Genomic DNA, 51,790 nt, shown 5'->3' on the forward strand with positions numbered 1-51,790 from the left:
GGAAACTTTTTTGAAGGGGACCTTCTCCAAGTCTGAGTGTGAGTCGGAAGTGTCAATTGTCAATTGTGCTGGCCTTTGAGGTACTTTAACGCCTATGTGGGATAAAATATTGACACCCAGAGGGGTTTGGTTGGCAGGAACATGGTGTTTGTCCATAACAAACACCATGTTCAACTGTAAGGGCATTGATCAGTGCATGTGGCACCAGCACACCCTAGGCTGTAGGTCAACGATTGATTTGTCTTCTGACCTTCAGCCACATGTCTTGGACACTCTGGTATAGGGAGAATCTGAGCTGTCCACCAATCACCACCAGGTAGATAATGAAATCTAGTTACAGAGGAGGAAGCCAGAGAGACTCGGCAGGCCCAAGTGTGGAGCAAGGGTTTGCTGGGAATGTCTGGCAGAGCCCTCAGTCAGGGACATTTTTAACTCCCACGTCTAGGAAACCTTTTCCCAAATTCTTGGGAGGAGGGAGGTGTGGGGAGGGGGAGGCGGAGGGGGTGTGGGGGGGGGGGGGGGGGGGGGGGGGGGGGGGGGCTGGGGACAAAGAGTCCGAATGGATAATGCTCTTTGTCTTCATTGACGATTGCTGCCCGTAGCTGTGGCCAATGTAGCATCTCTAGACCTTCTGCGTTACATTAACACACAGTCTACACTGTGTATATAGCTCTAGATTCTGTATATATATATATATATATATATATTTATTTTTTTTGTTTTGTTTTGTCTGCACCTTCAACACCAAGTGAAATTCCTTGTAAGTGCAAACCTACTTGCCAATAAACTTGATTCTGATTCTGATTCGGTAAGGTCTGTAGTGCCTGTCATGGCGGTAATCCTAGAACCCGGTGGTGAAGACCGGCAGTAAGGGATTTTGTCAAGCAAAAGAAGGAGTCCTATACTGTCTGGTTGGTGTGTGTGAATCCTGAGGCAACTAACAGATACCGTGAGGATAAATGAGCTGAAGCCCAAGTAGTTGCTGTGGTAAAAACATAGGCCTGGGAGTAGTTCAGTGAGGCCATGAAAAGGGACAAGCAAGGTCAAACTCAATAGGTGGTCAGAAAGCTTTGGGGTGGATTAGATCTGCCCTTTGTGAAGTCCCTGAATGTTGTGGAGCTATTGAGGCCGACACGCTTCTTCAACAGAGGTCACAGTGCCCCTGAACTGACAGGCCGAGGTGGTGGTACAACCGTAAAAGAAGTGAGACTGGACAGTGTGCTCCAAATGCAGGGGTATCACACTTCTCAGCCTCCCCAGTTAGCCTATGCCATGGTGGTGGCATAGGCTAACTGAAACTAGGCCTCAAGAAAAGGAGTGTGGTTTTTGTCCCAGCCATGGAACACCACTCCAGCTTTATACACTCTACGGGGGTGCTCTATAGTTCATGCGAGTTTGCCCAGTTGAAATGCCATGCAGCTGAAATGAGCTTCCTCTGTAGGGCGGCCAGGCACTCCCTTTGAGATAGGGTAAGGAGATTGGTCTTCAGAGAGGGGCCAGGAGCTCCTTCACATAGAGAGGATTCACAGATGAGGCAGCTCGGGCATTTGTTCCAAATACCCCCTGTATACCTCCCTTCATCAAATCAGAACCTTCACTTTGTTTTTAATTTGTGTATTTTTACTGCCAATGGTTTTTTATAGCATAGCAACTCAGACCTGAACTCAACATGAGCCCTGGTAGGATCTTTAATTAGGTTTACAGTCTGTTAATGGTTTTGGCAGTTTTCTTACCTTCATCAACCAACTGCTCCTTGCTGGTTGGAAAGATAATTTCCACCTTATAGACAACGAGGTCTGCAAGGAAGCAAAGATGCATCATTTTTCTTGTACTGTCTTATATAAGGCAGTAGGCACATTTACATTCAGAACAAAAACTGCATACATGTATATGAAACCAGCAAAAATGAGTTCCCGCTGAAACCCTTTAAGGTCTTCCCCAGGATGACAAATTCTGTGGCCAGATTTGGAACAAGATATGAGCATTTCAAGCTGCTGCTGCTCCCAAAGCAACAGAAGGGACCCGAGAGTGTTTGAATTGTCACAAAAGTTAGGATTAAAATATAGAAAACTAGAAAAAGCTGCTCATGGGAAACAGCAGTGAGAATCCGGACCTCCAGAATGAATGAGTGGAACATTGAGAAAATACTTGAATAAGTGAAAAAAAAAATAGACAAAAACCTTATTAAAATCTCACAAGAAATAATCTGAAAGTGAAATAGCTGAAGGATTTGAAGAAGCATACAATAATTGAAGGACCTTAAAGTTGTTGCTGATGTTATGGAAATATTTGATTAGTAAACAATACCAAAGAGGTGTAAAACATAAACAAACTGAAGGATCCCCAGGGACCTAAAACAAGCAATCAAACTCCTGGGAATCCTGACAATAACCATAATTGGTTAAGTTTCTGAGGTACTGTATATACTGTTTCTGCAATAATATGCTTTATGCAATAGGACATTATTAATTTTGTAGAATATTTAGGCTATAGGTCTAATTTGAAAGTCCAGCAAAAATGAAAGCGTTCTCATAGCTTAGAATAAGTAGGTGGCGGTGCACCCACAGGAAGATGGCATGTTGCATCACCATTTTTGATTACAGTAGCCGAAAGGGGAAGAAGTTGTTAGCCTTGCACGATTTCCCTATCCACGTGCTGTGGAGGAGAAGTAGAAAACACGCTAAGACAACCGTAGATCTGTCACAGTTTGGGTTTTGTTTAGTTTCAGTTTTGGACTTTTCTTCATTTAGCCTGTCACTCCTCTGTCACCAGTCACTAACCAATCAGTTCAGTCCACTTCCAGTCAACCCCCTCCTCTAGATCAGCTCCACCTGTTGCAGTTAATTAGTTTTCACCTGTTCATCCCCTTACTTATACCCACCTCAACCTCTTCTCTGCCAGATTATTTTGAGTCTCCAGTGACTCTAATCCAGCCTTTTCTGTTCTGCATGCCTGCTTGTGATCTGGCCCAGTTTTGTCTCCTGATTCTCTGAGCCTGCCTTCCTCCTGTCGGACCTGATTGCCTGCCTGTCACCGGACCTGTATCTGTGCTCTGACTCTGCCATCAGTCATCTCAGTTCTGACCCACTGCCTGCCCTTTAATAAACGGTCTTTTAACGTCACTTGCTTTGTCTGGCTGAATTCTGGGTCCTCCGTTTCTGTTCATTACAAGATCATTTCCATTTGCCATTTTCTGTTGAAATGGAGGCCTGTCCATACTCTTTACCCAGCGAGAGGGATGAGAGTAACCAAGAAAAAGAAGAAAGAAGTAATAACCAAGAGAAAACAAGACACTACATTTAAAATTTTAACACCGGTCACATATTATCAGGTTGGTTTGGTTTTTCCCTTTGTAAATGGAATCACCATGTGAAAACTGCTTCTCATATGCACTCAGATAGTCTTTGTCTAAAATCTGTATGATGAAAAATTTACATGTGACAAAGAAGCAATAACAGAAGCAATCTCTGAGGGGGCAAAAGCATTTTGTACACTATACACTATATATTCCTCCTTTGATCGTAATACCCAACAATCTGAAAACACTCACCCAGAACAAAAAGTCTCCAGGAACCAGAAGAGTTGTACACCTTGTTATTGTATGTCCAGGTACATATGCAGGTGTAGATGCCCTCATCGTGTTTTGATGTGTTTTCTAACCTCAGGCGAGCTTCATGTTTGCCAGGAAGAAGATTGTTGCCCTGGAGCAAAAAGGTGACAGACCTCAGAAAGGTTGGAATAATGTAGAAAAATAATACTCTTCTTGTCAGATTGTTTTAAATTGTCTGTTCTCAGCATATCTTTTCACAGATGAAAACATTCTTAGTAAATACACATCTCTTGCAAACAGAAAAGAAGCACCACTAAACTATCTTTAGACCCTTCGCAATAGTGGTGTAGCAATCAGAATCAATGTCAGAAATACTTTAATAATCCCAGAGGGAAATTACAGTTATTAGCAATTTCACATAAGCAACATCATTAAAATATTCTATACACTAATATCTCATACTTGCATGTGGTATATTCAGATTTGCCCATACCTTTAACCAAGAGAAGTTCCCCTTAAAAGTGATGCACGTGTCTTCAACAGGACTTGGACAGGGAATTCGTTTGTTCCGGTAAGAATTTTTGATACTTCCATAGGTTAAATTCTCTTGACTGTTTTCACTGAAGACCTCAAATCTTACAGGATAGTAGAAACATTTATCTGACGGGGTTATGTGCCTGCAGGAGAGACAATTCACAGCTATTACATAAGAAAGCACGTCGTGAGCATTGTACAATCCAGTCAAATTATTCGTATATATACACAACCCTTGCAAATGAAGCTGATTCTGATCTCAAACTTCAAATAGGAAAAGTTTTTTTTGGCTTAGAAATACAACCACGATAGAATAGATAAATAAATATTCTAAGGTTAATGAGATACAAGTCCTCCAATGTGTTAATAGTTAATCTCACAATATATCAAAAATTGAATATTACATTGGAGTAAAGATGATGCCAGCGGGTCCAGAGTTGCTTGATTTAGGAATTGAGTTATGTAGCACTACTTCTCTCCAACTATTTGCTGACTCCCAGTCAGCTACAGACAGCGTGATTATAATGGACGATGATTTTAACCTAAAAAAAATTGTACAATAGGAAGGCATTCATGATGCTGCAAAATGTATTTGCTTACCACATAGAGATTCAATTCAATTCAATTAAATTTTATTTATATAGCGCCAATTCATGAAACATGTCATCTCAAGGCACTTTACAAAGTCAAATTCAATCATATTATACATTTTTGACTTATATTTGCTGTTCTATGACACAGGTCTGTCCTTGGTTTGTCTTGCACTTACACCAAGCTTTAAAACTCTCCAGCAAAGTCTTGTGGTATTCTTAACCATATTTCATCATCGTCTGGCAGGGCTCTCTTGGAATGGCATTAGGATGTTTACCAATACAATGTTTCTGTCATGGATAACACAATCTCTAGAATTTCCCCTTATTGGCAGGAGGTTTCTGCACTCCCACTATCACTTCGTGTCTTGATGTGGAGGAGGAAAACCTTTCCCTATTTTTATCAGTTTATCATGTAGATGTAGACGTACAGGATATAACTGAAGTTTTTTTTAATGCTGACTTCAATGCACCACTTTGAATAGCATGCAGCGAAAAAATGTCAACCTCTTAGAGCAATCTCCAAAAATATCATGTTATAAGCATGATGACACACAGAAGTGTCTTGTAATTTTATGGTTTTTATTCTTTTTCTTGCTTTGGTTGACAAATCAAGATGTAATTACTGGTGATTGTTCACTGCCAAAAAATTCCTTAGTATGCTATTTTGACCATTGTATGCTAACGTAGCTAACAACATGCACTGTAGGTGCACAGCGTTTTTAGTCCTTCCTGATTTACTTTATAGCTTCCCTAAGAAATAGTTTTTTATACAGGTTGTGCATATTCACTGACTCAATTCCCTGTTAAAGTTAAATCACTTAATTATACTAATAACCTGCTACATCTGTGAAGATTTGAGGTTGTTGCAGACCCAAATGGTAATCAGATCACAACAGAAGCATAATCAATAAATGCTTTAATGAAGAAACTGAGAACTTTATCTAATTTCCTTATTTTTTATCATATTCTCTTTAAAATCACAGACTTTTCGCTATTTTTCATGTAAATCGCTTGATAGCGAAGCCGGTGAGGCCGCAGTGAGCTTGGCCTCCCATGGGATTGCGCGATTCCATGTTAACTGCGCTGACTTCCATTCTGTGAATGCATCTTCCTGTCTCTAAATCATAAATTCAATTGTTCAAACAGTTATGAACTGATTTTCCACAATTTAATGTATGTGTATTACGAATTGGTTTTTGGTCATCAAACTGTGTGCAGGTAACATGTTTTCGTGCTGCTGGGCGATCATAAACAGCAAAGAACGGGTTGTAGGTGAGGCCGGCAGTTTTTTGGCCTCTAGGCAGGGGGCGCTCAAGAAGCACCGCTCGTGATCCCAAAACTGTAGAGTGACAGCAAGGCTGTGTCTCATTTCGAATACTTCCGTCAGTGCACTGCTAATGTGCACTGACCACTTACTGCCGTAGTGCCCACTTTCGACCGTTAGTAGTGTTCCAAAAGAAACACTTATGTTAAAACACTTACCGGAAATGACGGGATGACGTGACGAACGCAACACACATGACCGCAAATTTTTCAGACCGCCAAAAAATAAATGCCAGCGTTTTTTTTTTTTTTTTTTATAAAAACAACAATCGTTTACATTCACAGCATGTTGAAATTACATCGCCTCCGACGTCAACGCAAGATCCTCCAAATATTGGCTGAACATGAGGTATGTTCGTGTATTTTACAAACACCTATCGAGTACAATGCCTCGTATTACCACCATTACTTACATTTATATGATTGCGGTGTCACAGTTCCGGCTGTCTCGGCTGAATTGTCCGTCATTATTTTCAAAATGGGAACATCTCCCCGACGTCCTTAGCCCCTCCCTTTCCGCTTTGTAGTCAAGATGGCGTCCGTTTAGTGCGAGTAGGGTCCATCGTTACACACTGCATTTTGTGACCGTTTTTAGGGGGTCATCCGGGTACTTTCAGTGCACTGACTTTTTGTGTTATCTACACTACCTACTTAAAACTAAGTGTTCGAAGTGTAGAAGTAGGTGGAATGAGACACAGCCCAAGGTATGGATGTTTTATTAGCGAGTTTTGCTAAACAAATAAAGCACTAAAAACACTCAAAACATACAGCCGGAACAGGACTGGTCAAGGAAGGCTTTCCTCCCTGGCAGTGAGCTCCATTGAGACTGAGAGAGTTTTAAATCTGAAGAAGATAAAGAAAACTTTTACCGGAAAACGACCAATATTTTTGTTCAGAAACAGCGCCGCACGGACTTCATTTATAAGTAGAGGTAAGACAGCGATAATTATTCATGTTTTTTTTTGTATTGAAATGTGCGTAATGTGTGTTATAGTTTTTGAATGTGTTACAAATGCAGAAAGCCATCATAACTCATAAACTGTTACCAATCAAATGACAAATAATTTAGCTTTATTTTTTTTCATCAAAGAATCAATATTTTTTCCATGTCTCTTGGTGATTTGATTTGGCTCAATCAGTCTCCTTCAGCACTTTGCAATGAGACTACTCTAGAGTGTATATATTTGTAAATCTGACTCTGATGACGTCAGTGCCTCACCAGCTATGAACCCTACCGCACGTCACTATTCTATAGGCATGTAATCACCAACCATACATGCCTATAGACACTGTGCATAGCAAAGCAACTTACAATTATTTAATTTGAGTGCTACTGACCCAGTTTAGGTGTGATGGTATTGAAGCCAAAACCATGCAAAATTGATCATGTTTTGAATCCTTTCAAAGGTTGTATAGTCTTAATCTGATTTGAGAGAGGGGTTTAAGAGCATGTTTTGCAGCCCGGCGCTAATATCATACAATAATTAAATAGATAATTAGGAATAGACTTAATTCCCGGCAATTCAGGTACATGTAAAACAATGTTAGAAAGGAAAGACATCACCAAATAACTATAAAGAAGCAGTTGTTGGTGCCCATCGAATCTGACACTAGAGAATCCATTACACAACCGTACCAACTGAAGTAATTAGCATAGCTAAGGGGGCTACCAAACCAAGGAATAGGAAGGTTTTTGACACTAAAACATAATCATTTTGTGTGAAATAAATTCAAATCACACATATTAATCTGGCAAAAACACGCCTGTGTGTGATTTCAGAACATGGTGGTGGAATTGTGGAACCAAAGGGGTATGGTTTAATAACTTGCAGCATTAACCTGATCTCAGATCTGTGTTCTCTTTGCACGGCAGACTAAGATTTCACTGTGGTTTGTATGATATTACTATGCCACGCTTGTTTCGTAACAATGGGGGGTGGGGACATTCTTGAGCAAGATCATCAGCCCCAGAATGTTAAACAAAGGATGAATTTAATTGGAATAAAGTATTCTTCTTCTTCTTCTTCGTGTGGGAGGAGTGTGAGTGAAGGAGCGGAAGAGAGAGCGCGTGAGAAAACTCTGTTTTGAGTGGTTTTTCTTACTTTTTTCTGTCCTTTTTCACTGGGTGAGTGTAAATATTGTGTATATAGTTGTTTTACTTTGGTTGTTAGAGTTTTTTTTGGTGGGTTTTGTGGGGTTTGGTGGGCGTCGGGTTTTGCCCGGCGGCAGGTCGGCAGGTCGGCGTCTTGAACGCCATGGTGGTGGTTCTGGCGTCTTCTCCGCGCTGACACGGAGGAACGGCATCAAGGTGGGTGCCGGGTCTCCGTGCAGCATGGAGGTCGTTTGTTTGGCGGTGGGTGAGGTTATTGGTCATGGTTCCATCAAGTCCGTGGCTTGCATGAACGGAGCCGCGGTATTGTTTGTTGAGCGGGTTGAGCAGGCGAACCTGTTGGTCGAGTCGGGCATTTCTGTGAACGGCTCGTTCCTTCAGGTGTTGCCGCTCACGCAGCCCGCTACCAGGGTGATTTTGTCAAATGTCCCTCCGTTCATTAGCGACGAGTTTCTCGTTAAAGAGCTCTCTCGTCACGGAAAGGTGGTTTCCCCCGTTAAAAAGATTCTGTCGGGGTGTAAATCACCTTTGCTGAAGCATGTTGTCTCCCACCGGAGACAACTCTTCATGATCCTCAACAACCGTGACGAGGAGCTAAACCTGCGTTTCCGGGTGAGAGTGGATGAATTTGACTATGTCTTGTTCGCCACCTCATCCGGCATGAAGTGCTTCGGCTGTGGACAGGAGGGACATTTGATAAAATCGTGCCCAAACAGAGCCGGGGCGGCTCCGTCGAGCTCCGCGGAGCAGCAGCCTGCGGCAGCCGGGGAGCATGTGGGTGTGTCCGGCGAGGCTGGAGCTCCTGCCTCGGTGGAGGAGTGTGGCGCTGCGGGGAACTCCAGCGTAGCCGCGGAGGAAGCCGTGGCGTCGGCTCCGGTCGCTGGAGACCAGCAGAGGAGTTTAGTGCAGGAGAAAACTGTGGATAAAACATCTGATCCACAAAGGAGTGATTGTGTGGTGAGTGAGGGCAGCACGGTGGTGTGTGGTGGTGGGGAAACTTGTGTGACTGGTGAGGAAGTGGAGAATCAGGGTGAGATGGAGCAGGATGGCGTGTGTGAAGAGCAGGAGGGTGTGACTGGTGTGTGTGGAGAGCAGGGAGGGAAAGGTGAGGTGGTGGTAGGTGGAGGGGAGGTGAGTGTGGAGGAGCATGTGGTGGCTCCTGTGGAGGAGTCTGTGGGGGAGCCTGTGGTAGCTCCTGTGGAGGAGAAAGGCGAGGGAGAGCAGGTGATGGAGCAGGAGGCGCCTATGAATTTAAAAAGGCGCAGTAAGAGAAAAAATGTGATGACTGCTGTTCAGAGCAGTAAGCAGGTCAGCAAGCTGGCCACAGAGAGAAAAGATGTGTCAGACAGCAGCGACAGTGAGGGTGAGCTGTCTGACAGCAGTGAGGTGTCTCTGTCACAGGGTAGCAGTGCAGAGGCACGTTATCCTGTTGAATCTTTTAATATATTTCTCCAAGAAACAAAAGGATTAAGAGGGATAAAAGTAGAAAAATATTTTCCCAATTTAAAAATATTTTATTTGTGTGAGAGATATTATATTAGAAGAAAAGAAGAGTCTGGGTTTTCTGATCAGGAGGTTTTTAGACTGAAGAAAATTATGGGAAAAGTGAGAAAACAATTTTGAATAGAATGATGAGCACTAACTTATTATTTTTATTGTGCGTATTTTATTGTGGTGTTGTTTTAGTCTTTTACCCAACATGGATAATTTTAAAATAGCTTCTTTAAATGTTAATGGAGCTAGGAAGGCTGTTAAACGCACCATGATTTATGAAATAGCAAAACAGAAAAGAATTAGTGTTTTATTTTTACAAGAGACGCACAGTGATCTTAACAATGAAGCAGACTGGCGCAAGGAATGGAAGGGAGAAGCTTTTTTTTAGCCACGGCACCTCCCAGAGTTCTGGGGTAGGCCTCCTCTTTTCCTCAGCTTTCACCCCAAACTCTTTTAATGTAGAAAGTATCGTCCAGGGAAGGTGTCTTTTAGTAAAAGCTCAGTTTGACCATTTTAACGTAGTTTTTTATCAATATTTATGCCCCTAACGTCGGTGCAGAGAGGAAGCGTTTTTTAGAGAAAATTGGGGAGAGGCTGGGAGATTGCGGGTCTGATGATTATGTTTTTTTAGGTGGGGATTTTAATTGTACAGAAAACGAATTGTTAGACAGAAATCACAAAGAGCCTCACCAAGCTTCCCAGCAAGCCATGCAGAAGCTTGTCTCGTCTCACGGCCTGGTGGACGTGTAGAGGAGGATGCACACAGGCTCCAGACAGTACACTTGGTCCCACAGTAAAGAAAACCGCCTCTCTTTAGCACGTATTGACCGTTTTTATTGTTTTAAACATCATTTTAATGTGTTTAAAACATGTCAGATTTTACCAGTAGCTTTTACAGACCACTCTTTGCTTTTAGGGAATGTTTTTATAACAAACATTTTACCTAAAAGCGCCTACTGGCATTTTAATCTGGCTTTAACTCATGATCGTAGTTTTAGAGAAGCTTTAAGTTATTTTTGGACTGTTTTTAGACAAAGAAAGGGTGATTTTACTTGTCTAAGGCAGTGGTGGGACCATGGAAAAGTTCAAATAAAACAACTTTGTCAACAGCATACTCTTAATGTCACTCGTGACGTCACCAGATCTATCAGAGATCTGGAGATGAATATAGTGGAATTAGAACATTTAAGTGAGTCCACAGGAAATCGAGAGCATATTGAAGCTCTCAAATCCAAAAGGCTAGTTTTAGCCAACCTGCTGGAGTCTAAAGTCCAAGGCGTGTTGGTCAGGTCTCGGGTTCAGAACATCACAGAGATGGATGCTCCCTCTAGCTTCTTCTTCAGCTTGGAGAGGAAACGCGGGCAGAGGAAGGTGATCCATTCCTTACTATCTGACACAGGGCAGCAGGTGAGTGAACCGGGCCAGATCAGAAGGAGGGCTGTTGAGTTTTACTCCTCTCTGTTTGAGAGTGAGTATAAGGAGAACGAGGAGCTGTTTGGGGAGTTCTGTGGTGGGCTGCCCCAGGTCTCTGAGGAGACCAACGTACAGCTGGAGCGCCCCCTGGGGGTACAAGAGCTCCATACAGCCCTCCTGAATATGCAGGGCCAGAAGGCCCCAGGTATCGATGGTCTTACAGTAGAGTTTTTCAAAGCCTACTGGGACATCCTGGCGGAAGACCTACTGGAGGTCTATAATGAGAGTTTGGCCACTGGTTCACTCCCACTTTCGTGCCGCAGGGCAGTCATCACCCTCCTGCCCAAGAAAGGGAACCTGCAAGACATTAAGAACTGGCGCCCTGTGTCTCTCCTCTGCACAGACTACAAGATCCTCTCCAAAGCCTTGGCAACGCGGCTGAGAGAAGCTATGGAGCAGGTCATCCACCGGGACCAGACCTACTGCTTCCCCGGCAGGTCCATGGTAGATAACGTCTACCTAATTCGGGATGTTTTGGAGGTCTCCGGTTCATTGGGTTTAAGAACGGGCTTGATCGCATTAGATCAAGAAAAGGCGTTTGATCGCGTCGAACACGGCTTCCTGTGGAAAACTATGGAGAGGTTTGGGTTCGGCGCTGGTCTCATCGCCAAGATCCAGGTGATGTACAGTGGCATTGAGAGTATGCTAAAGATTAACGGTGGTCTGTGTGCTCCTTTTAGGGTGCGTAGAGGTGTTCGCCAAGGCTGCGCCATGTCCGGGATGCTCTACGCGCTCTCCCTGGAACCCCTGCTTCAAAAGATACGTTCTACTGTTCATGGTTTGGTTTTACCTGGTTTTAATAGTAGAGTGGTTTTATCTGCCTATGCTGATGACGTTGTTGTTTTTACTAAAAACCAGCAAGATGTCGATGTACTGAACGAGATAACAACTAAGTTCTCTGTTTTATCTTCTGCGAGGGTGAACTGGGGAAAAAGTGAAGCCCTGGCAGTGGGCGAATGGCGTGAAGGGCTCCCGGTTCTCCCTCAGGGACTTTTATGGAAAAAAGATGGTTTTAAATATCTCGGTCTGTTTTTAGGCAATGAAAAGACTGAAAAAAAGAACTGGGAAAATATGGAACAGAAAATAGAATGTAAACTAGAAAAGTGGAGATGGCTACACTCCCACATGTCGTACAGGGGAAGGGTTTTGGTTTTAAATAACCTTGTAGCATCTCAGCTGTGGCACAAACGTTCCTGTTTAGACCCACCGTCTGGTTTGTTGGCCAACATACAAGCAAAAATGGTCAACTTTTTTTGGAACGGTTTTCATTGGGTGCCACAGTCTGTGTTGTTTTTACCCAGAGAAGAGGGGGGCCAGGGCCTTGTCCACCTAGCCGGGAGAACAGCGGCTTTTAGATTACGTTTTGTTCAGAAATACCTGGCAGGGCCCTCTGACTTAGTGTGGAGGGATGTGGCCAGCTGCATTTTTAGAGGTGTAAATAACCTGGGGCTGGATGCGGCTCTGTTTTTAACTGATTTAAATCTTTTAAAGTTAAGGGGATTGCCGAGGTTTTATCAGGGTGTTTTTAAATCATGTGCCCTGTTTAAATTAAAGCGATCCCAAACGACTAACTCTCTGCACTGGCTTTTACAGGAGCCTTTAATCTGTGGGTCCAGGCTGGACGTGTTTGACGGCGCTGTACCAGGGCTGTCGGAGGCGCTGCGCTGGTCAAAGATAACAACAGTGAAACAGCTGGTGGAGACTGCAGGACCGTCCCTCTCCAACGTCGAGGCCATGGGTTCCGTGATGGGGGTACGGTCTGCCAGGCTGGTGCGACACTTCCTGGACCTCCTGAGGGGAAAGATGTCGGCCAAGGAGAGGAGCCTCCTCCGTGACTACTGTGAGAGACAGAGCCAGCCAGACCCGATGGACTCCTTTCCTGGCCTGATCCTGGATCCTGGGTTCCCGGAGAGAAGTGGACCTCTGCTCTCCAGCCTGGACCCACAGAAGATGGTTTTATCCACTATGGACCAGAAAACTGTTTATAGAGTTTGCTCCAAAGTGATAAATCGAAGACACTTCGAGAACCGCGCAGTCTGTGTATGGACTGATAGACTTGCTGGTAGAGCACCCCAGTGGAGGACTTTATAAAAGCCTCCAATTAAAAAGAGAACTGGTGATCTCCAATGGAGGATTTTACACGGTGCCATCGCCACAAACTCTTTTTTATCCGTTATTAATCGGGCTGTTTTAAATGAGTGTCCTTTCTGCAGTCTGTCTGAGAACGTTTTTCATGTTTTTATGGACTGTAACAGACTAAAGACCATTTTTAGCCTTTTAACAAATGTTTTTAGTCTTTTTGGCACTGTTTTTACTACTTCTTTATTTATTGGAGGAGTGTGCCAAAATAAAAGTAATAAGGCAAAGGCCAGACTTTTAAACTTTTTAATCAGTGAGGCGAAGATGGCTATTTATTTGTCCCGTAGAGACAGACTGCAGGGAGGACCTCACCTTGATGCTGTGGCTCTGTGGAAGTGCAACGTTAAAGCCAGAATTAGGCTGGAGTTTCACTTCCACAGAGCCACGCAGAACATGGAGGATTTTATGCAGTTGTGGGGTTTTAAAAAGATTTTATGTGAAGTGTCTGAAAGAAAAGAACTTCAATTTAACAAGCTTCTTATGTAAGAATTTTATGTAAATGACACTTGGTTTTAACTCAATTGTTTAATTGTTTGGCCTTTTGTAATTAAAGTTTTGTTAAAAGTCAAAAAGTATTATTATTATTATTATTATTATTATTATTATTATTATCATCAGTATAAGAACTTGGTGAGCTAAGGCCTTTTGTAACAGAAAAATGTTCTTACCTGGCAGTATAATTACCAGAATCCTCATCACTGATGTTTAAGAGAAAGAGTGCCCCACCATGGTAATGTATCCTCTGGGCCTCATCCGTGGTAATATTCTTATAATCAGGCCCATTTTTGTACCACGTGATATTTTCATCAGGCAGGTTGACATCCTCCATAACGGTCGGCACATAGTAAAATGCTTCACCTTTAATAAGTTTATAGAGATCTTGGTCAAGATGAATGCATGAAGAATTTGATGCTTCTGAAAATTAGGGAGAAGAGGATTAATTCTAAAAAGCTATTACATTCAAAATTTCTAGATATAGTTAATGGAAATTAATCAAAAAGTGTATTGTTTATTTTGTGGGGTTGCCACTTTGAAGCCCTCTGTGATGTTTGATTCCCAAAAGGTTCTACAAACATAATATTTTTCCTCCTCATTTAATTAGGATTTGTCAAGAGAAGTGGAATAATTTACATACCTGGGCAAATTCTCAGTTATCTGGGTCATTGCAACAGCAAACAAGGGTAAACACAGCCTGTTTGCAAACAGGCTACAATTTGACCTCCGAGTTGACCACCAGTTTTAAGGTGGTCAAAGGTTTGTGTACATTATTCCCAGAATATTCTTATTTCTCTGTCATTTGTAAATTGAGTTACTTTGGGGCTTTGATCTTGTAAATTGAGTTACTTTGGGGCTTTGATCTGTTTCCTTTTAATGTGCTCTCTGGTGTGCATGTTTGCATAATGCACTGCACCTCTCACTATAAAACATAAGTTCTTTGGTCACATCACATTCAACTTTTACTTCTTCTATCATGCATGTAATACTGCCGTCATTCGAGTGAGTTGATTGATGATGAAAGCTAATAACTTTTATTTGCAGTCATACTTTAATAAACAAACATACTTATGCCTTTCTCTTTTCTTTCATTTATGTTCTTTGTATGCAGACTACCTGATTTCCCTCCAAGTGTGGATATCACCATGACGAGGACCATGAGAAGCCTGGAGACGTCCATTAGCTGAAAAAAGACAAAGCACATTCTCAACTTAACCATGCTGTTTTGCATTTGTTGCAATTCTTCTCTGTTTCTCGCATATGCAATTTAAATAATCTTATTTTTCCTCTGTCTTGTAGGTAGATTTTCTCTGACAGCAGAGACACTGAACACGTCATCAATAAGCTGTTTTAGCAGAGGATTACAGTTAAAAATTACATTTATCTAGAACATTATCAAAAAAACACTTTTCTTTTCTTTGAAGCTGTCAGTGCAATAAAACCACGGTGTTGTATCAAGAAGCTCAGAGTCAGGCTTTCACTACAGTATTAATACAGTAATCTTATTACCAGAGTAGTTTCAACTGCCAGTTTTAAATGGTGCAGGTGATTTCTTATTTTGTTGCAGTTTCAATTTTGTCTAAAGTTTTGATTGTGAAAGTGGTTTTAATTTTTCACCTGCTGTTTTGAAAAAGTGACAAAGTGAGGTAAATTTAGACTAAAAAAGGTGTAGTTCATTATATTTGTTAGTGGGTACAGAACTGTTTAGTTGTCAGTCTTCAAATACAGATATTGTTATAAGGTCTAGTTCCATGGGCTCTTATTGGCCGTGCACTGCACCACTCTGCTCACTTTCTAGTTTCAGGAACAGTTTTTTTCAGGGCCAGACTGGGTTCCTTCGGGTCTGCTGAGGACTGAGGTCAAACCGAGCTGACTGGAGAGGAGTTTTGATTGATTTCCTTCAGTGATTGAGATGAGAAGGTTTTTTTCTGAGGAAGTCTAGAATAACTGAAGAGTGACGACATTAATATTAGGGACCACTATAAACAAAATGGGTCAAACTGAAACATAACTTTATTATTTTTAAACCATGAACCTCGGCTGCAGGAAGAAAAGAAAAAGGACACTTCAGCTTCCTAAACCCAGACGCGCTGTATCAGATCCATGGATTTATTGAGGCTTTCTCTCATTTTACACACACTGAAAGCTATTAAGTAAAGCAACACCCAGGAGGCGTTTCCCATTTTCAGGCATCTCTAGTCCGGTCAAATCAGAAACTGAGCGAAGGTAAGACGAATAGGGTGGAACAGAGTCAGTTGGGCGAAAACGAGTAGAGCCGGTGGAACTGCTCATATAGTTAAATGGCTTATCAACCCGGAGTATACAAGCTCTGGATGCAACAGTGACAGGAAGGGCTGAATGAGGGGGGGGGGGGTTCCCCCTTTTATGCCCCCCTTTCCCAGCCCAGCATTGTTGATGATTATAGATTCACATTTTGTGGTTGGTTGTTTGTTTCATGTTTTGTCTTTGGTTGAACCCGGACAGAGCACGTACACACAGAGCTAAAATTGAGAGTTTATAGAGTAGTTCACGCGTGACGTCAGCGCTACATCCGGGCACTGTGGTTGGCAAAAAACAGAGCTGCTCTCGTCTACAACATGACAAAACGGGTGATTTAGAGCGTACTTTTAGTTCGTTTATTTTTGGAATCTAAACAATGCCTACGACTTGTTGTGCTCCCGGTTGCACACAGAGGCACTCCAAATCGTTGGATGTACGTTTCTGTCGTTTACCGAAGGAGGAAGGACGAAGAAAAAATTGATATTTTCAATGAAAAGAGCGCAGGCAGACACTCCCAATGGACTGTGGGAGCCATCATTCTACAACAGAATTTGCAGTCTACACTTCATCTCCGGTAAATACAACTTAATTCTGCTCTAGTCATTGTTCTACTTAAATAGCGGCGGAGGGGAGGTGGCGATCGCTACACGGCCCGGAGAAGCCGCCCGTGTAGTGATCGCTACAGCAGCCGCCGCAGCAGCTTCAGACAGCAGCTGCTGCTGCTCCATTACGCCCCGGTTCACGGGCGCTAGTACTTCTGTGTTTACGCTGCAATGTCGCTGACACCCCCAACCATTTTAACAAGACAAAAACACCAAAATAATCCATAGTAAACCATGTTTTTTTATCCTACCGGGCGGGTCTTCCTCTGCTGAGACGCGGCCTGTGTCCGACGGCGCTTTGTGCTGTTGCACAAACATGTGAACAACATCCATCCATCCATCCATTTTCTGACCGCTTAATCCCTCATGGCGTCGCGGGCATTGCTGGAGCCTTTTTCCCGATATAACATAATTGTAGCCGTCCAGTGGTTTCATGGCTTTCGTGCTCTCTCGTCTGTACTGGCCTGCCGTGTTTATAAGGCAGCTGTATAAGTTGCGGTACGGAGCACTTGGCCAGCATTTCACAGACTCACTCCGTCCCTTCAGGCTTTTGCTGTGTGGATCTGGCAATCTGATATCATCAACCATCAACTTACTCTTAAAACGATCTTGTGATACGTTATCCAAAGAAGAAAAATACGTGGAGAACTCGTCAGTTTCGCTGTTTGCGTTCGCCATTGTGTTCGTCTTTTGCCAACCAGTCCGGCGCGCATGCGCGAAAAACCCGCATCAAAACAATAACAATGAACTGGTCTATTGAAAGGTGGATGGACAATGGCAGGTGAAACCAGAGAGGCAGGAGTGGAGTGGAGCAGAGGTGTAGATGTGTGCAGGAGCTGGCAAGCAGGACCAGAGTCACAGCAGAGTGAAGACCTGCAGGTCAGAGTAACAGCAGAACTGGCAGCTCGGCAGGGTGAATACTTGCTGGCCAGAGTCACAGCAGGATCAGTAGCACAACAGCGTGAAGACCTGCAGGTCAGAGTAATAGCAGAACCAGCAACTCTGGCCAGAGTTACAGTAGGATCAGTAGCACAACAGCGTGAATACCTGCAGGCCAGAACCACAGCAGGATTAGCAGCTCCACCTGAAGTTCAGAGGTGATAACAGGTAACATCCAGCAGCAGGCAGACTAAACAGGGGTAAACCAAGGCAGGAAACAAACTTAAGTGGGGAGGTTGGCAGGTGAAGTGAGTTCTGACTAATTAGTGACCGACAGGTGTGACAGAGGGAGTGAAGGGAAAGCTGAGTGAGAGGGTGAAGAGGAACTGAAAACTAACAATAAATAAAGCCAGATCAAAACTAAACCCTGACAAGGGGTCGGCTCTTCGTACGTTGCTTAAAACATCTGAGATCAAATGACACATCCAAGATAACTTAATCCGGCTAATCATGATCCAGCTAATTAGGTTCTTTAATAACACGTGTTATCGCCACGCTGGAGAGACTATGTCTCCCAGTTAGCCTGGGAGCGCCTTGGGATTCCCCCGGAGGAGCTGGCCCAAGTGGCCGGGGAGAGGGACGTCTGGGCCTCCCTACTGAAGCTGCTACCCCCGCGACCCGACCCCAGATAAGCGGAAGAAAACGGACGGACGGACGGATAACACGTGTTGTTTATGATTAGTATGACTGGATTGAGTTATCTGAGATAACTGCGCGTTCATGCGCCGCTTTAAAAGGGGAAATGTATCGATAGTAGAAACAATGATCAGCAACGCTGCTATTGGTGTAATGATCCTGGCACTGGAGCTGATTCGTCTCTCTATCAGCAGCTAATCATTCTTCACCCCTCTGCAATAAACCTTTACTGGCTCCACCTGTTTCCAGCTACATAAAGGCCCAGTCAGTTTCAGTCTCCAGTGCCAGATCGTCTCAAACTTCACAGTAAGAAGCTTCCAGCGTTATTGACTAAACCTGTTTGATATCCGACTCTGACCTGTTACCTGTTTTTTGAGCCTGCCTGTTCCCATCCTGTGTCTGTCTGCCTGGTCCCCTGTCTCCTGGAATCCCTACCCTTGGGCTGCCTTCTTGTGTACTGGATTTGGATTTGGACCTGGACCCCCCGCTCGGATTCTCCTCCCCCTGTGCTTCGTTTGGATTGCTGGATTGCTGGATTCCCCGTTACCGGACCAGGATTGCCCTTGGACAAACACCTCTCGGAAAGCCCCGTTCGGACTGACTGCCTCCCAGCCGCTCAACGGCTCCAGCCTTGCTCACCTGCGGACGGATCCAGCTTTCAGAGAAGCGTGTCCGAATTGCCCGGCTCTCCTTATTATAAGGTTAGTTACTCAGCAAGGTTCTCATCATTCACCTGTTATGCTGAGTCTTAACCATTGCCTCTACCTCCAGGAGGTTCCTGCCAGTGAGTGTGAGCCGCGAATCCCAAGAGCCGACGCCTGCGTCTCCTGTTTTTTTTTAATAAACTTTGTAAGAACGTCTCTGACCTGTTGTGGTGAATCTTGGGTCCAGCTTCCGGTTCATTACATTTGGCTGTTCAGCATGGCCAAAGAACACGCACAGTTTTTCCTCCCAAGCAGAACAAGAGCTTTTAATGGAAGGTGTTGAGAATTAAAAATATATCTTAGTTGGGGTTACTGAGGAAAGCAGAGGGGGGTCTGTCCTTTCCTGCTCCAGCGTAAGATAAACATGGAGTTTTATTGCCCTGAGGGGGTGGTCAGCAGGAGAGGGGGTCAGTCATCCTCCCTCTGAGCCATGCAGGAGGAGTTTAAAGTTAATAAAAGGAATGTCTTGGTAAAACTTACTTCAGACAGACAGACTTATCCACCGGTGAGAACAACATCTTGTAATGGTATGTACTCTGTCTCCATATTTAATTTCTAAGAATTAAATATGTATTTGAACCGTTCTACCTCTGATCAATGATTCCTTATTTTATTGTCAAATCTTAAACCGGGGTAAAAATGGGCCTTTAGTAGCGAAGCAGGATTAGGCCAAGAATAAATATATCACAATTTGGTTAGCCGTGACCCGGATTTTGACATTAAGATGGAGGAACATTTTGAATTTGGGCACGAAGAAGTAATCACTTACAGCAAAACAGGGTCGACCCGAAAAAAAGTAAGGAGATTTTGATTCTCCTATTGGCTAAAGATTAGATGTAGGCTAAATCAAGTGTTGCTGTAAGTGAGAAGCTTTCTTCTCAAAATATCAGAGGCTGAACGGTATAACTAGGTTTGAATGGAATTTATGTTGAAACCGAGAAATGACTGAATGGGATTTATGTGTTTGTTTACGTCAGAAAAACTTAGAATTGGATATTAACCTAAATGCCAAGAAGCCTTGAAATGGTGAGGCGAAAAATAAAATAAAACGAAATAAAAAAGATAAAAACATAGACAAAAAAAAGGGATATGTTCTAGGATTGGCCAAACGACAACCAGACTGACAAACTGGTAATTTTATGGCTGAGGTGTGCGCTGCCTCTTGAGAACTATGGACACTCAAAAAGTAGCAGGGAATAGGACGGCCGAGATACGTAACATCTTTAAGTTGAGGCTAAGAGCAGCAAGACCTTAAGAGTGAGCTGTTATAGAAAGATAAGAGATTAAAAAAGGGATCCCAGGGAAGCAATAGAAGTTTGTTTTCTAGTTTTCGAAAAACGGGGTTTTTCGAGAACACGACGATTAGACGAGGAGATTTTAACATAAGGAAACGTTTCGTCGAGTAGAAGGGTATTAAAAGGAGAAGACCCTCTGCGCGCGCCAGGCTGTCTGTCTTAAATGTTATATTTGTTATGTCTTGTCTGATGTTTTGAATGTCTCGGTAATATGGGATCCATGGTTTTGAGAGAAGGAGAGATTGGTTGAACCCTGCAACTCAGCGGAGAGTGGGGGTGTGTGTGTATATGTGTGTGTGTGTCTTCATGAGGGTGTGAATTTCTCCGCGTGCATGGGCCTGAAGATAAGAGCAGTGACTGGGGTGCAGTTTAATTTTGTTAAGTAAAAGTGATAAGTAAAAATATGGGTGAAAATAAAAACTAAAGGGGAATTTGGAAATCATTGGAAAAAGGGTTGATGCATTAATAATGTTTGTTAAAGTGCAGAAGAACTTTCAATGCAGTAAAACGTTTGAGGGATTGGCTGCAAGCTGTATGGATGAGTTGCATTGGAGAGCATGAACAGCTGCATCTTGGTGAGTTTTGGAGAAAATTTTTATTTTGAACTGTAGCCTAAAAGTTAGAAAGTGGTTAGAAGTTTGGAAAAGTTGTTGAAAATTTGGCTGAACATTGAACATCTGTTTGAGGCATTATAAATTGGGAAAACACAAAAAAGGGAAAATGCCTTCTGTTAGAGTGTAATTTTAACTAGCATTATCTATTGCAAAATAGCATTTTAAAATGCCTAATGAATATATATACTTTCAGACATGAAATATAATTTGCGATTAAATAGTGATTAAATGGTTTTCATTGTTTGATAGCCCTAGTTATAATAGATAAATAAATAAATATAATTCATCAGACTTAAATCTAGCTGATTAATAAGGAGCAGAAAATAGCCACCCTATAAACTTTTGCTCATTTGCAGGCCTGGGAAAACCACATTAAGCAGAACTAAACAGAGTTAAAAGTTGGGTTAAACTGTACCTTAATAGTGTGTGCAACCTGATATTGCGGTTGATTTGATCGATTTTGTTAACACTGCATTTAGTCATGAGTCAGTTTTGAAGTGATCCTTAAATGAACCAGCTAAAATTGAGGAATTTATGACTAATGTTATTGGTTTGCATTGTTTACTGATATTGCAGAGCGCCAAAACCTAGTACAAATAGACAATATTACGGGATCATCACAGGACGGTCCCCAAATTATTCATTATATGTAATCACATTTTCATGGTCCCACAAAATGCAGATGCCCTTGTTACACAGTAATTTAGAGCCCGAGGAATCTTTTTTTTCTTTGTTCATTTGGTAATGTGCAAATTCTGGTGAATAAACTTTTCAACATCAGTTGCTGGTGATTGTTTGTGGCCGGCAGAATTTGACTTCAAAATTTACTAAACACAGGCGCATAACTGATTTTAGAGCTGTTTTAAAATGTACTTTTGGTGTTTTTTATACTTTTTTTTCCTTGATAGATGGAGTTACACAGCATTTTCTTTATACACTTTAGCAGAAGGTTCCTGTGTTTGACTGGGACTCTTGATATCTTCTAAAAAAAAATCAGTAGGCTGGATCTAACACACAGGTGTGGATCCTAAATAAATCAGTCCAATTTAGGGGAATTATTTAGAGTAATAGTGTTACAACAACAAAAACAACGTGCCCTCTTCAATATCTCAGCTGATGAATTTCAATCTTGATACGCTCGCTCAGACAATATTTGATACACCATTTGCCTGTGACTCAAAGGAAGGGTGATACACAATGCTTGAGTTTGTTAATTACTAATAGTTGGTAAAATTACAGTTATTGGAAAACAATATAGGAAGGAGTGAGAGTAAGCAGCTGATTCCATCGAGAACTGTCTCTATTTTAATTTAAGGGGGAGCTCCCTCCCCCCTGTTTTTCTTTTTCTATCTTAATTTTGTTACAGGTCTGTTCGTTCTGGAGTATGGACACGTCTGACATGAGACGCAGATCAGTGCCGATTTGGGGTTGGAAGAATGAAACAGAGCATTTACAGCCGATATGTGTGTTGTGGGGCACCCATCACATCTGGGACAGTTGCTTACGCTGGACACTGGGCCAAGGACTGTTTCACATCACCAAATCCTGGCAAGAAGTCCCAATACCACCTCACCTTCAAGAAGGTCAGTGCCCCATCTAGGGGATAACGCTCCCATGAACAATGTTTCCTCACCCTGGAACAATGGCCAACGCCTATGAACAGCACAGATCCTAAGCTGTCAAGGAAAAATGACTGTCTGCATACACTGGAGTTGAATGTCTCATCCAGTTTCTGAGTCGTGGACCAGAACTTTGTCACTGAGGTGCATCGACAGCGAATCACTGCAACACGTGGGGGACGAAATGTGGAGTTCCATACATGGAAGCTGTGAGTGCGACGTCTAAACTCCAATCTCTTTTCTGCCTGATCTGCTGTACATGTCAGTCCAGTCCATCTCAAGGACCACAGACTGATAACAGACTTTTTGTTAAGCTTCCAGGTAAATGGATTGGTGCAGGTGATAAATTCTTAAGGCAGCCAATTGGGCAGATACCAGCAGTACAGGTTTGCGGTTTTCACAAATATACTACTGTCTCTTCAAATTTTTTACTATATAACTGATATGTTCCTTTTTAAACATGAGTTTTAATTCTATTATGTCCAGGACCGTATTGCTCATAATTGACAGCAGAAGGTTGCTGGAGGACATCAGGGTCTAATTTTCTCACTCTACTGATTTCTACTGTTCTTCAGTCTACTGTTCTCCAGTTTTGCATTGTATTACATTGAAATGACTGTCGTCATTTCAGCTTTTAACTTTTTGCTCTCTCTCTTTTTCTTCATAGTAGGTACACCTGGTCTGGCGTTCTGTTAACTGTGACATCATCCAGAGAAGACGGCTCACCCGCTACTACCATCTAATGTAGAACAGATTACTAGATCAATGTGTGCTTCTGTGCTTGTTTGTCTGTCTTGTTGTGTCTCTGTTCTGTCTTCTGTAACCCCAGTCGGTCGAGGCAGATGACCGTTCATACTGAGCCCGGTTCTGCCGGAGGTTTTTCCTTCCCGTTAATGGGTGGTTTTTCTTCCCACTGTCGCTTCATGCTTGCTCAGTATGAGGGATTGCAGCAAAGCCATGTACAATGCAGACGACTCTCCCTGTGGCTCTACGGTTCCCCAGGAGTGACTGCTGCTTGTCGGGACTTTGATGCAATCAACTGGTTTCCTTATATAGGACATTTTTGACCAATCTGTATAATCTGACCCAATCTGTATAATATGATTGAACTTGACTTTGTAAAGTGCCTTGAGATGACATGTTTCATGATTTGGCGCTATATAAATAAAATTGAATTGAAAATTGAAGGTGTATTTTACCATCGCAATTATTAGCAGACAATCCACAGGGGTGGGAATACTTTTATGTGCTACACTTATACTTAGGTCTCTGTGAGTTCTGGTTGACAACTGCATGTCATAAATTTTCACAAGGGGGGTTGCAACGTCCTGAGGGGACAGGTTTATTACATGGGCCTCTCGGTAAGCACAGATGTGTCCTGCTTGGGACATTCTGTTTTTAAACAACATAGGTTAAACGGATCTGTTAGGTTCTTTCTTAAATAGCTCTCAAGTATTGAGATTTTTCTATTGTACAATATAACTGTTGCATGCTAAAACTTATCAGATTTTCACCAGATTTTGCCGTTACCAGGTGTTTTATTCAGGTAAAACCCAATATTTTATCCGTATGTAAGTACCTTGGAACGTTCAGCATTCTCATACCATCAACTTGCTGTGAGCACATTAGAATAATCATTATTTCAATGGGTACACTGAACTTTTGATGGACTTCTTGTAGATCTGTGGGATTATGAAATTGCATTATGTTTTGATCTGAATCCGGGATATAGGGCAGTGTTTTTCATACTTCAATTCAGATAATTATTTGCAGTTAATTGATTCCCTGTGGTGACTAATACTATTCTTTGTTAATGTTTTGTAACAAAATTAATTTTGTTCCAAGCAGAGGGATATGACATAAACATTTATATGATAACACTATATTGTAAAGCCATACAGATCTTAAACTTTATATCAACCCTTGGCACAAGTAATTTAAGGGAAGGATAAACAGAAAAACTACATAAACCTCAAAAAACTGGATAAAACAGAGATAAACAGAGGGTAATCTTTAATCTTTAATTCAGAGAGCATTCTGACATTCTTACAGGATAACAGTGTTATGGAAATATAATCACTTACATATAATAATGTAGTTTAAAGTAATATAGATGTTAACCTTAACCCAGTGACCTGAACAGATGAGAATGTATGTAGAACAAAGGGTGTATTCACACTTCAGTGGGCATGTGTACATCCCAGGATGCACCGAGGCCATATGACAGTCTTGTGAGCAGATAACGCTGTTAAAAATGCTTACATGAGGCTTTTCATTGTTTTAGTTAACTTCCAGGAAACAAGCCAGGAACCAAGCTAGATTAAATTTAACGGTCAAAGGTTAGGCAGCAGACTCACTGTCTCAAGGAAACTTAGACAAAAGGTTGGTCCAGCACAAACGGGCCCCAAATGCGTCTCGTTACTATACTTTGATTTCACAACTGCATTAACTAATTTTTTATTTTACAGACAGGGGAATCTTCACCAGAGAGTAACGTATTTGTGTGGTCGTTGCATTTTCTTACAGGACAGCGTAAGGACGAGGAAAGAGGAATTGCAATAAAATGTCTCACTAACTATTGCATTTCTAAAATAGGTTTCTCATAGGCTGGAGGGGAAACAACAAGAAGGTTGGTTCAGATTAATGGGGAAAATTCTAAACACAATTGGTTAAAGTTCTGTGCACAGACTACATTGAAATTGGGGTGAAAAAGCTGAGAAGTGTGTTTCTTTTGGGAGTGTTCAGTTAATTTCATTACAGGATATGATTCCATATGACTGAAAGGAGCTTTTCGGGACCGAAGTCAACCTCCGGAATTACAGGTAGCACACAACATTTGATATTTAAACGATTGTCGTGTAAGTTTCAGGTTGTATTGGAGACATTAAATTAGGAGAAACGGGAGGGGAAGTCCACTCACCCCCGACTTCGACAGAGTGCACGCTAAGGTTATCGACAAGCAGATGTGGTGGGCCAGAGGTCAGGGGCCCATCAGACTCCAGGAGCCGTGTGTACCAGCCACCAGAGGGTTCCAGGGAGACATCACCGGAACAACTTATCTCGCAGAGCCACCCACGGAGGGGCAGCTGGAATTTTATTTTGTTTTCGTTTTTTATTTTTAATAAAGATTAACATACAGTTCTGTGGAGACCGCGGTTGGAACACTGACTCTTTAAACCATCTTCTTTAAAGGCGAGAAGAAGACATCTCCGAGATGCAAGACATCATGACAACAATTGAATGCATTGTGGAAAAAAGAAAAAAAGAAAATGAGAGTTTTGTAACCACTGCATATGTCTTATAAGTTCCATATTCATAAGGTGTTCAATATTAGTATTGTTAGAATCTTGGTTTTGCATTGCATGAAAATCTGTTTTTTATTCTGTGGTTTGATCTGAGTGTAGTGCTTTCATGGGTTATCTTTATTTCTAAGAAGCAATTTGTTAATCTAGGTTAGGACTCTTAAAGTCATAGTTAGATCATATAATAGTTTCTGGTAGTTGCACATTTATCTTAGCCTTGCACCTCTCGGATAAAGGTGCTTACTTTTCTTAATTCTAGTAGGTTAGAGATTCAGATAGGTTTAGTAGCTTTTTAGCTTATACTTGGGTTATTTTACATTTAAGGGGAACATTTGAACTTCATTTGATTTCATAAGTCGCCAACAGAGGGGACAGAGGGTTACAATATTACATCTTACTATTTACATTTTGTAAATAGTAAGACATGGACTTAGTTTAGCCTAGTTATTGGTTTGATCCTTGAGGGATCAAAACAGAGGGGTTGTTGAGAATTAAAAATATATCTTAGTTGGGGTTACTGAGGAAAGCAGAGGGGGGTCTGTCCTTTCCTGCTCCAGCGTAAGATAAACATGGAGTTTTATTGCCCTGAGGGGGTGGTCAGCAGGAGAGGGGGTCAGTCATCCTCCCTCTGAGCCATGCAGGAGGAGTTTAAAGTTAATAAAAGGAATGTCTTGGTAAAACTTACTTCAGACAGACAGACTTATCCACCGGTGAGAACAACATCTTGTAATGGTATGTACTCTGTCTCCATATTTAATTTCTAAGAATTAAATATGTATTTGAACCGTTCTACCTCTGATCAATGATTCCTTATTTTATTGTCAAATCTTAAACCGGGGTAAAAATGGGCCTTTAGTAGCGAAGCAGGATTAGGCCAAGAATAAATATATCACAAAGGTTATGCCAAATTTGAGTCATTTAAAACAACAGGGAACACCTCAAAGTCTGCTAAAGCTAGGAGAGAGGACTGTCAAAAAGTAGCAGACAAATTAAATGCATAAATACTGTCCATGTTAGATGTTTTTATCACTTTCTACAGTATGTATTTTTGCTTTTTAATAATTTCATATTTACTTTGTTCTTTTATGTCAGAGTCTCCACGGGACCCACTAGAACACGGGGACAAGTAAAAGTGAAATACAATAATATTCTACAAAATGATAGCCTTTAATTATTATGCTTTATTTTAAAATGGCACTTGTTATGTCAAGAGATCCAAATTTCAGTGTCATTCCTCAGACACTGGAAGTAAAGGACGCGTGCAAACTGGGAATTTTAACAAAAAAATGATTTATCTATAAAAAAATAAGTTCTTTCTTTTCCAAGTCATACACAGTTTACACGGTCACAAACTGCATTGCTCCGTGTCTAGATGATCCATCCATAGTTTTTCTAATACAATATACGGCTCGACAGGAAGCAAGCCTTTCAAAGTAAAACTAAACTTCACAATAAAATGGCCTGAACAAATCTTACTGAATATGATAAAAATAAAAAGTAAATCATCATACAAATAACTTAAATATTTTCTATTTATGGCTCTAACACCACTTTTTCCTCTTTAAAAGCCACTCTTAAATGATGTGTTTGTCTGTTTATAACAGCCACCAAGAAAAATCTCTCTACAATTACACTGTCGCGCTGCGCTAAAGGATCCTGTCTATTGCGCAATACGCAATTAATTCGAAAAGCTCTGCAAATTATTCTTGCACCTTCCGCAACAGGTTGCTGTCGTAAAAATGGACATGGCTACGACAGACTTGCCTATCTCCTCCGCTTATACAGCTGCGATCTAATCCTGTTTACATGAAATAAGCCTGCGAGCGAGCAGGCCAAAGTGAACCGAACTCACACGAGGCACCGACAGGTTTGGGAGAGAAATAAACAGGGAAAGCTGAATGGTTTGTTGGAAAGCTTGTGTAATGCGTCCACATGGTGTTTTAAACACATGGGGCTCAGCGACATAACTCCCATTAGCATGTTGATACCATGCCATTGCCGATGTAATTCGAGTGTGTTTTTATGGTTTTAACAAACGTTATCTCCACAAGAGTTGTTTACACTGATGGGATATTGATGTTTGTGTTATCCTGTGTAATCATTATGTCTAAAATAAGATGAAGTTTTTTTTTTTTTTTTTTGTTTTTCCCCAGTGTCCTTTCCAGCAATGTGGCAATAAGAATTGATGTCTTAATGCCAAATAGAGCTCGACAGATTTTGCTTTTACAAGTGGAGCAATGAGCTTTCGCCATAGTGCTCCACTTGATTTATGCATGTAAATAGCTTTATTGTGATTCCTGCAGGGAGAATTTCAAATTATATGGACACTACAATGGGAAAGTAGGAGAGTAAAGGAAGAACAAGAGGAGAAAAAAAGAAAGAGAGGAGCTGAAAGAAAGAAGAGATAAAAGGGAGAGAATGATAAAACGTCTTCCGTTTTCTCCATCACCTGAAAAGAGAGACGAAAAAAGAACAGCACAACCAACAGACATAAAGCAACAGATACAATCGAGTAACACCTTGATGCCATTGCTAAATCATATGTATCATTATTTAAGCTGACATGTGTAAAGTGGTACCTGAAAAAAGAAAGTGAAAGAAAATAAATAAATAAATATTTTACGGGCTTTCTGTATATAAGTGAACACTTAATACCTGGAACCCTGCACCTGTGGAAGTTTTTTTAAACTTAGCGCCGAAAGTCCACTAGCCTAAACACTATTAGCTCTATTAGTAACACCCGGTTTCCGGATGTTCAACTACAGCTCCTTCAAGCCTAAGGTTTGCTTCGTTTCGCTCCACCTTAGTTTGATAGTGCTACAAGCATCATTACCGCATTAATATGGAATAGTAATGTCAATTTAAAGGCTCTCTCTCCTTTGTGGCTGTGTGGTCAGAATTCAAACTGACCTAAATTATTTTCATGATCATAGTGTTAATATGGCACAACACATTTGTCTTTTAATAATTACACTCTCTTTTATTTTATAGTAAACAGGCTACATCTATCCAGCGACTTTTACTCAAATGCAGACTTTGGTGCACTAAAAGCTGATTGGAATTTACAGTATATATTCAAATTGGCTAAGTTAGGATATTATTATTCTTTTTTTTAGACAGACAGACAGACAGACAGACAGAAAGACAGAGACATTTCCGTGAATTAAAGACTTTGATCCTTTAATCCTCAGCATCTATAAAATATTTCAATTTAACATAGCACAAAGCAAAAGTTTTATTTGCATCTCAAGCACAGTTCTAAAATTTGAAGCAATACATTTCTCCAAGTGGAGTAATAAACACCAAATTCTCAAATTGGTGTTTATTATTTTAGGACACATTACTCACCAAATTCTCAACACTTACACTTGGATGAAAAAGGCTCACGTAAATTTTATGTAAATTCATGCTTACCTCAACTGCTAAGGAAAAGTGACTTCTGGGATCTGTTGCTTGCGCACGCTCGGATACTTTAATCAACTCCCCTTGTGCGCTAAAAATAGCCAAGATAAACGGAAACGCTTCTTCAGTGAATGCTGCTTGTCAAGACTTTGATGCAATCAACTGCATTCCCTTATATAGACAATTTTTTTTACCAATATGTATAATCTGACCCAATCTGTATAATCTGATTGAATTTGACTTTGTAAAGTGCCTTGAGATGACATGTTTCATGATTTGGCGCTATATAAATAAAATTTAATTGAATTGAACCCCTGACTCAGAAGCATATTACAGTGAAAAACCAGAATAATAAGAGCAAATACAGCACTGGATTTGTATGGGGGCATTATTGTAGCAATATTATTTGCAAATGTATGTGGAAGCTGTGCAGGGCTGCTGGAACTAATTTTGAACAGGGGGTGCTGTGACATTTTTTATTTTTTTGGACAAAAGACCTTTGAGCCTAAATGGATTAATATTTACTACTTTATTGTCATGTCCATCTCAGTGCACGCAACCAGGGTCTAATGGGGACGTCATCCAGAGCAGCCAGCTTGTATTGACACGCTGTGCAACTCTGATCTCTCTTGCTCGTTACATTTTTCAGTCGCTTTACGCCAATTTGAAAATCCAGCATTTGAAACTGGATGTTGGCTGGAAGGGCCAACATCCAGCCAACCTGGCCTGCCGGTGCAACCATAGACACAATATAAGAGTAGACCCCGCATCGACTGCTTTCGCTGATGAGATTTGTGGGCGCCATCTTCGGGAGGTCAACAGAGCTCAGTGTAATGTGTTGAGGAGGCACAGAATCAATTTGAATTAACTATAACTCGCTGAATATTAAACTAATTTTCATGTTTTTTTGTTTTTATTTGCTGGGAACTTTAAAACTATAGCTATAAAAACAAAGGGTTCAGTGCATTTAGATAGTCTTAGTGGGGTTAAAGGTAAAATACTATTCTGATAAATGTATGTTGCAAAACACATTTTTTTTATACATATACAAACATACACACACATTATCTATATATATATCTATATATCTATATATCTATATATCTATATATATATATATATATATATATATATATATATATATATATATATATATATATATACCGTTATTTTTTATTATATAACTATTACTATTAAATTTGCCTATCTTGTTGGGAATAACTCTTTTGGCACAACACTAGCTTCAAACATTAACAAGTGTAGTGACTACTTGTCCATGAAAGCCAAAAAACTCAAGACTTAAAGGTGAACAAAACTAAAAGTGACCTAAACAAATCAATTATCTAATTAAACAAATTACCAACAAACAATTGTTTTCTAAACAACCACATTTAAACAAAAATATGAATACAACAAATACGCAAATAAATAAAAATGAACTAAATAATCTAAATTCTAAAACGTAACAAAAATAGAGAAATAGCTCCAACAGCAAGCTTGAATTTTGTTGATGGACAAAAATACAGAAAAAGAACATTCTAATAAAAAATATCTGTTCATCTTCATTGTAAAAGATATCACTCTAGCCCGGATGTCAATAATCCGTCGAATCAAACAAAAATACGCCGCACAGTGCTGTGGCATCCGTCTATTCATCTTAAACCAGCAGGTTGAGGTAGCAGTGTCACTACCCGATCCGTACCGGTAGCACGATCCGTACCATCAGCTCATTTGCGTGTGCGCGAACAGAATAACTTCCGGTGGGAAATATTTTGTTTTTCTTACTTTTTTATTCTTTTGTATTTTTTCGAGGCAGGGGTTACTTTTTGTATATCTTTGTATTTGCGGCAATAATGCATATTCTAAAAAATAAACAACAGAAATACATAAAAAATATTGTTTTTTGTGTTTTTTAATAGCAAAAATATTTCCCAGTTGTGGTTAGGGAAATAAAAATATATAAACCATTTCTTAAAGTACATAAACCCCCAGCTATAAACACATACAGGAGTACAGAAACGTATTTGATTTAGAATTTTTTTTATCATTTATTTGATTTGCATATGTATGTATTTTGTGCTTAATAAATGTATTTTAATAAGGTATGCCTTCGATTTGTGTGTGTTCTTTGTTCTATTCCATGTTTGTTTTTGTAAAAAAAAACAAAAAAAAAAAAAAAACAATAGTTTTGACAACTAGTTTATGATGTGTACACCAGAGGGCGCTAATTTCTCAATCGATAATTTTAACTTCCTAATAAAATAAATGTTTAGAACAAGATTATTTGTATAACGAAATTCACTGTATAATTAAGGATTAAATATTTTTTTCCAGTCCTGTTTGAACAAGCAATAAAACTAACAGAATGCATTCAGACAATACAAATAAACGTTATGCAATGATAACTTCCCGGACTGGAGGATGCTGGAGCATATCCGATGATGACGTCAAGCAATACAATGGAGAGAATGTAAAATGTATCAATTTCTTTCAGAAAAGTCTTCAATATGTGACCTCAGGTACCGGACCACAAAAGAAAGGTTGTAAGGATTAACAGAGGCACAGGTTCCAATTGAATATGATTTATTAGTTTTACGTGACAATGGGAACAATTAACATGTTTTACCGTGCAGGGAAGAATAACCACCTTAAACGTAGGAGCCTATGCTGGCCTGGAATCCTGATAGCCGAGAAGAATAGTTAAAAACCCCAATTAACTAGACCATTTGGAGGAGAACTACTAAAGAAAACAAACAAAATGCACCTCGGTGTCTCCCAACAAAAACACACTCATGCCACAAACCCTGGTGCATACAACACAAAAGAAAAGAACTCTCCTCCCACTAGTCCCCCTCAATCTAATCTAAATAAAACCGGCACAGGACCCAGGGACAGCATAGGACCTGAGGTGAGATAAAACCACCCCAGGGAGCTAAACAATAAAAGCTCTCCCCTGCATTTGGTTAAAACTAGGAATAAATAGCTAAAATAGGGTCTAAGCAGTGATTAAAACAGTAAATAAAAACACAACTGAAACAGTAGCAGGTCAGCCTGCACACAGAATAAATCATGTTAAATTAGCACCTTAAAACATCCAGGTAACATGAAAACTGTCGATTTACCTCTAAGGAATCCCCAGCCTCGAATGTCCTTTCCTCAGCTATCTGCCCCCTTTTAACCAGAAGGGCTTGATTACCCCCAGCTGCACCTGATCACAGCATCCTGCAAATATGGGCAGGAGGAAGGGTGTGTAGCACCATGCTTCAGGGCCATAGTGCCCCGGCTACAATCTACCCCCATTTTTTGTATTGGCGGCCCGGCAATATACCAATGCACTACTAGCACCATGGTTGGAAAATATCTGCCGCACTACTACCGGCACCAGTAATCTGAGACACTAGCCAAACCATACCCATTTTAGGGCAAGCCTTTTTTTTTTTCTTTTTAATAGCAGAACACTTTGCTAATACCGGAAGGCCATGCACCAGGTTGTTTAGAGGGCCCATGATGGCAGTCTCTAATAACCTCCCTTCTCAAGGCCCCTAGCACTGTAACTACCAGGAATGTCCCAGGGGTCTCTCACCACCAGACCACCACGTCTGGGTACCCCCTTGCCCAACACCTCTACACCAGCTTCCAGATAGCCAACCTAAGGGATGCTACGCCCATTGCTGCGTGAAGCTCCAGACCACAACAGGCCTACAAAGGGCCCCTCCCATATTGGGTAAGGAAACGGTGTAACTGTTGTCACCAGTGTCCTAAAGACACTGCCAAGGAACATCCCCTAGTGTCACCAGTACCAATGGACCTGGCTGGCCAATAGTGAAGCTAAGCGTTTATTTTCATGACCACTTGAGTTGCCATGAACACTTAACTTCCGTGAAGTTGTGTTGATTAGACCTCAAAATAATTATATTAAAATCCAAATCCACGTAACAGTAAAGTTAAAACAAAGTCAAAATAGTCAAAATAATTTCCCAAAATATTCATAAGAAATGTATATTAATGTAAAGTATTTTTAAAACATTTTAGAAAAATCTCCCTCTCGCCACCAGGGGGTGCTGCAGCACCCCCACTTCCTGCGGCCATGAAGCTGTGTGTCTGTATCTCTATTTGTGTGTGTGCAGTGGGATTTGAAAATGTGTAAATAAATCTGTAAATGTGTGAGGAGATTTGTGCGTCTGTACGAGAATCTGCAAATGTGTAAAAAATCCACAAATCTGTATTCAGATCTACAAATGTGTACTAAGATCTGCAAATGTGTGCTAAAATCTGCAAATGTGTAGATCAATCTGTAAACACACAGAGACACTAATGTCTGAATTTTTTTTTGCTTCAAGAACCAGGAATACAATAAAATCATTGGTTAAAAGTCAAGCGGTTTCTCCATTGGCTCTCTTTACACACGCGATTTTTGCTAAACGTCTGTCGTGAGAGATCCACAAATGCATAAAAGGATTTGTATGTGTAACGCCCGGGTTTTCTGCCCTGAGCTCAGGATCACAGGCAGCCTCTTCCGGCAGTGGGAGTTCACATAACTTTTACGGATCATACTCAAGCGTTTTGCTGTCAGACGAGTGACAAGGTAACTTGTTATAACGAGATAACTTTTTGTTTTAACGGCATAAGTTTCTCGTTTTAATGAGAGACTTATCTTGTTGAAACGAGATAATTTTCTCCATTTAACAACGCAACATAATTAGCTCGTGGGATATGTGTCATGGGAAAAGATGGAGAGACAGAGGGACGCCCTTTATTTCTTTTTGAGAAGTCGACATTTGTCGGAGGTATGTATTTCAGCACTGAGGAGTGACAAGGTAAGTCATGCATATAAAGCAAGTAGCCTACTCGAAATCTGATCGATTCAACAGTGGTACCATCTGTGGCTTTGTTTACACAATGAAAACAGGTTTTGCGTTGCGCTTGTACTCTCAGTTTACACACAACAAGGTTTAACTGTTGGTATAGTCACTATGGGTATATTCAGAAAATTTTGCAGCCAAAAAAGTACTTCGCTAGCTGTTATTTTCTTCCTCTGGGCAATTTAACATGGAGTTTCAAAGATCACAGCAATACTAGTGGTGCGGCTTCTCTCTATCTTTATTTTGCTTAGTAGTTTAGTTTAGTTTTACTAGCCTAATAGAGAGAATTTGTTAATTGAAATATTGTGTTAATTCAGATAAACAGCATTACATAGTGATCTTCTGTGGATGTTCGTTTTATTTCTGTTATTAAATTCTTGATCTCGAAAAGAAGTGTTCACTCCTTTATTCTATGTGTGTGCAGGGTTTGCTGTTAAAAGATCACTAGTGCTCAAATTCATCCCTTTCAACCATTGTCTTGATATCAGCTTAAGAGCTGATCATCACCAAACAATACTTAGCAGACAGAGGGTTATTTAATAAACATTAAATAACTTTAAACAGTGTATAATTGCACAACATTACATACCATAAAGGCACAAATTGAAATTTCCTCTATTTTTCTGCTCTGAGAAAAAAAAATGGGCTTAGATCCTTTTCATAAAATAGAAATACAATTAAAGTAAATCAAAGATGTAAAATTAGCTGGTTTGTACAGAAATGTACACATTGACTAAAAAAATAAAGATTTGCCACACATTCCCTCCTCATTATGTGATCTGCAAAAGTCGCTTAAGTAAGAGGGCAATTTTTGGTACTTTACAAAAGGCTACATTAATGAAATCGTCCACATGATGATGAACACACTAGACAGCAGAGAAAACTTCAGAAACTATCCCAGCTTGTTCTGAAAACTGAAGATTCTGATGGATGCCATCTGTAAACTTTCTGCAGAAACGAAGCACCTTCACCACTTCATGTGATACTCTGCAGTCTTCTTGCAGATTCAGCTGGCATTTGACACCTTAGATTCTTCCAGAAGTTTCTTTTCAAGCATAGTTGAGTTAACTTGTTGGTTTCAGCAAATTAGTTTTTCCACTCCAGAGCTCCCTGTTTCCTTTTAATATAGCGCAGTGACTCTGGCAGTTGGCTGTGATCCACAGGACCATCTGGTACAAGACAACATAAGGGTGAATGCAAGAGAATTGGTGTGCTACAATATCTGAATTATGTATTAAACACTGACTAAAAAACACATTTCCATTTGATTTGCAGATTTTAGTGGAAAATAGAAGGTTTGGGGAAATGCATATTTGTCTTGCTAGTATCTGGATGAAAATATACCTCTTTTAAGTGTAAGATAATGCCAGCAATTACTTTATTTTTGACTTGGGACCTCAGACAGGAAATAGAGATGCTTAAGTTGAAGCTTGTGAGTCGAGTTATCTGCTTCTTCTCAAAATATGAGATAAGACAGCAGTTCCTTGGTTTTAGATTATTTCAGTCCAATGAGTGCTACTGAAGATTTGACAATGTGCTCTGCAGGATCATAAGTAGATTGAACACACTGTAAACATGACATATTCTGTTAAATACATTAATTAATTCTAATGACAACATTAATTGATAATTTATTATTTTAAATCAAGGAACAATAAACAGAAGAAACTAGAATACTGGCTATATTTGACAGCTTTGTAAGGGCATCTGGGGTTCTGGTTTTGTCGTCGTTTGCCTCGGTGCTCTGGGAGTTGGGTCTTTAGCTCCTCAGTATTTTTCTTTTGCATAAACCTTACATATACAAGCACACTCTCAAAAACACCTACAAGTGCTTGGATCCAAGCGCTTACAGATACACTCATACACAGATAAACCCTAAAGTTTGCTTTGGATGTCACCAAACACAGGTTGTATTAAGCAACACTGCATATTTGTCAGTGATGTTATCAAAGTCGTTGGTTGTTTGTTCCTGTGATACTTTTTTGGTTGCTTTTGCTGTTCTATTTATATCTTTCCTTTCAGGTGTAGAAGTAGACTCAGAAGATCTTGTACTCCCTTTTTCTTCTGCTCTATTTTGTCACCTTTTCTTCTTTTTTAATGTTTTGCCTGATCCTTTTTCTCTTGCTTTCTCTTTTACCTTTCTGTCTCTGTATCCACTGAATTTTAAATAACCCCATAATAATATCCAATAAAGTTTTCAGAATGTATATCAAGCAGGACACTATGGCGGAAGCACTAATGCTCCACTTGTGAAAGTAAATCTCTTAGGCTCTCTTTGGCATTAGAAAAGCAACTGCTAGTGCTACACTGCCAGACAGGACACATAAAAAAAGGAGAAAAAAAATGAACCAGAAAAAAAATAAGATATGATTGCTGCATCTACATTTTCTGCAATTTTTATCTATAGAGGAAAACGCCACCAAAGAGGAGAATCATTTCAGAGAAATTTGATAGTGTTTTTTTTTTTTATTTGATTTTATCATTGCTGTTTAAGTTCCTGTGTTCTTTTGAGAATAACCAGAAGATCACACAGGCAGCCTACCTGAAAGTAAAATACAGATAAGGCAAACATGGGGTTGCAGTCATTTTTTGAACATTTATTTAAATAAAACACTTCAGATACGAGTTTGACATCCATGTTCATGTTTCATATTGATTAAACAAATGAAACACATTTAAACCAATCAGATAAACTGAAAAATTGGTAAACTTGTGAAACTGTTTCATTCAACATGATCATTCAAAATACTCAACAAAACAATATGTAATACAATATGTAACAAAACAATAACATTTGAAAAAAATGCATTTGCAACATATCATCAGTAGTATACTCTCTCAACCCAGTAACCTTTGCTCATACTACAGTACATTCCAGACAGACTTGCTTTCTGCAGGAGTTTTCACACTGCACTGTCTAGAATGCAAAGAAGAGGCACGATGGCTCTTCAACCAGGTCCTTGTATACTTTCTCTGATCAAACTTGGAAGTAGGCGGGCCATTGATATTAATCATCATCAAGTTTCATATGTTTGAGATCAGCAGGACAGTCCTGTTGTCAGAGTTTATATTGTTGATAAGGGTAATGCTCCTTAAATTGCTTGCACAGTCGTATAATTTGTTCTTCACCATGGCGGATGCTGGGCTTTGATGGCCATTTACTCTGATCAAGGATGCTAAGGTCCTTGATGGTCTCATTTTGGAAGGAGAAGCGTTTCTCCAGATTGTTCCTAAGGCTTTGTAAGAACTGGCCTGGATTGATGGACTTCTGTCACGGGTTCATTCCAAAAATAAACAAAAAAATGATGGCTCAGTCATAAAATAGCCTTCGTGCTTTTCTTTTATTAGTCCCAGGTGAAAAAAATGAAACAATGTTGATATTTTCAGTTGAAAAAAACCCCCCACAAAAACAAGTATTCACAAGACTACTTACAGGACAAACTTACTCAGACAGCCAACACTACCATGGGATCCAGCATAACCCTCTAGTGAGCTCAGCTCCCCTTTAAATACCCCTTTAGCCCCTCCCCCGGGTAAACCAAAATACAAATTAAGGGGTTTTAAGGACAAAACAAAAAAAAAAGAAAAGAAAATATAACAAGACTCAAAACAGTTTTCTGCATAGAAACTCAAAAAAAATTAACCAAAAAACTCCATACAAATCTACAAAACGTCAGAAACATAAACAATATAAAAATACAATACTAACACCCAAAATGGTTAAGTCCTTTGTCACGTGACTGGCGAAGCGCGCTACTCTGCGCTATTTCCAGCATGACGCGGAAGTAGTCCGGTTTGGTCCCTGGACCAGGAACAGCTGGAATGAAGCAGAGGCGAGAGGTGAGTGTGTGGGAGCTCGGCGCCAAGTGCGCTCCCGGCACCGCGCTCCCCTGAGTCAGAGGGAGCGCGGACACGTTGAGTCTGGGATGGGCGCTTAGCGGCGCTCCATCACATTATCCGCCTCCTCCCCGAGGTTGACGACGTGCGGCAACCTGGAGAGATAATCTGCCACAACATTAGTTTTCCCCGCCCGATGGCGGATTTGGCATCGGAAGGGTCGGAGAGCGAGATACCAGCGGGTGAGTCGACTGTTGTGATCCTTCATAGAGTTCATCCATATCAGGGCACGATGGTCGGTCTCCAGGTCGAACTCCCTCCCCAGAAGATAATATCTCAGGCTCTCCAAAGCCCACTTGATGGCCAGGCCCTCCTTCTCCACAGTGGAGTACCTGGTCTCTCGTGGCAGCAGCTTGCGGCTTAGGTACAGCACCGGGCGTTCTTCTCCGGGGTCTCCCTGTGCCAGGACGGCCCCGAGACCCACTGCGGAGGCGTCGGTCTGGACCAAGAACCGCTGGTTGAAGTCCGGACTCCGCAGCACCGGCGACGAGCAGAGACAGGTCTTGAGGGTCTGGAAGGCGGTCTCACAGTCCTCACTCCAGACGACGGGGTTCCGCTGAGCCTTCTCCGTCAGTGCGGTCAGTGGAGCGGCTATGGAGGCAAACTGTGGCACGAATCTCCGATACCAGCCGGCCAAGCCCAAGAAGGATCTCACCTCCTTCTTCGTGCGAGGCCGTGGGCAGCTGCGGATTGCCTCCACCTTGTCCACCTGCGGACGGACCTCACCTCGACCCAGCCGATAGCCAAGGTATTGCGCCTCCTCCTTGGCCCACTGACATTTGGCAGGATTCAGCGTCAGTCCCGCCTGCTCGATCTTGCCAAGGACCCTCTCCAGATGCTGCAAGTGCTGCTCCCAAGTGTCGCTGAAGATTACTACATCGTCCAGGTAAGCAGCACTGCAGTCACCGCAACCCTGTAAAACACGGTCCATTAGCCTCTGAAAGGTTGCGGGGGCCCCATGGAGACCAAACGGCATCACCGTAAACTGGAACAATCCAGCAGGGGTCTGAAACGCCGTATAGGGCCGACTGGACGGCTCCAGAGGCACCTGCCAATAGCCCTTGCAGAGATCAAGGGTGGTGATGAACCGGGCCCGGCCGATCTTTTCCAGTAGGTCGTCAATCCGGGGCATCGGGTATGCGTCAAACTCTGACAAGGCGTTGAGCTTTCGGAAGTCGATGCAGATGCGGAGCGACCCATCCTTCTTCACCACGATGACCACTGGACTACACCATTCGGACGTTGACGGCTCGATCACCCCCAGGTGCTGCATCTCCTCCACCTCCTTCAGTAGCTGCACCACCAAATGCTGAGGGACCCGGTAGGACCGCTGGCGAATGGGCCCCTTGTCCTTCAGGCGGATGACGTGCTCGATCATAGCAGTCCTCCCCGGGTTGGCAGCAAACAGCTTGGGGACCCTCCGGAAGACCTCGCTGAGCTGGCTGGACTGGGTGATAGAAAGATGGTCGAGAGTGGGTGGAGGCGGCTGGTGGTGGTCAACGAGAGACAGCTCCTCATCACCCTCGCTGTCGACCTCAGCCACGAGAAGAGACAACACAGGAGCAGAGACTGGGACGGCCTCTCTCCACTCTTTCAGCAGGTTGACATGGTAAGTCTGTTTGGCTTTCTTCTTGTCAGGGTGGTGTATTTCGTAAGTAACAGGGCCCATCTTCCTCAGGACAGTGTATGGACCTTGCCACTTGGCCAACAGCTTGCTGGTGGAGGACGGCAGCAAGAGCAGGACCCTCTGGCCAGGCTGGAGCTCTCGATGTCTGGCCAGTCTGTCGTACCAGGCCTTCTGTGTCTGCTGGGCCTCTCGCATGTTGACCTCAGCCTCCTCCCGATACTTGGCCAGGCGCTCTCTCATCTCCAGCACAAACTGCACCACACTCCGATCACTAGTAGCCGTTGTTGGAGCCTCCCAGGCCTTCAGCAGCAAGTCCAATGGGCCCTGGACATCCCAGCCATACAGCAGCTCGAACGGGGAGAATCCGGTGGATGCCTGCGGCACCTCTCGGTAGGCGAACAGCACAAAGGGCAGCCACTGGTCCCAGTCACGTCCAGTGTCATCCACGAACTTCTGCAACATCTTCTTCAGGGTCTGGTTAAACCGCTCGACCAAACCATCCGTCTGCGGGTGATACGGAGTGGTTTTGATCGCAGAGATCCCTAGCTGGCGATGGAAGAGCTGCATGAGTCGGGAACTGAAGTTGGTCCCCTGGTCGGTCACGATCTCATCCGGAACACCGACCCTGGAAAAAAGTTGCACAAGACAACGCAGCACAGCAGGGGCAGTGACGGTGCGCAAGGGAAACGCCTCAGGAAACCGTGTTGCGTAGTCTGAGATCACCAGGATGTACTGGTAGCCCCCACTACTTCGCACGAGCGGGCCAACAATGTCCATGGCTATGCGCCGGAATGGGGTGGAGTTGACAGGTAGCGGTTGGAGGCAAGCACGGTCAGATTGGCGGACAAAGCAGGTTTTTTGACAGGTGGGACAGGTTTTGCAGTAAGTTTGAACATCAGAGTACATGGAGGCCCAATAGAAACGGGAAGCGATGCGCATGTATGTTTTGTTGCGACCCAGATGACCAGCCCAAGGCACGGTGTGAGCCAAGTGCATGATCCTTTGGCGGCAAGACGAGGGAACAACGAGGCGCTTGACACAGTCTGACACTAAATACAGAACATCATTGTCATCGATAACATAATTATTTCTGTTCCCCTTGGCGCTGTCCAGCCCCCCAAGCACTTTGGTAAACACTGGTTTCAGGGTCTCATCCTGTCTCTGCACAGCCCCAATGTCCCCTGGTACCTCCCACCAGTCTTTGTCCAGCCCCTGAGAGTCTGGCTCCCTTGACTTCAGGCCCCTCTCGAACCTCCGCTGGCTACGTGATTTCTTTGGACCCTTTTTGCCCCCCTCAAACAGGTCACTGTCCAATTTGGAAAAAGGTTCAGGCTCCGGCTGCTGCTTTGTACTGGGTGCCACCCCTGCTCGGAACTGAGCCCGGGTTAACACAGGACCAGCCAAACCCCTGTCACAGCCACTCTCCTCGGCCCCCGCCTCCCGCAATAAATCCAGGAGTACAGGTAAATCCCAGCCCAAGATAGCAGCTACCGGTAACTTCTCCACCACCCCCACAGTAAGTAAGTATGGTTGGTCATCCACCATCACCGTCATATCTGCTGTGGGGTAAGAATGTCTGTCCCCGTGTACACAACAAATGTCCTCCTGCTTACTGTAATCCAACAAGCCCGTTGGCACAAAGTCCCTCCGTACAAGAGTCATGAAGCTCCCTGAGTCCACCAGAGCAGTCACAGGTTCCCCATTAATGCACACCTCCTTGAACCACTGTTTTCTCCCTACCCCTTGCATGTCCTCAGCCCGTGGGGTGTAACAAGCCCCGGTAAGCTTAGCCTTTCTGATTGGGCACAGGGCAGCTTTATGTCCTGACTGCTGACAATAAAAACAGATGAGCTCCTTACAGGGACCACGTTGGCTGGGTGCAGGCCCGGGATCTCTAGGTGGGTTGAAGCTGGCTCTGGGTTGCGACGACGGCTGACGAACATCCTGGTAAGCAGCGGGGCCTCCCCTCCTCGCGTTGCGATACTGCAGCGCGAGCTTGGCTGCAGCTAGGCCTTCTGTCGGCTCATGCTCCTTCACCCAGGTGCGGACGTCTGCCGGGAGGACGTGAAGAAGCTGCTCCAGGATAATCTGCTCCCCGATCTGCTCCTTGGAGTGCTGCTCCGATCGGATCCAGCGCCGGTACAGCCCCTTCAGACGGTGGTAGGTCTCAGTCGAGCTCTCTCCAGCTGGCACTGATATGGACCTAAACTGCTGCCTGTAGGTCTCCGGTGAAACATCGAACTTGATCAGCAGTGCAGCTTTCAAGTCCGGGTAGGAGTGCGCCGACTCCTCATCCATGGCTGTATAAGCTTCTAACACCTTCCCGGTGAGTAAGGGCACCAGCCGACATGCCCACTCACCTTCCGGCCAACCCCAAGTTCTTGCGATGCGCTCAAAGCGTAGCAGGTAGTTTTCAATGTCCTCCCCTGAGACATATTGAGGGATCTTGGGGTCGCCGTAAAGCTGGCCCTCATGTCTGGCGGGTTCAGCTCTCTCCATGCTGATCCTTGGGGCCTCCTTGACGCCAGCTCCTCTCCGAGGAGCTGGAGTAGACTCGGTGTTGACTCCTCAAATGGTGATGCAGGTCTGGACACAGGGACAGACAGCTGTGGGGCTGGGAAGGTGGCCCGAAGCCCTCTCAGCTCCGCCAAAAACCCCTTGTCCCTCTGCTCCTGTCCTTTCAGAAATGTCCTCATGACCTCCACAAGCTCCTCCCTTGTACCTGGTGCAGGCTGCCTGATTGAGGTAGCGGCGCCACCTTCCTCATCTTCAGTTGCCCAGCCTCCATCATCCACAGGTAAGTCCTGCTTCACTTTTTGTGAGCGCAGCCCTGTACGCTTCACAGTAGGGTGCTTCCGTCGACTGGCCATCCCACTCCTGACACCAAATGTCACGGGTTCATTCCAAAAATAGACAAAAAAATGATGGCTCAGTCATAAAATAGCCTTCGTGCTTTTCTTTTATTAGTCCCAGGTGAAAAAAATGAAACAATGTTGATATTTTCAGTTGAAAAAACCCCCCCACAAAAACAAGTATTCACAAGACTACTTACAGGACAAACTTACTCAGACAGCCAACACTACCATGGGATCCAGCATAACCCTCTAGTGAGCTCAGCTCCCCTTTAAATACCCCTTTAGCCCCTCCCCCGGGTAAACCAAAATACAAATTAAGGGGTTTTAAGGACAAAACAAAAAAAAAAAGAAAATATAACAAGACTCAAAACAGTTTTCTGCATAGAAACTCAAAAAAAATTAACCAAAAAACTCCATACAAATCTACAAAACGTCAGAAACATAAACAATATAAAAATACAATACTAACACCCAAAATGGTTAAGTCCTTTGTCACGTGACTGGCGAAGCGCGCTACTCTGCGCTATTTCCAGCATGACGCGGAAGTGGTCCGGTTTGGTCCCTGGACCAGGAACAGCTGGAATGAAGCAGAGGCGAGAGGTGAGTGTGTGGGAGCTCGGCGCCAAGTGCGCTCCCGGCACCGCGCTCCCCTGAGTCAGAGGGAGCGCGGACACGTTGAGTCTGGGATGGGCGCTTAGCGGCGCTCCATCACAACTTCACCGTTGTTTTCAGTGCTGTAGACCCAGTTTTTTGCTTCCAAGGCCTCACTATATTTCTCACCTGGACTCTCTTTAAATCAATGGATCACTCTGAGCGTTTCAGCAGATGCTCTGCTCTGAGCAGATTTATCAAACAAGACTGAAGCTCCTGTGACAGGAAACGTAGCTCATGGAGATACATAAGCCCAATGTCACAAATAAATTCTGGACTTTGAACACGGTCTGGTAAACCTCTGTACATTTGGTGGACCTTATTTCATCACAGCAAGCATTTTTAAAATGCTGCACCAGAGCTCTCATGGATGTCTAAACAGCACCAACAGTCCGAAAGCTACTGGTCACCTAGCGACATCCAAGATTCTGTCAATGCGAAGAAGTTGTGAGCCTACTTCAGCTGCTGCATTTATGAGTTCACGTTCATTTTTGTTGAACATGTTATACAGAAAATATAGCTTCTGAATAAAAGTTTTGAAGTGATTGACAGAGTTTACCTCATCAACTGCATCTGACACAGAAAGTTCAAGTCTATGGTTCATACAGTGCCATATAAATAGCTTTGGGAATCTCAAGGTCAGCCTGGTTGCTACTCCTGACTTCTTTCCTAACATTACACTGGCTCCATCAGATACAAATGTTACTCAGTTTTTCTGAAGCCATTCTTCTATTATGTTATGTTCATACTGTTTTTTTCCTAATCCACCTCTTATATTTTTCAATTCTTATGCAATTTACTCTGTATTCTGTGCACTTGCCTGTTGCTTTAATTCTATATAAATGTTCCCATCGTGGGATACATGAAGGATTAGCTACTGTTATCTTATCTTAAATAACACTTTTAATGGGATACATGTACTGGGTTCTTTCAAGGTCTTAATTACACTTTCTGTTGGGGCAATGAGAGAAGTTTCGTCTCCTCTCTCCATTTCTGTCGCTCAACATTTTCTTGCTTTAGGTTTCTCATGTGCTTATATACATTTTTGTGTTTCCACTGCATTTAACCGGCTTTTTACAAACCATACAGCTTGTTTTCATTTACGGTATTAAAATATAGCCAAATGGCGCTTCTTTCCCTCATCATGTTTTTCTGCTCCGATGGACTCTCTCTCTCTCTCTGAGTCTGAGCAGCAGATGAGCGGTTGTTTGTGAGAGAGAGCTGAGGGGCGGGCCAGGCTGAGCCTGCGTGCTGATTGACTGGCGCCGCTGAGCCATGTGATGTTATGAGAGGGGAGGGGGAGCAGCAAAGTGCTGTGACACAGATGGGGAGACTGGTGAATCTGTGTAGAAGTGGGGGTACGCAATACTGACAGAAAAAAAGGTGGGTATACACCGTATACCCTGGACTACATCTTGCTCTCTCTCTCTCTCTCTCTCTCTCTCTCTCTCTCTCTCTCTCTCTCTCTCCAGATTACTGGAATCTTTCTCAAAAGTCTCAGATTACTCTATAAATTGGTCTAAATCTACAGTAATGCCAATTAACTGCTCTTTACAGAACCCCCTAGATTTACAACTGCAATCAGAGAGTATTACACATTTGGATATCACTGTGTCGTCTAAATTGGCAGAATTACCAAAACTGCTTCAATTAGAATGATGGTTTTACCTATTATTAATCACTTATTCTCACTGATCCCCAATAGACCATCATTTGACTGGTTTAAATCTCTGGACTCCTCCATCTCTAAATTTCTTTGGAAAGATAAAACAACCCCCCGTATCATCTTAAAGATGCTACAGAAGACTAAAGATAGAAGGGGACTAGATCTGCCTAACTTCTCACTACTCCTTGGCAAAGAGGCTACAATACATCTCAAAATGGATAAACATGATTCCTTAGATGAGCCCTGGCTAGACACAGAAAAGAAAATGTGCAATGATAGCAAGATTTGTGAATTGCCGTTTATTAGCTCAAATATAAAACAGCATACATGCTTTGAAAATATCAACATCAGCTTTTCTCTGACAGCATGGTGGGAGTTTTTTTTTTTTTAAATGACGGAGTCTTCACTTATCCATACAGCCGTACACCCATCTGGAATAATCCTGACATCCAAAAAAAAAAAAAAAAAAAAAAAAAAAGATACACTTCCCATACTGGAAGAATACAAGGTATTGAATATCTGGAACATATATTTGAAGGAAGTGAGTTTATAACATTTGATAGATGAAATATACAATATGGTATTAATAAAAATAAATTCTTAGAATATCAAGAAATTAAATCTATAATTAAAAATAAATTTAAACATATTAAAGGTCATTTACAAATTCCAATAAATATATTAGAGGTCCTGGATCTAAACCCCCCAAAACTACTGTTTATATTACTCAGGACACTGTCTAAACTAGATGATTCAATATCTCTTACTATTATGGAATGGAAAGAATATTTATCAGTTAGCTTTGAGCAAAACATCTGGGCTCAGATGTGTCCAAGAACTTTCAAAAGAAAGCCAAATTTACAACTAATACAAAACAAAATCCTTCACAGAGTACACTCTACAGGTTAAAGATTACTTAGGATGGGTTTGGCACAATCTTATATCTGCCCACAGTGCACAGGCAGTAATCCTGACAATTATATTCATGCACTATGGTTATGTACACCTGTTCAGAGGTTCTGGGTCCAGATACGACCCAGATACAAAGTGCTTGAGTTGTAAAATTTCACCTTTGCCCTCAGTTTGCTTGCTCGGTAACTTTGATGAAAGAACTTTGGGAAAAAATAGTTTGCATGGCTATCACTGCTATATGTATGCAAAGAAAATTATCTTAATGAATAGGAAATGCAAAAAAATTCTCAGTATCAGTCAGTGTAGAGATCTTTTTTGGATGTTAGTCATGAGACAGCATTCTCATCGGCATCAGATCAATCTCTCTGGGCTCCTTTGATCAGCTCCATCTCTTAGAGGGGGTGGGGGACTGTGGGATGTGTCCTGTAGGGCATGGAGGCTGATTCAGGGGGTGTCTGGGTCTTGGGGCTCTAGGGGGTGCCCGGAGTGGGGCGTCTGGTGTGCCCGGCTCTATGGTCTGTGGTCCCATCTGGGTGTGGCTTGGGGGGCCTCAGGGCGGCCTCCAGCAGCTGATTGCAATGCTCTTGGGGGGGGTCCTGCACTGGCGGACATGGGCTACTGGTTTCATAGCTGTGCTGCCGTTCTGTAATACTTTTCATTGCGATTTAGACAGGTGCAGACTGCACCGTGCAGTTCATTTTAAAGAGGCAGTTTTTCCGCATATTCAGACAGAAACGGGCTGGGGGGAGCCAAGGTGTGTTGCCGTGGGCGTGTTTACCTGCTGAAGGTAACCGCTGTTAAACAATCAGAAAAATTTCTCTGATTAATAACGTCTTTATGGAGCGCTAGAGTTATTGTTTGTTGTGCAATTATACACTGTTAAAAGTGATTTAATGTTTCATAAATAACTCTCTGTCTGTTAAGTATTGTCTGGTGATGATCAGCTCTTAAGCTGATATCAAGACAACGGTCGAAAGGGATGAATTCGAGCACTACCGATCTTTTAACAGCAAAACCTGCACACACATAGAATAAAGGAGTGACAACTTCTTTTCAAGTTCAAGAATTTAATAACAGAAATAAAATGAACATCCAGAGAACATCACTATTTAATGCTGTTTATCCGAATTAACACAATATTTCGATTAGTAAATTCTCTATACTAGGCTAGTGAAACTTAACTAAACTACTAAGCAAAATGAAGATAAAAAGAAGCTAAGCTAAGGAACTATTTAAATGCAAAAACAAACAAAAGACAAACAAGAGTGGCTCATCATGATCAGAATAACTCAGTGAATCCTTGTTCACAGAAGGTCTGATTCCAAAAACATGGAATGGAGTTAAAACATTTGCCATGTATTTCAATCCATTCACAATGCAAAGCCCAAGTTAAACAAAACATTATTTGTTGAAATAATATTCTGAGGACCGGTTTGTCCTGTAAAATCATTTAAACCCTTACGACCGAGTTTGTTAATGCGATTCTCCCTCCGGGCGTCTGGGGTCGCTGTGGCAACTCGGTGGCTAAGAGGTTACAACATAAAGTTGCCAAAATTGCCTTGAAAACCGGCATTAATATACCATATTGATTCGGGAATAAGGCTCATAACACCATCGGAGGATGGCGGAGCAGAACAGTTACGCTTTATGCTTTAAAACGTACTCCTTTTGAAAGGTCCGAAACCGGATGTTAGCAAGGCTAATAGCATGTTGGCTAGCAGACGCTCGGCACTAACAAATGAAAGCTTTTGCTTTATTTTAGTCATAATGAGTGGCTGGATAACATAAACATTAATGTCCCATCAATGTATAAAACCCTTGTGGAGGTAACCTTTCTGTTAAAACCTTAAAACACACTCGACAGTGACACGGTACCAAATGCTAGCAATGCTATATTGTTAGCCTTTTGTTCAAAACACCAGGTGTACACGGTTTACAAGACATTTCACAATAAACCTTTTAGTTCACACTCAGCTCCCTGTCCAAACCTGTCCTTTGTCTCATGTCAGTTCTGTCCAGTTTTGGCCATTCACGGAAGGAGCGTTGAAGGAGGAAGCTTTTGGCTTGTCGTTGGCGGCTAGCGTTCAGCTGTGCAGCATTAGCTAACAGCGTGGTCGGGGTCTGGTCCCTGCAGTGTTCTATGACACCACCGAGAAAGCCAAACAAAGCCGGCATAGACGGATTCCTTCACTTCGTTATCTGTTTTAAGCAGAAGTGAGAGACTTATCTTTGAATCAGCTAGCAGTTTCTCCCTATGCCAGGGAGGAACTGAGTTTCAGAAAGGTTCATTCTCACTCAGCTCGGGGCCTGTTCCAGCCCCATGCATGGCTCCTGCAGGCTTCCAGTCACATGCCCCCCCTTGAGTGCTGGTCCAGTGTTGCCATCTCCTCAGTAAGGAAAGTAGCTATTGGCTGGTCTAAAAGTCGCTAGAAGTCGCTGAATGACGTCATCGCCTAATTTGCATAATCTGCCACATGATGTGATGTGCATGTTATTGACGCTGTGCGAGAAATAACGTTGAGAGAGACAAAAAGTGAGTAAAAACACTCAAAATATATAGAGCTACTTTTTCTGTCCATTAATGTTTATTTATTGTTATTATTGTTTATTTTATTACAATACTAACCCTCCTAACCCTCCTCCTTTACCCGGGTATGGCAAAATGAACCATAAAGAGACACTATGGCGGAGTTACAATTTTTTTCTTTTCAACTTTTTTTTAACATTTTCTTTTTTCTCTTGTGGTCCACCAAGGAGCCTACAAATCACGGTAAAACATGAACACGTGGCTCTGTGAATCAAATGCCGTTATTTATTTAAGATAAAATATTTCAAATTCAGTTATTTATGATCAACCTGCGCCGTCAATCCCGGCGCATGCGTGCTTCATTTGCAGTCTGGACGCTGAGGGTAAACATGCTGTGGCTCTGACTGCAGCGCTGAGAGGGACTCCTGCGGTAGCGGGAGAACGGGGTTGGGACGGGGGAGGCGCCCCACGGCAGCACCTGCCGCTGGAGGACAAGAGTAGGAACGATACGTGCTTTCACGTAAGAGTCTCCAAAAGTCGCTAGATTTGTCGCTAGTCGCTTTTTTGAAAAAGAGTCGCTGGAGGGGTCTGAAAAGTCGCTAAATATAGCGACAAAGTCACTGAGTTGGCAACACTGTGCTGGTCCTCTGTTGATGGAGGAGTGTGTGGAGAAGAGAGCTGAAGAAGAGAGGGTCTGTGTCTGTGCTGTGAGGGTCTGTGTCTGTGCTTTATCTGTAAGGAGGGGTCACAGCTGACTCCTGGTGAGAAGAAGGGCCGTCCAAGCCTTGAGGGTCTCATGTTGCAGCAGGACGGAATTCCTGTTACCTTCCCCATACCACAGTTCAGAATTCAATCCGAGATCAATTATTTATCATGGCGTTATTATGGCATAACATGTTACTCTGTGCTGCTTTATCAGTTCTCGCTCGCTCGCCATCGGACAAATCAAATTACTTCGTGTTTGTATATGTGGCGTAAATTGTACGTCAGACTCGGATTTAGAAGCTTCGTTACATTGATATATATATATATATATATATATATATATATATATATATATATATATATATATATATATATATTTTATTATTAATTATTATTATTATTATTTATTTTTTTTATCTTGGGGGTGCATCAACCTGGCTGGGACACGGAAGGGGGTGCGCGGCTAAAAACGTTTGGGAACCCCTTACAGATCTTATTCATGACTGAACCGACAGTAGCTAAAAAAGATAAATTCTTCAGGATTGTCACACATACATAAGACGTGCTCTGGCAGAACTGAGTTTCCTCTAATTCTGTCCCGAAATCTCCATTTAGCGGCCACAATCTGCAAGCTACGTTTTCTTGATGTATGTATTTTTAGGATGGACAAAAATATCTCCTATTTTCACACAGTGAGTGGTCCACCAGCAAAGTGGTCAGTAGAAGCAAGCAGAAGCACACAAATATCAAAAATATAAACTGTGCAAAGGGCATAGTCAAACTACTTGGAAATGTTTCTCAAAGTATGTGTGACCTTGGGTACAGTTTGTCATGTGTGGGGGACCTTAAATCTTTTTTTTAGCAGACCACACAGATAGGTTTTTAAGAGTTACCAGATGCACCGTTGCAAATTAAATACAGTTTATTGAACTCACAAATTTCTATGGACAGAGATCGTCAGTTTCTTTTTACTGTACAAACATGACCATATTAAGAGTAAGAGTCTATGCTGGCCAATAATCAAGAGGAGAAATCAGAAATAATTCTAAACTCACCTTACGCGCAATGTTAAACATACCTCTGCGGGAATCATCAGCCTGGGATCTGATACACTCAGCGATCTACCTGCTTTTAAATGTAAATGCTGATTACCTGTCTCACTAAAAAACCAGCTGCGCTCTATCACAGCGTCTTCCAAACTTCTTAAACTTTAGTTCTAAAAATAGCAAACTTTATATATATATATATATATATATATATATATATATATATATATATATATATATATATATATATATACATATATATATATATATATAAAAAAGTTTGCTATTTTTAGAACTAAAGTTTAAGAGTTTTATTTAAATGAAGTATGCTGGATGATATATATATATATATATATATATATATATATATATATATATATATATATATATATATATATGAATGAGAGAGTACTTGTTGATGGCTGTGTTCAGACAACAAAGCACCTCCGCATGCAGTGTTGCATTGGATCCAAATGTTGTTCGAAGACCGTCTGATATCCCGACGTTAGTGGCAGTAAAGCTTGCTGCTGCTGTGCTGTGTAGCTAATGCGGACCTGACTGCGTTGGTTACAGAAAAGTAACTTGACATTGTTAGCTGTTGTCTGCCCCAGCTGATCTGTGGCTGTCTGCAGTGGTGTAGTGGTCCCTCGAGAAGTGGGTATACTCTCAATGTTTGCCCTTTTAGACGCAGCTCAGAAAAATGCTGTTTTAGAAACAATGACATGTAACACTGCTCTATTTAGTTTACCCAAAAATCCATCACTAGGGTTTACTCATCTTAGCCTAAGATATTTAGCCTAAAACATTTAGATTAAAATATTTCCTTGAGCTACTACGTGAGGGGTGAAAGTACTGTTGTCTCTTTTTTTAAAGATTTTATCCATCTTTTGGCAGGTAATGTAAAATTTTATTTGGTTTATATTGAAGGAATTCCTACACTACATCCAGAATCAACATTTCATTACTTTACTGTAGGTTTTTCAATATAGACCTATATGAAAAGGCATATGGAAAATCCTAAATTGAATGAGAAAGAGAATCTATAGAAAGAGAAAGTTAATGACAAGGAGGACATCAAAACTCAAATCTCTTTGTCTTTGCAAATCATGAATTGTCAAATATACCAGTTGAAACACCCAAAGAAGTGTTGATCCTGTTGATTTAGACCAGGGCTCCCCAACCTTTTTGAAACCGAGAGCTACTTCATTGGTGTTGTCATACGAAGGCTACCAGTACCGACCTTTGAACTAGAAGAGTCAGAGTTCACCTTAACTTTATGTAAAATAAACACTTTTTTCATGCTTTGTTGTCGATATTGTCGATTTTAAATCTATATAAATGAAAGTGTGAATAAACAAGAAGAGTAACAGAATAAATTAAAGTTTTAGATGCAGCTCACAGGTGGATGCTGCTATTTTTAGAACAGGCTTGTGGGCCCCACATGTGGTCCTCAGGGGCTACTTGGTGCCCGCGGGCCCCATGTTGGTGACCCCTGATTTAGACACACTGACAATGAATGTTTAGACTTAGACAACTTTATTCTTTATTTTGTATGTACAGAGTGCATACAGAACGAAATTTCATTGCATACAGCTTATAGCAGTATAGTCGGATTCCAGGTGGAATAAAGCAACATTGCAATATAAAGTGCAGCAGTGATCAAAATGTTAACATATAACAGTGCAGGAGAAAAACACTGTGCCTTCACATTATGCAGGATAATGTGCAAAATAATGGTGCAAAAAGGCATTCGTGCAAAAATGCATTTCCGTTGTGTAAAGGGAAACTAAGAGTTCGGCAGCATTAGTAATGCCAGATAGAGATGTGGTGACGCAGATGTGCAAATGTACAGATGTGGTGCAGAGTCCAGTTTATAGTTCAACAGTCTGATGGCAACAGGGAAAAAGCTTTTGCAAAACCTGGTGGACCTGCAGCGGA

At 41.9% G+C, this 51,790-nt stretch overlaps 1 protein-coding gene across 1 annotated transcript; it reads right to left on the reverse strand.

Annotated features, from left to right (window-relative positions):
- Window positions 1–1,378: 1,378 nt before the first annotated feature.
- On the reverse strand, window positions 1,379–29,188 carry LOC118563817. Its single transcript, XM_036139743.1, has 7 exons — window positions 29,117–29,188; window positions 14,828–14,894; window positions 13,885–14,131; window positions 4,044–4,227; window positions 3,551–3,701; window positions 1,734–1,796; window positions 1,379–1,506 (listed from the first exon to the last, which is right to left on the reverse strand). Exons 2-7 carry the CDS (start codon window positions 14,889–14,891, stop codon window positions 1,379–1,381), a joined length of 837 nt encoding a protein of 278 aa, XP_035995636.1. The 5' UTR covers window positions 14,892–14,894; window positions 29,117–29,188.
- Between the last annotated feature and the right edge of the window lie 22,602 nt (window positions 29,189–51,790).

This window comes from Fundulus heteroclitus, chromosome 7 (assembly GCF_011125445.2).
Source record: "Fundulus heteroclitus isolate FHET01 chromosome 7, MU-UCD_Fhet_4.1, whole genome shotgun sequence".
Taxonomy (NCBI): Eukaryota; Metazoa; Chordata; class Actinopteri; order Cyprinodontiformes; family Fundulidae; genus Fundulus; species Fundulus heteroclitus.

What these genes read in the sequence shown, in the direction of transcription:
- LOC118563817 (XM_036139743.1), bottom strand. Translation starts at nt 14,891, where the DNA reads ATGGACGTCTCCAGGCTTCTCATGGTCCTCGTCATGGTGATATCCACA. An exon ending in TCTGGTAATTATACTGCCAG is followed by an intron (nt 4,228 to 13,884) that starts GTAAGAACATTT and finishes TCTCTCCTGCAG; the next exon opens with GCACATAACCCCGTCAGATA. An exon ending in CTGGAGACTTTTTGTTCTGG is followed by an intron (nt 1,797 to 3,550) that starts GTGAGTGTTTTC and finishes GCTTCCTTGCAG; the next exon opens with ACCTCGTTGTCTATAAGGTG.